Source organism: Python bivittatus, unplaced genomic scaffold, assembly GCF_059951505.1.
Source record: "Python bivittatus isolate LINGU-HERP-01145 unplaced genomic scaffold, Pbiv_v1 ctg000310_np1212, whole genome shotgun sequence".
NCBI classification, from domain to species: Eukaryota; Metazoa; Chordata; class Lepidosauria; order Squamata; family Pythonidae; genus Python; species Python bivittatus.
In genome coordinates, this window is record NW_028277054.1 from 830,188 (window position 1) to 900,184 (window position 69,997).

The 69,997-nt window shown below is 55.2% G+C and overlaps 1 protein-coding gene across 1 annotated transcript; it reads right to left on the minus strand.

Moving 5' to 3' along the window:
- Positions 1-10,887: 10,887 nt before the first annotated feature.
- Positions 10,888-55,115, minus strand: LRFN1 (leucine rich repeat and fibronectin type III domain containing 1). The gene is made up of 3 exons (XM_088139674.1): positions 54,586-55,115; positions 16,404-17,810; positions 10,888-12,861 (listed from the first exon to the last, which is right to left on the minus strand). The coding sequence occupies exons 2-3, from the start codon at positions 17,777-17,779 to the stop codon at positions 11,985-11,987; spliced, it is 2,253 nt and encodes a 750-aa protein (XP_087995800.1). The 5' UTR covers positions 17,780-17,810; positions 54,586-55,115; the 3' UTR covers positions 10,888-11,984.
- Between the last annotated feature and the right edge of the window lie 14,882 nt (positions 55,116-69,997).

Sequence of the window (69,997 nt, forward strand, 5' to 3'; positions counted from 1 at the left end):
TGAAGAGAAGCGGCAGGGGGCGGCTGTCGGGTCAAGTGGGGATTGGAATGTGTATTGCGCTGATTGGATTCGGAAAGTGGAATGTCTGCGGTTTTGCGGTTAATTAGCGGCGCTCCGGGGCGGTAAAAAAGGTGAGATTGTGAGCCAAGCCCTCGTAGGAGGGGGAGGACAGATAGGGGGTATAAAAACCTGTCAGACCTTGCTTCGGGGTTCCTCCATTGCTGCGGGAGGGACCCACCTTTGCAAACGTGCCCAATAAAAACTTCTGTCTACTGGATAACCGAACCCGTGTCTGTCGTTTTCTGACAAAATTGGCGAGCCAGCCAGGAGTCCTCGACGTGGACCGGACTGTGGGGAACCGGTGAGTAATCGGCCGTAACACCCCGTTGAGGTGTCTCCCGTTTTCCCCGGAGTCGGGTCCAGGACGGGACTCCAATCGCCAGTCAGACAGAAGTAAAGAGGAAGTCGGCCGACGAGGGGACCTCCGGGAGGTCTGGTGAGTACAGCCTACCCATAATCTCGGGGAGATTAGCGTGGTTACGAGGCGTTGGACGCCGCAAGGGGACAGAAGAGTCCGGGACCTTCTGTAAGGTGGGAAACGTAGTCAGGAAGGATGGGTAAGGCGCAGAGTAAGAGTGTAAGGCCAGGGGCCAGTGGGAAAAACGCAGTAGGGGGAATCCCCACGGATTCTCCATTAGGACAATTGTTGCAACAATGGGAGACACCCTGGTTGTGTCCATTCACCAGGGGTCTGGAAAAACCGACCATGATAACTTTGTGCACTAAAGAATGGCCAAAATATCCACTAGTGGACCCCGAATTCCCCTACCATTGGGATACTCTTGGAATCCCCAGTAATTACTGGGTGACCCAACTAAAAGACTACATTGTGGAGCATAAAATGTTAACACAGGAACCCTATGTGGAAGTCTGGTTCCATGTTCATTGGGAGGGGCCTCGACCCAAGTTAGCCAAATTTTTTGTCCAAAAAGAACAGGAGGATGAGGAGGAGGACCTCTGGCTGACTAGACCTCAATGGGGGCCGCCACCTCCTCCTCCTCCTCCTCTTCCTACCGCTCCCCCTCCGGCGCCCCCACCCTATCCCGGGCTGCGGAAAGAGCTGGACCAGCTGAACCAAGACATTCAGAACTTGCCCTTTATTCTAAGGTCGGCCAGTGCCTTCCCCGTCCGGGAAGTCCCGAACGGAACGAATGCACAGGGGTGACCGTCACCAGTTACGTAACGGTTCCCATCAAACCCAGTGAGTTGAGGGAATTAAAAAAAAAAAAAGACCCTCCCTCGTATGCAAGAGAACGCCCATACCGCCGCCGAACAATTGGAACTGTTTCTCGGCCCGGTGGAATACTCCTGGGGGAACTGAATTACATTTTAGCCCACCTCTATACGCCAGAAGAGAGGGGCCAGATTTGGCGAGCTGCGCTCGGGGCTTGGGAGCAAAGGAATGCAAATGTCCCAAATGCCCCGGCCGCAGATACTAAATTCCCTCTGGCAGACCCAAATTGGGATCCCAATAATGCTGAACATCGGGAGAACATGAGAGGAGTTTCCTGTACGACTAGGGGGGTCATGGTTCCCCAACCGGGACCCACGGGGAACCCTTGGTAAACATCACGGTGGGTCCCACTGGCGAGGAACAGCAGTTCCTCGTGGACACCGGAGCCTCTCGAACATCGCTGTGCCAACCGATCCCAGGGATTGCGAAAATCCCGGGGCACGTCGGTATCGGGGATGGGGTGGGAGGCTCCGGTCAAGGCAGACGTACTGGAGGGAGTGAGACTGGAGTGGAATGGGAAGGAGGTAACTGCAGATGTGTTACTGATCCCACAGGCGAGAGTGAACTTGCTGGGAAGGGATCTAATGGGTAGTCTAGTAGTGGAGCTGTGGAATGTGGAACAGGCAGAAAGGATGTGTTTGTTGCGAGAGGCGGATGTGGAGGTTGTGAACCCTGAGGTATGGGCAGGGGAGGGGGGGGCGGGTCGGTTTCGCATCGCCCCAATTAGCATCCCCTTGAAACCAGGGGTGACGGGTTTGCGGCAAGCCCAATACCCGCTGTCCCGGGATGGGAGGCGTGGGCTGAAGCAACAACTGAGATGGACGGTGCTGCCTCAGAGGTACACCGAGAGACCCCTCTTGTTTGGACAGGCATTGGAAGAGAAACTCCAGGGGTTCCGGGCCCCTGGGGGTTCTCGGGTGCTGCAGTATGTGGATGATTTGTTGGTGTCTGGAGAGAAGGAAGTAAAGGTGAGAGAAGACTCAGTGGCTTTATTGAACTGGTTGGCTGAGGAAGGATTGAAGGTGTCAAAAGGGAAGGTCCAATTTGTGGAAAGGGAGGTCAAGTATTTAGAACATGTACTCCGGAAGGGCGAGAAGTTGATTGATCCTTCTCGGATACAGGGGATAATGCAGTTGAAGCCCCCTCATACTAAAACGGAGGTGCGGCGGTTTCTGGGTCTAGTAGGATATTGCCGGCTATGGATAGATGAGTACATGAGCAAGGCTCAGTTTCTGTATGAGAAGTTGAAAGGATCATCTGACAGGGTAGAATGGACAGACGGGGACACAGAGAAGTGGGGAGAATTACGAAGGAGCCTGGTGACGGCCCCGGCTCTGGCTCTACCGAACTTGGCCCCCTTTCACCTATACGTTACAGCCCATGGGGGAACTGCCATTGGAGTGCTGACTCAGAGACGGGCTGGGAAATATCAACCAGTGGCCTTCCTGAGCAAAGCCCTAGAACCAGTGGTGAGGGGATGGCCGACTTGTGTGCAGGCAGTGGCTGCCGCTGCTGTGCTAGTGACAGAAGGGAAAAAACTCACTTTTGGGAGCCCCGTGATTGTCCATTCAACCCATCAGATCTTAAGTGTGCTTAGTCAGCAGGCGGCTGCTTGGATGACAGAAGGAAGGATGTTGAAATATGAGACAGTTCTCCGGATAAGTCCTGATGTGGTGGTAGGAACAGACAGGAATTTGAACCCAGCGGAGTTTCTTGCGGGGGAGCGGAAAGAATGGGAGCCGGCGGAGCACGAGTGCTCCACCCTGTTGCAGCTGCAAACAAAGACCCGGGAGGACCTGCAGGCGGTCCCGCTGGAGGAGGGTGAGGTCTGGTTTGTGGATGGGTCTAGCCGAGTAGAGCAGGGACAAAGGAAGTCAGGATATGCGATAGTGACGGCGGAGGGAGAGACAATAGAGAAGGGGGCACTACCAGCGGACTGGTCGGCTCAGCTGTGTGAAGTGCACGCTTTGAAACGGGCACTAGAGTTGGGAAAGGGAGTGTCCCTCACTGTCTACACAGACTCGCGATACGCCTGGGGAGTAGTGCACACTTTCGGGAAAATTTGGCTGGAACGGGGTTTACTCACAGCTGCTGGAAAGGGAAGGTTGCAGGGAGGAAGCAGGTCATTGGGTTACAATTGAGGGGACCCCAGTAGTGAGCCGTGCTGACATGAGGGGGATGGTGGAGAAACTGCACGAAGGGTCTCACTGGGGGGTGCTGGCTTTGATAGACACTGTAAAGCCGTGGTCCTGGCGCCTGGGGGCTCGATGGGAACTCCACACCCCTTGGCATCCTGACTCCAGTGGGAAAGTGGGAAGGGCCAACGGGGTGTTGAAGCAACATCTCACCAAACTGGGATTGGAAACAGGGCTACCTTGGACAAAGACACTTCCGGTTGCCCTGCTTCAGATGCGGACAGCCCCTCGCAAGGATGTGGGGGTCTCCCCATTCGAGCTGATGATGGGAAGACCTTTCCTGGCTCCAATGGGAGAGCCTATCCCCGAGCTAAAGGATGCCTTCCTGAGAAAGTATCTCTTGGTACTGTCACAATCTCTCTTGTCTCTAAGAAAACAGGGACTCCTCGCTCAACGGCCCCCCTTGCTGAAAGACCAACACCCCCACAAGCCAGAGGATTGGGTCCTGATAAAGACGTGGAAGGATGAGAAGCTGAAGCCGTCTTGGGAGGGACCATACCAAGTTCTCCTGACAACTGAATCAGCGGTTCGGACCTGACGGGGGGTTGGACCCACTACCATCGGGTTAAGCGAGCTCCCGACCCCCGACCATGGACTGCCCAACCGGGAGACGGACTCAAAGTAAAACTTAAAAGGAACTGAACTAAGGCAGGGAGGAGATGACCAACATAAAGGCGTAGAATTGGCACAGACAGCTTTGATCACTGGGGATGATCCCCGTGGGGATGTTCTATCATTTTGGGTCTTCTCCCATACCAAGACCCTGGACTAATCAAAGGCAAATGGCTCTAAATCTCTTGGGGATAACCAATGCAACTCAATGTGTATATTTCAACAATACCCAGAACCGTACCCCCATTGCCCTCAAAAGGTCCTGCTTTCACTTGTGGAGGGGTCTATAATATCCCTTACGCCTCAACCCCTCTATACCTACCTAAAGGTTTCTTTTTGTTATGTGGACATGAAGCTTACACCTATGTTCCAGCCTATAGTTCAGGGGGCCCTTGTGCCATAGGGCGCCTGACCTCTCTATATGCCCTGCCTCCAATACAAGCGCACCCATCAAAAGAAAAAAAAGAAAAAGGGAGCTGCCATCTGATTGTGAGAGTGATGTGACACTCTTGTCCAAAACAGAAGCCATGGCTCTGGCCCTCTCCTTAGTAGGGGTTCCTGCACTAAGCGGAAGAACTTATCTGGACCTAAGGAAGGTGGCCTGCCTCCTGGCTAAAAGTGTCAACCTTACATCCTCTCTCATTGCAGCCCTCACTGAAGAAGTCACTGAGATCAGGAGGGCGGTCATTCAAAATCGGATAGCTATAGACTATCTCCTATTAAGGGCAGGACAAGGCTGTGAATCTTTTCAAGGTCTTTGTTGCTTTAACCTAACCAACAATGAGAATTATATTGAAGCAAAACTAGCCAAGTTGAAGACCTTAGCCTCTCGCATATCCGAGGATCCAGAGGGATGGAATTGGTCGTGGCTCACTAGTTGGTTACCTAACTTTGCTTGGTTAAAACAACTTTTTGTACTAGCCATTGGTTTCATTGCCTTACTGGTCCTAGTATGTTGCTTAATGCAATGTCTCCCTGCTTGTGGGAATTACCTGTCCCAGTGTGTGAAGCCCCGGGTCCGGGACGAGGGAGCAATCCTGTTAGCCAGGTTTGAGGCCCAACAGAGGCGTGAAAAGAAAAATGGGGGGATTGTGAGAAGGCAGGGAGAAGTGAGGGCCTCAAACGAACCATGTTTGCTTGGGGAGAGCGCTGTGCACCATGGGGCAGCCTTGGGGGGCCGGCAGGAGGGAGGATGGGCAGAAGGCACACTCGCACCAGAGTGGAGAGGGGCGGCAGGAGGGAGGAAAGACTGCAGGCAAGAGGCACGTTCGCTCCAGAGTGAAGAGAAGCGGCAGGGGGCGGCTGTCGGGTCAAGTGGGGATTGGAATGTGTATTGCGCTGATTGGATTCGGAAAGTGGAATGTCTGCGGTTTTGCGGTTAATTAGCGGCGCTCCGGGGCGGTAAAAAAGGTGAGATTGTGAGCCAAGCCCTCGTAGGAGGGGGAGGACAGATAGGGGGTATAAAAACCTGTCAGACCTTGCTTCGGGGTTCCTCCATTGCTGCGGGAGGGACCCACCTTTGCAAACGTGCCCAATAAAAACTTCTGTCTACTGGATAACCGAACCCGTGTCTGTCGTTTTCTGACACTGCTGTCTCATCCCTTTTCTTTGGAGCCCCTGGAGATCCGGTGGGCCCCTGCACCAGAGGAGAGGGGATCATCATCGGCCTAATGCAAATGGCTCTCCTGCGGGGCTGGGGGCTCCCTGGGCTCCCTCCGGCTGGCCTCTCCTGGCAGAGCTTGGTAGGCACCAGAGGCCAGCGTGCCCGGGGCCCTTGCCCAGGGGCGGCTCGGCTGCCTTGCTCTGCCTGCCTTGTAAACAGCTGGCAGTTTGAGAAGCCTTTTTCCTAAAGAAGCGCCTGCCTGATCTGCAGGGAATCCCCCCTCTGAGGCCTCTGGAAAGCCCTTGGCTTCGGGCACCGCCCCACCCCAAGCGCCAAGACACATCTTGCCCTGGCTCGTGAATGAGGCTAGGGAAACGGAGCATCCGGCCTTCGCCACCCTGGCGATTCACAGCCTGGCGCTTCGCCGTGGACGGTGCCACCGAGGCCCTCCCAGAAATGGGCGCTGCTCCTTGGGGACTGGTGCTGGATCGGGGGACCCTCTGGAGCGAGACTTGCTGCCCTGCTCTTTGCCATGGGTGGGGTTCAACTTTTGGGAAGCCCAGGGGGGTGAGGAAGCAGACCCCAGCCCGCTTTACAAAGTGCGCCCTGCGGCTTCGGTTCTTCTCCTTAAGAAGGAATCCCGAGGAACAGAAAGGATCAGGCTGTCCCAAAGCTGGAATGTGTGGTAACTCAGGTGGCTTTCCCCAGGCTGGCACCTGCAGATGTGCCAGGGTTCCAGAATCCTCACCTTTTGGCCCCTTCCTCCCACTTCGATGTCCGAGCAGGCGGCCGGAGGTGCAGGGCTGCGGCTGGAAAGTGCAGAAGCATTTCGCCCTGCCTTCTGCAAGGAGGGGCTGTGGGATCCCTCCCCGAGAACCTGCCTGACTTCGGGAGAAAAAGGCACAGCATCCTCCTTTGCATGCAGGGCAGCCGAGCAAGGATGGCCCTCGCTCTCCAGGGAAAAGGATGGGCGAAGGGGAAGGCGAACCCACGAGTGGCCTGCCACCATCCACCCCAGGGACGCCCAGAAAGGATTGGACTGTCCCACCTGCCCGGAATTTTCCTCCAGAGCACCAGCAGGGTTATGGCTGGGTTGCCCACCGTTCCCTCGGCTAGGGGGAAACTGCTCTTCTCTCCCAGAGGAAGGGGGAAATGATGCGGCTTCAAAACTCGACTTTCTGGCTAAGATGCTAAACCACTGTTTCTCAACCTTAGCAACATTAAGACGAGTGGACATCCACTCATTTTAAAGTGGCCAAGGTTGAGAAACACTGTGCTAAACACTTGCCTGGGTAAGCATGCAGCTTTTTCTAATCCGGTTCGAAACTGTCCAAAACTGTGAACTTCTTTCAAAACAGAGGAAGGATTTGTATTTGCAAGCGATTGTGCCTTTAAAAGAAAAGAAAACAATGCAGCTAATCCTTGCAAGGTTACCCTCACCATTGCAATTTAAAGCGGACTGTAAGTAAAATGAAAACTGGGGTATATGATTTCCCCACCTGAAAGCAGAAAGCTCTGCATCCTAGTTTTCATTTTGTCTCTGTTCTGTGCATTTGGATAGTTGTAACAAAGGAGCGTGCTGGCTTTTCTTTAGGCCTGCCTCACAGGGCTGTGTGTTGAATTTCTCCCTGGCTCTTGCATCTGAAATGCCCCAGAGTCCGCACTGCTCAGGACCTTTAAGGGCCCCATCTTCATCTCTCCCACCAGGACCCGTCACCGCTTTGCCCATCTTGGGCAGCTCCGTGGGCATCCTTGCTTCTCCCCATCAGCCCCCTGGGTTGGGTGGGCCAGAGACCCACTCCTTGCGGCAGCAGCCCCCCACAGCCTGGGATGGAGGCTGCTGTGCGCAGCCGTCCTGCACTGCCAGCAGCACCACAGGGAGGAATCAGGATTGTGCTGAGTGACGGCCCTCTGCTTGCACACCTGTGCAAATGTGCCACGCTCACTTGCCAAGGTCTCTGATTCTACGCCCGATGGGTGCAGCTCTGCGGGGTCTTTGGAGGGAGTTGGCAGCCAAGGCAGGCCAGCTCGGCGTGTGACAGCCCTCTAGCTTGGCCTTCCAGCCATGACGTTTTGTCTCTCAAGCTCCGTCGTTCCTGCTCGTGAGACGGGAGACGCGCGTGACCGAACTGACGCCAGAGACAGCGTTTCTCCACCTCAGCAACTCTAAGACGGGTGGACTTCAGCTCCCAGAATTCCCCAGCTGAACGTGAAACGTAGCTTCCTCCTGCCAACCTTACTATCGTCATTCCCAGAAAACTCCAACCTGTGATGAGGGCTTGAGATCTCTGCCCTCTGATGCGGGTCTTGTTATGTGACTCCCACCGTGCGACTGGTAACATGCAATAGTGTTCAACCCTTGGCAGGCTTGAGATTTTACTCCTGAGGCCAAGGGCGACCAAGAAAGGCCGACAGGATTAGAGGGTTTAAAACGTCAAGCTGAGAACTTGCATTTCAGGTCCCCTGAACGCCTGCAATCTTTGATGGGCAGAAATGTAGCCAATAGGCAGTGTTTGTGGCTCTCGCTTTGAACCCAAAGATTCTCTGTGCGAAGCAGGGAACAACGCGCCTGCAGGAGGCTCTCCGCCTTCTCCCCTTGCACCCAGGAACAGAAGAAACCACCCCCAAAGCCCCGCACGCTGCCCACCTCCTCGTGTCCTTCCCCTGAGGCTCCTTTCCCCGCGCACGGCCGGTTTCCCGGTTTCCCTCTGGCACCGTCCCAGCAGGACCCCTGACCTCGCCCTTCCAAGAGTGTGCAACTCCCACCCCTCCCGGAGAGGCCCCGGATGAAGGAGGCTGAGATGGGGAGCGACTGGGAGCTGCCCAGCGGCATCAGGCAGGCTGGCAAGAGGAACCCCTGGCTTGGGTCATCCTGTATGCTGGAGAGGGAGCGCAGCGCAGGGCAGGATGCGTGCCCTGCCTGGAGAGGGTTCCAGCGCGTCTCTTTACAAAGGATGTGAATGAACTGTCCTGACCCCCTGCCCCCCCGGAGCCTTTGCTAGCGTGAGCAGAAGCAAAACCGGGCTGCGAGAACAGGAGGTCTCAGGGTCAGGCAGCCGAGGGGGTCCAGACTGACCTCTTGGCCAAGCCAGGCCTGCGAAGGGGGAAAGGACCCATCAGCTGCATGGGGGGACCGACACAGGAGCCCGTGAACACGCCTCCCTTTCCCCCACAAGAGCCCGTCCTGAATCCTAAAGGCTTCACGGAGGGATGGGCTTTCTCCGTCTTTCTCCGTCTCACCCCCTCCTTCGTGCAGAGCGCGTGACTGTGAGCTTGCCGGGCTCTTGAAAAGGCGGCCCGCTGCTGGCCGCTACTCACGAGGAAAGGACAAAAGCAGAACCGAGGAACTTACCCACCTCTGCAGCGCATCCTCCGTGAGCAATGCAGCAAACGCTGAGGCTCCTTAGACTGATTCTGGCCGTGCCTCCCCTTCCACCCCGAATGAGCAGCAACGAGGGGGCCCCTTCGAAAGAGGAAGCCGAGCCTCCTGCTCCCTCCCCTTCTGCCTCCGGTCAGCAGCAAACCAAGCTGACGGCAACCCTTTTTCTAAGGATGAATAAGTTCTGCAGTGCCTCTCCGGCTGGCCCCTCGGAAGGCACATTTCACAGAAGCTGCAGAGCCAGCATGAAAATGGCAATTCCAAGAGAGTAATTAGCGGCTCCCCTAACAAACAAACGCCAGCAATGCAGGGAAGCCAGAAGCTGTTGGATGTAGAGCAAGGTAGACAAAAGCAGCAAGCCTGTACGGAGCGAGGGACTCGTAATGGCCTAGCAAACGGCAGTTCATTCCGGGTATTTTTCTCCCCACAGCCCTTGCTTGGAATTGGCTTCATGGTGTTATCAGAGGATAAATCCTGCTTAGCTATGAAACACCCTGACATCTTTATGCTGGAAATTTTATCCAGCTGCCTGGGACTATGAAGCAAGCAACACACCACCATGATTCATATTCCTTTCCCTTGAGAAAAAACAACGCTGAATATGTTTTTAAGGGGGGGGGGAGCAAAAGAGTTAAAAAAGGTCCTTGAACTTCACCCAACCGAGCATCTTTCTGCATCCTCGAAAACATAGACTGCTCAGGCTACTTCACCCACCAACAAATCTGCATTTTAAAAAAAGAATATAAATCTGACCCCAAAGGGACATATTAAATATGTACTTGAATATATATTTTAGTCATACAAAACCTGAAGGATGGCTAGGTTCTGGCCAGCCTTTTAGTCTGGGAAGAATGGATCAAGTCGTTCAGTATCGGAATGCAAAAAGATCAAATTCTTCCAGTGTTCACACAGCACCCTTAACTCATTCAGGTAAAGACCTGGCAAACACCTTTGTTTGGATCTTCTTTTGCTGAACCCGTGGTACAAACTCAGCTGGCTGGGGTCAGTTTATGTTCAGCGGAACTTAGTTAAACAAACTGCAAATGCAGACATTTAATACCCAAAGTGACCAGCTTTGCTGGTAAATGTGCAGAACAGGGCTCAGCTGTGTACAAAGCCCATATTTATTGCCTGTTGCATCGTCAACCTCTGCTTTGAGCATCCTGTAACCGACTTGAATTTTTAAATCAAGGATTACACAGAGGGTCAGAGCATTTAATCGGCAGACTAGTTGACTAAAACGTCTGGTTTGAATAACTGGGAGGTACGGTTTTAATCGGCAGGACTGCATCTTAAAGAGCAGGCTGAGTTCAGGGGTGTCGCACTCCAGAAGGGATCTGTAAGGAATGAGAGCACCCAAGGAGCACCGAGACAAGAGACGCCCTGCCTTTCTTCCCCCTCCTTCCATGAGGCAGCCATGTCAAGGGGTCAGCAATATGCAAACTGAGTTTGATCAATGCATCAGGGGTAATTACGCTCCTGAACACTGATGGATCGCCTCTACAAAGAATCATCCAATCTAGGGGATGTCCTCTTCGGTAGGTGGGTGCGTGTCTTCTACGCATCCAGAATCTGTTGGCTCCGTCACTTCAAGCGCTTAGACTATGCAAAAACACACCGTATCATTTTGCGACATTAAAATTAAAACGTTTTCCAGCCTTTTCCGCTGGAACCCTTCGGCATCCCTCGCGTGGTGGCCCCCTCTGCCTCCAAGCTGCCTGTTCCCCTCCAGGCCCACTGGGTCTGAGATCCCCGCTAGGATCTGCCCCCCCCCAGGAAAAACATAATCAGACGGGCTGCAGTTCACACACAAAAGATTTAATCACCTCCAAAAAGCAGCCGCACCCTGTGATGGAGGAACTGGGAACTGGGTGGTGCTGGGAAGAACTGGGGATGGACAAGGGGAGGGAAAGGGGGTGGGTGGGGAGACTGGTCAGACTGTGAATGGAAAGCTGGCGTTCGGGGCTTGAACACTGGGGCAGGGGGAACGACCTTTAAAAACCTCAGGATTCGGTATGGGAAGCAGGGCTGATGGGGCAAAAGTGGGTGTCCTTTAGGGGTCAAAGGGAAGTGGAAGTGGGAGACGGAAGAAGGGAAGGGGGTCCTGTTGTGCTGGGGAACGGTCTGGGAGAAGGTGCGTTTCAAAGGCTTGACGGGGAGGGCAGGTGGGCCCAGCATGATCCGCGTTTCGAGCGGGCAACTGGCGTGACGCTTGCCAAGTTCTGGGAGAACAGAGTTCAGGAAAAAGGGGAGGGGTACCACAAGAGGAAACCGGGGGGGGGGTATCCAAGAGTTCAAATGACTTTTCTGATCATGAACACGTCAAACACATATTATTTTTTTATCTAGACCAGCCAGATACAATAAATATAGTAACCGAAGAGTCTCGCCGGATCCTGGGCAGGGCATTGGGTGAGTGGGTAGAACCCCCTCCTTTACATCCCGCCACCCTAACGCCACCTGTGGTTTTTGCTTGGTTCTCTCTTGATGTAGGTTTATTCTCGCCTCCTTTTTTATTGGAACAGTGATTAATGCATAAAGAGAAATCTTTGCTTAACTTCACGTCTTCTGTGCATATGCGCCTCCCCTTGGCTTCCCCACCCCAGCCCCCCCACCTTCCAGGGCCACTGGGCATTGCAACCCCACCCCACCCCCCTTCTTGCTCACTTCCCCGCTCTAAAAACCCTCCTTGCTTTCTCTTCCTCTTGGGAGTGGCTAAGGCACCGCTGCCGAAATTCTGCAAACCAGCGGTTGTTCGGGGAAGAGGCTGGGGGATGCGCCAGACCCATCCCCGTAAGCGTTTCAGCCTGTTCTGCCATTCCTCTCCTTTCTCCCCCTCCTTCCTGGTTGCTCTGCCCCAAACTTGTTGTGCGTCTGGCAGCCCCTATTCCTCCCCCCATCTCAGACTGTGCTTTCCAGCATCCACTCCGTGCTGCTAAAAGTAACCCGTCTGTGACTCAAGGGACGCTCCTCCGAGTTCAACTGAGAGCTGGACATGTGTCTTTTTGTCCGTGCGCGGCGGGGATAGCTGTGACTCTGGAAGAGCGAGTAATCCCCATCGAAAGAATGGCGGTGGTGGTGAGTCCTGGACAGCTCACGAGGGAAAGCCCCCGACTCGCTGCTGCCCGATTTGACACGGAGCTGTAGGGCCCCCCCAGGGTCTTTGAGGAGGCACAGGGAGACGGACGAGCCGGCCCGCCTGACCTCCATCTGTCCTTCTTCAGAAGTCAAGACAGCCACTGTTTGGAGGTCAGCGGCCATCTGAGCTGCCCTCTTATCTGGCTCAGTCAAGGGGACGTCCTGCCCAGGGGGGGCATCGAACTTGGCTTCCCCACTGAACCTGGGGTCCTTGGAAGCAATCTCGTGGAGAGTTTCGTATTTGTCCTCCCCGACTTTGGAGGCCGAGTGGGGTAACGCGGTTGCGGTGGGCGGCTGGCTCCCGTTGGTCTGCGAGTAGACGTTGCTGACTCTGGCTTTCTTCTGCTCGTCTTGGCCACTGTAGACCTTGTATCGGATCATGAGGATGATGATGAAGACCAGCACCGAGGCCACGATGATGCCCCCGATGATGATGATCATGGTCCCCCCCAGGAACTGGGTGTGGAGCGAGTGGCACTGCGCGCCCTCCCCCTCAGTGGTGAATTGCACGCAACCCACCACCCGCGTCGCTGTGAGGGATGTCACACCATCGTCATACACCGCCAAGACGCACAGGTCGTACTCCCGGCCTGCTGCCAAGTCATTCACCAAGAAGGTCTTGCTGGATGAGGGAATCATCCTGTGAGGGCCAGAGAATGGGAGTGAGACCACCATGGATGAAAAGCCACAACGCGCTCTAGTCCTCAGCCTCTCCTCTCAAGTCATTGGGGAAGGAAACCGTGCGTGTTAGGTCTCCCTCCGTTGCTTCTGTTAACATCTCGTGCCAGTCTTAATCTACACCTGCCTCCCCCAAGCTGTTTGCTACAGATGTGTCTGGGTATACAGTTCCCATCCCCCCCGCCCTGTTGGAGGACACCTGGATTTCGATGACAGGAATGGGGAGGGTCTCGGCTGCTCCTGGCCATTTGGCTCTTAGCGGGTCGCCCTACTTCCTTCTGGCCCTGGGACTGGGGAGTGGACGGCTCCTCGCAAGGATTGGAAGCCTGTTTCTGAGTGTCTCATGGGGCTTCTTGAATCAGATTCACTTTTTCCCCTCTACAGTAGGCAGTCATATGCTTGGGGGCACAGGGATGGACCCCAGAAGAGACAGGGATGCAAGCCAAGCCCACTTACTGGCCTTCTCCCGTTAGGGCAGTTTCTGTGGCAAACTATTTTAGCAGAGCAGCTGTGCATTTTCCCACCTGCCTACCTGGAAGACCCTTATCTCTTGCACGAGTTCCACCATGAGGGACCTTTTCTCCTACACTGCACTAGAACCACTCCTGGCAGAAATGCCCAGCGGCTCGACAGGCCAAGATGCAAATGATCCAGGGAAAGATTTGGCCAAGAAGCAGGGGCTGGGTGAGTGGTCCGTGGCCCACGAGGATGGCCCTTCTGCCGAGCAGTCAATTAGCAGGCGGGGGGTGCAGACACAGAAGAGCAGGAGGCAATTAGCCGAGAATCACAGGACCGTGCAACCAACAGCTGCAATTTTCTGGGGGTGGGATGGGGAACACAGAACAACTTGGCTTGGGGGCAAATCACGTGGGGCAGTGTCAACGCAGAGGAAAGACAAATTGATCAGATCTTGGCAAGCGCTGGAACTATCCTGCTGGCAGCAAGAATGGCCAGCCACTGCTGACTGGGAAAGACCCCAGTGAAGCCTCACCAGGACTCAGGGCTCATTTTCTGCTGCCAGAGCAACGCCGGCTTGGAACCAGGAGGTTAATCACCCGGAGAAAACGTGCCACGTTCCTTCTTGCCCTCTGAGGCCTGCATCCAAGCTTCCCCATCGTCACAGTTGTGAGATCAGGGCTCTTCCTACCCAGTCTGAGTTGCCTTGAACCCAGCACACTGCAGCACCTCAAGGGGCTTTGCCTACACGTCAGCAGCTGCACAGGAGTGGACCATCTTTTCCTGGCGTCCTGCGCTTTTGGACACCTTGTGCAAAAAGGAGTGCAGAGATCGCCCACATCTACGCTGCAGCCTGCAGAAACGGAGTAGGGAACGCTTTCTTCGAGGGTAGAAACGGAGGCGGAAGGGGGGAGAGGGGGAAGCCTCACCTGAGGTGTTAGAGCAGCCCTGCCGGATTTGTCCGGCACCTGTCCCAAGGTCAGTGGCCAGGTGCCCCAGGAAGTGCAACAGTGGAACTCTCCCCCCAACACTGGTACTCAGAGATAGACCACCCCTGTTCACAGAGGCGCTTTTGTGCTATGACACCCAAATGCCAAATGCATTCCAACCGTTGTTCAGCACCTGGGAGCAGAGGCGAAGGAGCGTTTAGCAATTCTACCTGCTGTTTTTTTTTCTTAAAAGGAATCTGCTACTCATTCAGAGTTCACCCGGTTGTACTGGGTGCTTGGGAAACCTTAACTCAGTTTCCATGGCACAAGGGTGGCCTTGTCCACAATTGTTAGGAAGGCAAGGTCCAAACTAGGAGCATGTGCAGAGTGCCAGCTCCTGTTAAGGAGTGTGCAACCTTTTTTGCCTTGAACGATTATCACTCTAGAACAGCGTTTGTCAACCTCGGCAACTTTAAGATGCTGTGGACTAATGCTGGCTGGAGAATTCTGGGAGTTGAAGTCTACGCATCTTCAAGTTGCCAAGGTTGAGAATGCTGCCCTAGAACTGCAAAGCAGGGGTTGGAGGGTAGATGGGACTCAACTTGGAGCCCACTTCAAACAGTTGCCCAGGTACAAAACAAGATCTCATTCTGAGAAACCCAAAGCTTGAAGTTTTTTTTATCAAATATTGGGGAAGGGGGAGAAAGATCAACAAACAACCCTTTAGAAGCCCTCCCCCAGAGCACGTCCTCCCCTTTTCTTTCAGACAGCAATGGCACCATTTTTCTTACTCCTCGTTTCAGAGCTAAAAGGCTTCCACAGTGGGAAAGGAAGAAAATCCGTTCTCCACGTGCCGGTAAGCCAACCTCGTGTAGGAGGGAGAGCAGCAGAGAAGGTGTGTTGAGGTTGTGGGAACTACTGGAATCCCACGCACCAGACAACTGGCTTTTTCCAACCTTGATAGCCCACGACTTCGACCTGCAACAGCTGATGGAGTACCAGGAACACAGATTGGGCATTGCGAGAACTGGGTTCCAACATGCCAGCAGACGGCCTCTCAGGAGGATGTGCTTGATTCTGGAGATTCTCCACCCCTCCATTCTTGCTCCAGCTCAAGGCCGGCGCAGCATCCTGGGTCTCCCCCCCTGCTTGGAAAGGGACGGGCCTTTCTGGCTGCTCGGCTACCTCCCCATTTCCCCTCTTCCCTCCAGGTTCCTTCCATTCAGCATCGCACCCGTTTCTCCCACAGACGTCTGCTGAGGAGGGGCACTGGGTGGGCACCCAGTTCCCTCTTGCCCCAGAGGTGAGAGGCAGGAGGGTGCAGCTGTCACAGGAGGAGGACAACTCACACAGACACAAAGCAGGGAGCAGAAAATGCGCAGCAAATGGGGAAAAGCCATAAATACATGCCTTTGTGGGTGCCCTGCCCTTTAATGTGAGTCAATCTGCACCTGACTCATTCTGAATGGTCACTGCATCACTGTTGCATTCACACCTCTCAGATCAGAGCTAGGAGGTCTTCACCTTGCAGGTGAACCTTGAAGGCACATGCCTTGACTTTTTAAAAGGAAGAGATTCCTGGAGTGTTACGTTGATCATCAAACAACCAAATCAGTTGTTGGCCACTTTCTTGAATTGTCTTTCCCTCTTCGGACCCACAAGACTCTTTCTTGGAGTATCCCTGAACTTGGAAACTCCTGGGATTTCTCCACTTGCCCCCTCCTTCCTCCTCATAACCCTGCCTCTTCTCACATACACATGCTACTCTACCTTGCTCCTGCATTAATTCACATTCATTAGTTCTACACGTGCAATCACATTTGTTCCCATCCTATCCCTTTACGCCTCTTCCCATGTCTCTTTATCTCCCACCTGAGACTACAAACAGAAACTCATTTCTCCTCTTTGTGACTCAGACGGCAGGACTGATATTTACCTAGAAGACATGCAAAACTGCATATCCAAAGAGCTAGGAATGTTTGGGTCCCACCCTAACGTGGGCACTGTCAAACCTCAGGAGCCGTGAGATATTAAACCAGGGGCCTTGCAGGCTGCAATCACAGAGTTGCATGCAGAACCAAATGACCTATTTACTGTAAGGCTGATTCTTCTCGCTCACCTGTAGACCAAAGAGTCATCCAAGGAACTGTTATACTGGATCTGGTACATACGAATGCCAGGGATGTGCCGTTCCGAGGGCCAATGGATGACCACGGAAGTGGACGTTAGGTCAGCGGCTATAATCTTTCTGTCTTGGTGATTCTTGGTTTCGTTGGTGCCCGATTTGGCAGAGGTGGTGATGTCGGACGAGCCAGGATCAGGTTCTTTCATGTGGCCAGTGTTGTTAACTAACAAGGGCAGAGGTACAATACAGATTTCTACAGGGGCGGTGGCCTCTCCTGCAGCATTGGAGGCGATACAGGTGAAGACACCATTGTCCTTTAAGGTAGTAATGAAGATGTCCAATGTGCCATTGTCATAGATGGTTGCACGGGTGGTATTGTGAATTAACTTGCCATCAGGTGCAATCCAATGGATGGAAGGTTCTGGGTCACCCACTGCTTTGCATTTGAGGCTCACACCTTGGCCTTCCATGATGAACGCCTTGCTGGAATACTGGCGGGTGATGAGTGGAGGTTCACAGATAAACTCCTCTTCGGGGATCGACCAAAAATACTTATCCATCAAATGTTCTGGGGAGGCACAGGTTTCCAGATCATCCTCCCGCGTGAGTCTCCGGAGCCAGAGAAGCTCACAGTTGCAGTGCAGTGGGTTGCCCCCAAAGCTGATGGTCAAGGTGGAAGGGTGAGTCCCACGGACATTGGCCAGCACTTGAGCCCTCAAGAAGAGGTTGTCTGGGGGCAGCTTCTGTAGCCGGTTAGATGTCATGTCTAACCGTACCAGCTTCTGGAGCTGGGAGAAAGTGCCCTCAGCAATATGGTCAATGAGGTTGTGGTCTAGAGTGAGCGTGTTGAGACTCACCATCTGGCCAATGGCCTCCCACGGCAAGGCCTCCAAGTTGTTATAGGAGAGGTCCAGGTCTTCCACGGTGGAGAGGAACTCATCAAAACACGAAGGCTCAATGAGACTGATCTGATTGTTCCCCAGGATGAGGTGACGGAGGTTGCCCAGGCCCCGGAAGTGCTCGTTCTTCAGGACAGCCAAACGATTACTGTTCATGTGCAAGGCCCGTAAGGCACGCAGGTCAGCGAAGGCGTAGGGCAGGATCTGGCTGATCGTGTTCCGGGAGAGGGTGAGGTGCACCAAGTTGGTCATGTTGGAGAAGTCCTTCCGGCGAATGACGGTGATGAAGTTGTCCGTCAGGCGCAGCTCCACCGTGCGCCGGTCAATGGTTGGTGGCACGAACAGGAGGCCCGTCTTGGCACATAGCATGGTCAACGTTGGGGAGATGTTCTGGCAGATGCAGCGGCCGGGGCAGTGCTGAGCTTTCGCCATGGTGCCAAGCATCAGAAGAGGCAAGAAAAGCTTTTCCATGATACTGGCACGCTCCGTACCTGGGGAGGCCCTGGGGATGAAATTAACAGCAAGAGATAAAAAATGTGGCTGGACTGCATCTCTCCCCCTTACTCTCGCCAGGCTACATTTCTCAGAGCTTCCCGGGGCTGTCCTAAACCCAAATGATTTGGGATAAAATGAGAGCTAGCTGTCCCGAGCCCTAATTTTAGGGAATGCGCTGCTACCCACGAGAACTCAAGAGCACCAGAAGGCTTTAAAAGGGGCCTCGACACGTCCATGGAGGAAGGGGAAATCTATCCGCAGCTTTATGAAAAAGGCAGCACGTCTCTGAACTGTCAGTTGCTGGAGAGCAACAGTGGCGCCCGAACACACTAATCACATCATGGCTTCGTATCCTGGTCTGTTTCACAGCACACGTTTGGATGATGGCAGGCCTCCCGCCAACCGCCAGCCCCATTTTAGCTTGGCCTGTGTGGTGGATGAACAAGCCTTGAAATGGGCGATGTCCAGACGTTCATCCCCAGCTGACAACCGAGAAGCCGCTGGAACAGTCGCGACAGTGTCAGAGGCCACCTGATTGGGATCCATACCTGGAATTAACTTCAGGAAAGCAGGTGCCTTCCTGTTGATTATCACTCAGAAATCAACCAAGGGCTATTTTGTTAAAAAAAGAAAAATCTGACACAATCAAGTGATATTTTCAAAAACAGTTGCCTTTGCACAAGCGATGGATGAAGGCACTAAATATCAGGCATTTTAGCAGCAGGATTTTTATGCAACAGCACGTTTTATGGGCTTTAAAAAGGACTTGCTTCTTCTCTGTTTTGGGGGGCTGATTTTTCTAAATTCCCCACGTATCGCTAATGAAGAAACTTGCACTGTTTTAGAAGGAGAGATCCAGGGGCTCTCGTATGAGGTGTTTTCAAAGTTGATGATGGAAAGAAAAAACAAAGCGAGGGTAATTGTTATGTTTCTTTAACAATGCTTAGAGGACAAAAAAGCCCTCTCAAGACAGCTTATCATGTTCATAAAATATCGATAATGAAGCGAAAGTGCTATTAACAACTTAATAACTAATAAAAGACAAAGAATGCCTAAATCAAGCCAAGCTTTTCAGTCCAAAACATATATTTTTCACTAAGTGGCCCCATAAAATCTTGAGGAGAGGGCTGCTGAGAGTCGACACCCTTTCAAATTCATTTTGAAAGATTATAAAGACGGGGCAACTCTTTTTTCTAAAGGCACAAACGGGACAGATGAAGCTCTGCCCCTTTTGACACCCACCACACATTTTAAAAGGGAGAGCAGCTTTGAACAGTTGCAGCTGTGCAATCTTGGTGTCTTCACTCTCTCTCTCTCTCACACACACACACACACGCGCGCGCAGATGCCCCAGGTCACAGCTCAGTCAAACACTATTCCAGGAAGACCAACCGTGCTCGGGACCACCTGAGTTTCCCCCGTTATTGCTACGAACCTCTCTGTTCTCCTGACTGGTGCATTTTTGGAGTTGCATTATCAGCACATCTGTGTTCTTCCAGAACACCAATTTGCTCCTGGGGCTTCAGAGCAGTGTTTCTCAGCCGTGGCAGCTTGAAGATGTATGGACTTCCACTCCCAGAATTCCCCAGCCAGCATGGAATCCATACATCTTCAAGCTGCCAGGGCTGAGAAACGCTGCTTTAGAAGATCCAGATTAGTTTCAGAGCAACACGGAGGATGCCTGACTTCACTTCAGCCGAATCCCAAATCCATCATCTGAACTGCTTATCCAAGGTTGGCTGTAGACAGATGCTTACCTCGGACGCACAGAGAACGCCCGTTACCCAGGCTAGAAGGAATGATTCATGGGGTGGCGGGTGAGGGAAGCGAGGAATCCCCAACTGCAGGACTACTAACCCACAAGGACGACACTTTCCAGAGAGGCTCGCCGAGATGTGCAGAACATGCAATTCCCACAAATTTGCCGGCTGAGCTCCTGCTGATGTCACGGAACATTCTCAGAAGATCGAGAAAGGAACCAGTGTCGGCAGACAGCGCGCTTTTTGGCACGAAGCAAAACAGATTACGCTGGGTATTTTGTCACTGAGCTCTCTGTGTGCCTCTGTGCACAGGTTGAGGAAAGCCGCGTAGCCCCCTCCCGCCCGCCCTCCCATTCGCTCCGCCATTGTCTCCAGCATTTCCTCCTCCTCCTCCTGGGTTCACCGATGGTGGGCTGTATCAAAGAACACCAATTTCACATCCCTCTCGAGATCCTTTCTGCAAGAAGGCGCTTCAAAGGTGCTTTGCGAGGGGATGGTGGAGAACCAAGTGGCAGGCTGCAAACAGATGCCCCCAGGAGCCCCCTGCAACCAGAGGGAAGTGTGCGCGATGGCGCGGCTACTTAAGAGGTGCATGCCAGAATGCATTGCAACACTGCATCCTGAGCTCAAAGAAAGTCCCGTTTTTTTCAGCTGCACCCAAGGGCTAAATGAAGGTAATGGTGCAGCCCCCCATGGGCACATTCACCAGGAACTCGCTCCAGGCAAGTTGCATTATGCAGAAAGGCAACGTCCTGGCCTGGCAGCACAACACGTCGCTTTTCCACAGGGGGGACCAGCTAAGCAGTCAGCAGCACTGCAGGGTGTGGGTGTGGGGGGCTGCTTAGGACAGCAGAATTCCCGGGGAGGGGTCATCAGCTCCCTTTTCCTCATTCCAGAGAACCCAACGAAGCAAAAGTCTTTTCCCTCTCTTACTTCCGCTCAGACGAGCGGAATTGGAAAACCCTTCCGAGGAACATGGGCTCCCTGAAATTAGATCGGCCCAGGAGATGAGAAGATGGGATGGCAATTTTCTTCCCCACTGTAGCAAGATCATTTGAGCCCACCGTCAAGATAATCAGCTCCTGGAAAGCTGCAACCTGTGCACCTTTTGCGAGGGTTTGCAAGAGAGGTTTGTTGCCCGCAGTCCGCCGTGCAAGGGCGGGTGTGGAGAAGGCGGTGTTTCAAGGGGACGGAGGCACCTCTGGGTCTACAGAGATGCAAGATGGCCCCTCTCAGCTCATCTGCAGGGGCCTGTTGCCTTCCACAACCTGCACCCTGCCAGGTAGGTTGATTAATGTAACTGGAATCAGCTCTGCTGTCAATCCACAGTCGCTCTGGCCCATCCTGCCTTCTTTTTGGACCTGATGGCCCTTCCGCAGAAAAACCCCATGCATTCTCAGTCTGAAAGATCTGGACAGAACTTCACATGATGCTAAAGAAGATGATACAGTATACTTCCTTTTCGGTAAGGGATTTCTCTTGCCTCCTTCCTGAATTTTTGGCTAGAGCTGGTGGGGAGCTGAGCCCCAGATAGAGGCAGGCTTTCCTCCCACACGTTGCTCTCCTTTGCGCCTCAGCTCCAGAGCACAACCAGGTCCCCTGTCTGTTGACCTTCACCATGAATTGCTTTATGGACATCCAGCTGCAGCTGCTGACTCCATTCTCCAGGTAGCCTTGGAGCTCCCCCCCCACCAAGAGCAGATGGGAGGCTGGGTGGGCTGGTGGGAGCCATGCCAGGGGTGTGTGGGGAACATCCTTTGGATGGTTTCCAGAGTGCTCTGCCTGGAACCTTCTGGAGCCAAGGAGTGGGCTCTTGACATGCGCAACGGGGTCTCAGAATCTGGAGAGAAGCAGGTGGGCCTGTCCTTCACTCCCAAGTGGGGTGTTGTTTTGACCACAACTGGGAGAATAACCAGGTGGAGAGAGGATGGTGGGGAAGGTGGCTTCTCCTGCACACAGCCTGCCTTTTTTCTCAGTGCCAAGAGCCTAGTCCTGATTAGGCTGAAAGTTCATGTCCTCTTTTCCTGCTCATTACGTTCCCCCTCTATCTCCTCCTTCTATCAGAGGAAGCAATGCACGGGGTGGGTGCACATGTGTGTCTTGCATCAAAAAGTTGCTTGCCAGCCTGTCTTTTCGCAACCCTCCCAATCAGAGATCCAGAGGGAAGTTAATCAGGTGGAAAAGGCAGAAAGTTCAGTTGTGCCATTTTTCTGGTCCAGCAAAGCAACATGTGGATTCTTAGATGCAGACTGCTCTTTGGTGGCGGGGAAATGGGATCTGCATTTGGACTATTTGCACGAGAAGTTGAGCTGCAGAAAGTTCAGTGACTGGGGCATCCTGGGGGGCGGGTAAAAAAGGCAAAGCAAAGCAGGTGGCAGCCACAACCCAAGTGCCCAATCAAAACCCAGCATGCATGGAAAGAGAGGGGAGCTTTGGTTCCTGCTTTGTGGCTGCCATCTTGACTTTTTTGACTCTCTGACTTCTGTTCAGTAAAGCTGGAGGACTGGCCCAAAACCCATGAGGATTTCAAGTGCTGGATAAACTGCATAGATAATAAACCAAGAAACAAAACTCTGCAATTCACAGGACACCACTATCACCACGAGCCGGGCTGCATCTCAGCCTGCCCGCTGCTGGCTGAGAATTACGGAGCTGATGCAAGCCACTCCGGGAAAGGCCACTCTGGAGGCCCCTTTTATCCCCGTGGGGCTTATGTACATGGTGCCTGTGCTGCTGCAGTCAAGGCTGACTCCGAGAGGCTTACGTACGCGATTTGCGTAGATCGAATTAAAAAGCGCAAAGCCTAAAGCAGGATAACGGGATAATCGAAGGCACGGTGCCCGAGACAAGTAAGACTCTGCATTCGTTAGGCTCCGGATTAGAGGAGGGGGCAGCGCACCCCATCCCCCCCCCGAGGCCTGCTGAAAAAGCCAGGGGCTGCATCCCAGCGGGGAGGGGTCTATTCCAAAGAGGGGGCAGCAAAATGGAAAAGGCTGGTGGTGCACAAGGTCCTGCTGGGGGTGGGGTGAGAGAAAGACCTGGGGGGGGCTATCCTCGACTTCAAGGCCCCCCAGCCCTGGAAGGTTCCTATATCAGCCGGCTTCCAGGAAGTGGAATCCGAGGTTCGCTCGGGCTCCTCTCATTAGCAGCCCTCGTTAGCAGCAGTGGGTTGACTGAGCGACAGCAATTACTGGGCAGAAGCTGAGGAGAAGATAACAGCAAGACTCATTTAAAAGACCCACAGGAAGCAGCAGGGGAAAAGGAAGCAAGCGGGCACCAAGAGCTGCTAGTGAGAAAGCGACTTCCCAGGGACCCTTTCAGGGCACCCGGGAGCGCAGCTGGCCGCCCCACCTTCCAGCCAAAGGGACTTCTGGGGACAGGGAGGGGAGCCGCACCCAAGTCAGGCCCTTCTTCCCACCACGGGCGGGCTTCCCGGCACCGCTTTCTTGTTCCCCAAGGGGAGCCGGCTGGCCCTGAACCTGCGCCAGGCCCCAACACCTGCAGGTCCAGCCTTTCCGGACCCAAGACAAGTCCATCAGAAATGCCCGGGCAGGAACGGGCAGCAGGGCTGTGGAATGAGCAGGCCAGCCTTCAGGAGACTCAGCACCAGGGGGAACAGCCCCACCAGTCTCGGAGGACTGAGCCTGGCCCCTGCGTCGTGCCAAGCCCCGGGGGGCTGTCCTTCCCATCCTTTTGCCACTGTTCTGCCCATAGGGGCATCATCTCCCCAGGACCGCTGTGCCCCCCTCTGCCGCCTGTGTCCTGCCAATGTGAATAAAACCCCCAATTCCTTCCACAAGGACAGTCTGCTTTTCTGGGAAGGCAGAGGGATTCTGACCAAGGGAGCTCCCCAGTTCTGGGACAACCCTCAGCCGCCCGAATATCCATCGTGCGCATGAAACAGAGCACCAGACCCCCTCCCTCCCCCTCCTCGGCATGCTGGATCATACAGGATGCCTTTTGACTGCCAACTTTAGGGACCGATGGACTCCAACCAGGTGACTTGGCGTGCGACTTTCCACCCAGCTCTATTCTTTTCCTTCTATAAGTGAAGGGAATAAAAACTTCAGAAAGAAAAGGGTTGGGAGCACTGATTACCTGGGGAAATGACTACCCTCTAAAGGAGGCCCCACGGTTGATTGAGCGAGCAGGTAATCAGGAGGGAAAAAACGGTCGGCGTTCCTAGCAGTTAAGGATTGGGGGACGGGGAGGGAATGAGCAAGGCGATTTGCACACTGTCATTCCTGTGCTATCCCTGGAAAGGTATGATTTTGGAAGAGCATCTTTTTGCAAACCTATGGTGGACTTAGAAAAGTTGCTACTCAGGGATTCATGGTCATCCCTAACTTTGTGGGGGCGTTAATTCATTTTTTTTTAAAAGTCCCAGGTGATTTCAGGACAAGCAAGCGATGGCCAAAAGCTGGAAGGACCGAAGGGGGGATGCTGAGGCCGAGGCCGCCTGCTTCTCTGCGGCAGAGGATGGGGTAAAGCCCCATCATTGTGGGCAGGGGCCTTTGCCAACCTTGTGCCCACCAGCCCGCATGGCGATTCTTTCCTGTCTGTCAGCAAAAATAAAATCCAATCAGGAAGCAGGGGGACCCCAATTCTGGGCAACATGTGCTGGCTGAACAGCCAGGCAAGCGAAAAGCCCAGCCTGTCACTGCTGCTGAAGACGCTGACAGTCGCAACAGGCACAGAAACTTTCCAACTGGCACCCCGTGCAGCTGCCATGGCCCAGATGTGGAAGGAAGGAAGGAAGGAAGGAAGGAAGGAAGGAAGGAAGGAAGGAAGGAAGGAAGGAAGGAAGGAAGGAAGGAAGGAAGGAAGGAAGGAAGGAAGGAAGGAAGGAAGGAAGGAAGTCATAAGCACCAATGGTGTGAACAATGCCGAGTGGGTGCCAGACGGGGCTAGGAGATCAGATGCACCCTCCAAGCCTTCAAACTGGTAACAATTAGCACTTCAAGCTTTATTTAGACTGAATATTCCTAAGAGCTCCAGGACCTCTGCTCAGCCTCATAAAGATAGCAAGCCATGTCAAACCATGGTTTGGCAGGAGAGAGCGACTCCCAGTTTTCAATTTCGGCTTGGAGAGAAATCATAACTCTTGTCTGCTGGTTCGGGTGTATTAAGAGCTTCTTTCTTTCCCCCACAAACCAGAACATCAGGAGTGGGACCCATTAGAGGGCGCAACAGAATTTCAGGTTACACGAAAACCTCCCAAGGCCAGAATCCTCGGAAAAGGCTGTTGCTGCACTACAGCAGCAATCATGATTGCTCATATTCCCAGCTTTGCAACCCATCCTTGGAAGTCAGGTTGTAAAACCTCCATCCCGACTTTCTTGTACTCAAGGGAAGACGTGGCGGTTAGGTGGCCCGGCAGGTGGGGAGGGGAGGGGGGCAAACCCAACGAGCTGAACACGGAGCCAAGCAATTGGGAAGGTGGCCAGGAGAAACTTCAGCAACCTTCTGCCCGCCACGCGTGCTGAATTCCAGCTCCCATCAGCCAGTCTTAAAGTTCCGAACTGTTCTGATGAGATACCAATACTGTAAGCCTCGACATGGGGCCCTTGCCCGTCTGCCGGGGCTCTTCCCACCTCTGGCCAGCAGCCTGAGACCGACCAGCTGGAGGATGGAAAGAAGGCCGGCCAAGCACACGAGCCGGCCCACGCGCCCCCAGGCCTCGGAGCTGGGTTTATTCCTCCCTGAGCCACGGAGCACGAGCCTGCGTGGTGTGCTCCCTTCGGAGTTAACGGAGTAGACCTTCCTTTGCTTATCTAAGATGGAAGTCAGCTGTTCGGAGAAGCCTGAAGCCTGTCTCTGAAGGTACCCATGTTGGGAGCTCCTGCGTGGCTTTGCCCTGTTCTTGGCCCCACGGATTAAGCCTTGTCTGGCAGCTTCTTCGGAGGGGCCACGCTTTCTTCCCCAAGTTACTTTTCACTTGGTTGGGCTCCTCAGCCAGCAGCTCTCCAGAGCGTCTCCCATCCTCTCTTTTCAACAACGTCTGCCGTATGTCTGAGTGTCTCTCGGCATCATTTGCACGCCTTGCAATTGGACACAATTTCTCTCTCCTTGTCTCTGAACAATCTCTATCTTCTTAAAGGGAAGGCAGGAGGAGGGGGAGACTCGGGCACCGACTCTGCAGAGAAAGAGATGCAAAATGCTTCCAGGTTTAAGTCTGCCCAGCAACTGGGCAGGGAGAGGCAGTGCGGCGATGCTGTGGAAGGGAGAAAGGTCAGGGTTGGGGTCCAGGCCTTGGGCTTGGGCTTGAATGGTGGGGGCTGGCAGGCAAAGCAGAGGCAGGGAGGCTGCCCAGGTACCTGGCGTCAGCAACAAGACTGGGGTGGCAGCATCGGCGGCAGGGAACGGACTAAATTTGCTTGTGCTGCATTCAGTGAAAAGGAACCTGGAGGAGGAAGAGCACAGCCCAATGAGGGTTCAGATCCCAGAGGGAGCAGGCAGGTTCGTTGCCCAATTCTGGAAAGAACAAAAATCAGCATCCCAAGAATTATAGTAACCTTTCGATTTAATGGACTAATAGTGGGGGAAGGGTGTCTGCTAAAACCAAATGTCTGTTAAATCTGAATGGGATGTTATGCATGGGTATTTTATGCATTTTGCATATATAGAGGGACATACCGGGTAGAGACAGATTTGTGTGTTGCATGTGAAGTCCCCTAGTGGGTCTATGAAATCGAGGGTTTACTGCATTGCCCAATCAGAAGGGAGCCATCCTCATCCTCTCTTCTGCAGCAAGCCGACCCCCTGATTTTGGGGCTGGAGGCTCTTCGATTCAGCTGCAAATCTGGACTGGGCTTTCCATCTCCTGATGGGGAAAGGAAATCTAAGCATCTCCAAGCATTCCTGGGTCAGAAAGATGCTGTGCTTTTCTTCACATACAGTGGCATAAATGCTCAGCAGTTGCCTCTCCTTGTTGTCCATTGTGGTGCCGGGCTGAAACTCGGCTCAATTTGAGGGTGCAGCAGGTCGCCTGGTCTGGAAGGCGCTCAGGAGACACATCGAGATGCTCCAGGAACCAGGGGCAGAGCTGGGGGGCCACCCTCCGAGCAGAGAATCTGGTTCAGCTGAGCAATGGGGGGCTGGGAAGCCCACCCTCTTGCTGAGATGGGGAGGGGCAACCTGCACAGCTCCCCCCGCTTTAGCCACACCTATACCCCTCCCCCATAGCTGCCATCAAACTGCCATTCAAGATGCAGATTTGCAGCGTGCCACGTGTTGTGAAGGGGATGGAGACAGAAACAGGTGGCGGAGGCTGCAGGAACTCTCTTGCATCTCAGTTTATCCCTCAATATCCTCTCACGCCCTTCCCAAGGTCATGTATCTCATCGGAATGACTCAGAAGTAACAGAGCAGGTGCCCGCTTGGCTCACCTGCACAGCTCTGCTGGTGGAACTGGCCACTGAGCTCCCATCTGCAAGGGCCAAGGGCAGCGAGCAAAGGATACCCTCGCCCGCCAAGGAGAGGTCACGGTAGATCAGCAGGTCCTCCAGCTGGACCAAATCCCAGTGGGCCTGCTGGCCGTGGATGATGGGAGCTGTATATAAACAGGGAGCAAAACCCACCCGCCCTCGCACTGATGGGGTGACCTAGTCGGGTCATGAAAGGTCTGCAAACAGCTCAGAGAGCACCAAGGACTCTTGGGTCAGGCCAGGGACAGCTGACCTAGTGGCCATGGACCACTAGGGAATGGCCAGCTTCTGATCCTTTCCCAAATCAAGAGGAGAAGATCGCGCTGCCCACGTGTCTGAACACTCCTGGCCACATTCCTCCCTGCTGCTTGGGGGGCCACTCTCATGTTCCCTGCTCGCAGGCCCGACTTTTCTGTGGGTGCAGCCTCTTCCCATGCTCCCCCCACCCCCTTTTCTGCAGCTCTTTTCAGCTGTGGCAGCTGCCTGTCACCTGGGAGCAGCCCGGCTGCTGCTGACATCACGGAGATCTTCCGGGGCCCGGCACCTCCTGGGCAGGGGCCAGACGCGCCACACGCCAGGAGGGTCCAGCAACATCCAGCCAACAGGATCGAACCCTCCCAGCAGCTAATCCACTTCGTACCCCCCCCCCCGGATTCGTCAGGCGCAGCCACTGGCCGCTCCATCGTTTCCATGTTATATTATTTATCTACTTCAAGTATTTTTACGCCTCCAGGTTCTCTGGGTAATTTACAGCAAAAGCAGCAGAACGAGTTAAAAATATACCCATTAAAAGAGATTAAAGCAGCCCCAGAGACAGTGGCAAAGATCAAACAAACAAAAACACGTTGAAAAGCTGTGCTGCTTCCCCCCCCACCCCCAAAAATGAGTTCAATCTGGTCTCAAAAGAGCCTCAAGGTAAATGCCAGGCAGGGCCTCCATGCGGACAAGGCTGGAAGAGGCCACGTTCAGCAGCCGGCACGCTCGCTGGCAGTCTGAGGCAGGCAGGCAGGTAGGCAGGCAGACGAGGCCACGCTTTGCACAAGCCATGCTGATCCCTCGCTTGTGGGGCCTGCTCACTTATTCCAGCTTTGTGGCACGCCCAAAAAAGGGGTGGGGCTTCTGTCGCACAATCATGGGCACCATCTTGGCTTTGCTGCACCCCCGTACCTCCTCTTTGCCACCCATTTCTCAAGGAATACAGGCAAACATCCCAGTGGCATTTTCAATTCTCCCTCAAACCAGGGAAGCGAAAACAGGCAGCCGAAAAGCTCCCTCTCGGGAGACCCGGCTCCCTTGCAAACGCAGCTGGCAGGCCAGCCCTTCTCCTTGCCGGCCCCTGGCAGCAGTTGACTTGACCCTTGAACCCTTGTTCACAAATGCCATTTCCTGCTGGGCTGTTCTGTTTTTCAGAGGCTGCCAGAAACCCTCCAGGTCGCCCTGGACATCAGCCTGCCCGCGTCCCCTCCGCGCTGCAAAAAGGAGAGCCGCGCACAGGTCCTGCCACGTCCCTCCCCTGCCTCACCAGGGCTTCCACAAGCGATTGGCCCTTATCTTCGGTGGAGGTCCTATTGCTACCTCCCAGGACGCCCACAAGGAGGAGACCAAGAGCCTCTGTACGCCACGCTGGGGCCAGCCGAGTGACTTGGTTCACACGTCACACTTCAGCCGTGGCTTTCCAAACACGCTTCATCTGATTCACCACAACTGGCAGGGCTCCTGCAACGTCCCTGAGCCATTAGCCCCGGCTTACAAACTATGGTGGCCAGATTGCTCAGCGCACAGGTAGAGAACGCCAGCTTCCAAGGATCAAGGAAGGAGGACGTTCCTGTGCTCAGGGAGGCCAGGCAGCAGCGCTCCTTTAGGGTAAAACACACACCCAGGGATGCAGTGCAGTTTCTCGCCCCTCCCTTTCGCAAATAAATAAATAACACACCAAAAAGAGCTGCTAAAAATCTCTAAATATAACTTTTCTCCTCAGAGACTTGCAAGAAGGAAGGTTGCTGCTTGGCAAAGGAGCCTCTAGCAAAATGAGATCAGGCTCCCGGGAGGCCAAGATCCGGCAAAGGGGGAGGGGGCCCGACCCACCGAGGGTCTGCAAATCCAGGGGCCCTACAGACACCTCTCTTGCCTTGTCCCACTCGACTTGGTGAATTCCTTTCAGAGTCGCTTAGGGAGAAACGAGAGATGACATGAAACACCAGCCTGCCGCCAAACTTTCCAGACATCCTTAGAAAATAAAAATGATTGGCGGGGGCGGGGGGAGCTGCAACGCCTGGCCCGTCCGGAAGGCTGCCCGCCCAGAAGAGAAGAGCCAAGGGAAGATGGCTGGGGGGAATGTCTTGGGGTTTACCGTCCAGCCAGCGAGGGCTTTGGACTGGCTGCATCTGTCACGGCAGCCCTTTGGGGAAGGGGCCTACTAGGGCCTTTCAAACCGCCCCCCCCCCGGTGCCCAAAGGCTTCCCTGCCCTGCTCTTCTCGGATCCTGAGGTCCGGAGCAGTGGCCTGGGGCAGCAAACCTGCCAAATTCCAATGCCCATCATCCTTGACAGCCACGCGGCTGGACGAGATGGGAATTGTAACCCAGCCCCCTGGAAGGTGCAGGCTTTCTGTCACTTCGGGATGATGCGATGAAGATGCCAGAAGGAAGTCACTGGCGTGGTCTGTACAACGGCACTTCTATTCACCGAGCTACTGTAGATGTTTATACTTTGCTGTTGTTGTGCCAAGGCCGGGGGGGGGTGGGGTGGAATCAGGACTTGAGAGCCCTTCAGAGTCCTTTCAGGCAAGGCAGCTGGGTGGGCTTCCAAAATAGCCCCCCCACCAGATCAGCCCCGATCTTGCCCTGCTCATGCAGGGAGTGAGTCAGTTGCTGGGAACAGCTGACTCAGTCAGTCGTGCCACACTAACACCAAAGGGCTTCAGGTGTCCCTTTCACTGCGCTCAGATCAATGCCAAGCTGCTGCCTGTGTGCCTTCATCGAGTGAGCAAGGCCCCTTCCACGAGTGGGGCGGCCTTGCTCCGAGGCTGGGGCCACTGGCTGGCGCACCAGACAGGGCCCCCGCCTGGGTTCAGGGGCCCAGCAGCTCCCTGCTCCTCCAGAGAAGAGCTGCGAGGTCTGCTGCCCATTGCTGGAGGCTCTGGGCTCCTCTTCCAGCTGCACCCCAGAAATTGAGGTGCTCCAGGGTCTCGGAGCCTCCCCGTCCTTCCCAACAGATCTGAGGAGCGGGCCAACCTCTTTCCTGCACCATGGCCATTCTCGTCTTTCGGCCCAAATGAACAGTGAGGCAAAATGAAGGTGGGCAGCATTGATTTGTGCCCTTCCATTAGCCAGCTGGGGGGTGGGCATGCTGGCTGACTCGGGGCCCTTAGGAGCCGGAAATTGAGGACACTCCTAGGAAGATGCAATCGCAAGGGTTGGGGGACCAGAGTGAAAAAGAGAAGGAAGGTGCCGGGAAGGGGCCCTTCTGGGTCACTTGCTTCCTCTGTAAACCGTGCCCCAATTTGGTTCAATGTTTGTGCAAATTTATCACTACAGTGAAACTAAGACATCAAAAACACCAACTGCAGGAACCATTCCTTAGTGAATGTGCTAGGAGGATCTGGCAGGCATGTCCAGTGGGAGAGAACCCCACAGTTTGAAGAAAAGTGGGGTACCATCACTAGCCCCTTCCATGACCGCCGTGTCCAGCAATTCCAGTCGCAAGTCATCATATTAAAAGGCCACCAGGATGACCTCTCCCCACTACGGCTGTGCAGACGCCCCTCAACGCTGCCCGTTGGGCCTTGACGGAACAGGGGCAGGCGAAGTCAGGATCGCTGCCCACGGTCAAGCGATCAGAACGACGAGGTTTCCCTGGGCCATTCCTCTACTTAATGTGAGCAGCCGGCACACACTTTCATCTCTCCTTCCCAGCCCCCCCCCCCCATTAGAGAGTCTGGAAAACGTTTTCTGGGCCCTCGGCCCTTGGGGAGCTGTAAGCCAGCCCAGCCTCTGGGCTCAGCTTTTTCGACTCTTTCCTGAATCCTGCCTGTCTTTCTTATCCCTCATTTCTCCTAGGTAGGACGACCTGGACTAGCAATACCAGCAGAAACCTCTTATAACAGGAGAAGGACCCCCAAGCCCCAAACTCTCTCTCTCTTGCTCCTTCTCCTCTTCTTTCCACCCCCCTCCATCGCTGGAGTCGCCTGGCCCAGCCCTGATTCCCTCCTCACTTGCCAGCTTTTCGTCTCTGAGCCCTCTTGCAGCACCCAGCCAGGGTGACCTCTGGGTTGTCCACTGCGTTGCACCTGCAGCGCAGCCCCAAGAAGGCTGCTGGACTTGCAGGAGCTGATCCAATCTCCTTCCAGCAGATTGCCTTCCTGGGCTTCGGAAACCCGGCCTTTTGGATCCCCGAAGCAGCCCGGCCGAGATCAGAACTTCTGCGCAGAAGCCGCAAAGAAAAAGTAGCTGCCCCCCCCCCCCACTTTTGGTCTGCAAGCCAGAAACGTTTCTGTATTAATTTCTCCATCCCCAAATGAAATGGAAAGAAAAGGTGCTCCCCCTTGGCACGTGTGTGTGTCTCTCTCTGTGAATGCTACATTTCTCTCCCCGTTTGCTTTGGCAGAACACTTCCAAAATTCTGACTTTCTGCAGCAAGAGCCTCTGTTTTTCTCCTACCTGCTCCTACAGCTGAACAACAGATAAAGGGAATCACTTATTGAAAACGTCTCCTAGGTCCTCTGCCAATCTCTGAACTCCGTGCCTTTCTCTCTTTGAATAACGTACTAAATTATCATTGATAATTGCGGCTTCTTGGATCGCTTTGTACGTCCACTTTAAACATTCTTTGTGCTACAGTCCCCATAAATTGTCAACTGCTTATTATCTGACTGGCCGGCTATCTGGAACGGGAGCAACGCTGACCTCCTTCCCATCTGCATCCTTGTGTCTTCAACCCTCTTCTCTATGGAGGAGCTAAAGCCACGGCTTCTCCAGGCCGAATGACACCCCCCAAGAACGTCAGAAAACGAGGGAAGCAGCCGCCAAATTGATGCCAAGGCTTTTCTTTGGCGAGTCTGAAGAACCGAATTTTGACAACGCTTTCCAGTACCTGACCTGGAAGGAAGGTCCTAAACCGTCCCATCGTTCCTTGGCTATATTTTAAGTATTTACCCGTCTTTCAGCCAATTTTAGTAACAGCCTGCAGGTTCAGAACCCAGCGATGTAATCTGTAATTGCGGAAGAAAAGAAAGCAACGGCCAGTTAAGGCACCGGGGTCTGTCCAGATCCTGCACTTGTCTCCAAGCACATCTACCTGTTCTGCTGTTTCCCGTGCTCTCCGTCCAAACCGCTATCGTTCGGCAGTCCAGCCGCCTTCGCGACTGATCTCCGGCTTAGGGCGCGTTTAAAGGCGGCGGCTCTTATCCTGAGGGGCCACATGCTAAGATCTCTCTAAGATCCCCTGCCCTGCGTTTGCTGCACGGTACTGTTAATTTCATCTGAATTTGCTTCACCAGCGTAGATTGCCAACCGTGCATATCCCGCCTTTAGGACGCTACGTCAACAAAGCGGATCGCCAACAGATACCCAAAGAGCAAAAACAATACGGAGGCTGCGAAGAGCCAACTGGCGTTCAGCAGCAGAGAGGGGAGTTCTACAAGCGGGACCACAGCTGTTGTAAGCCCAACCACGTGTTCCTTTGCCAACTGGCCTCCATATGCTTGTGGCACGTCAGTTGTTCCAAAAGGGTGGCGGAGGTGGAAACCTCCGTTTTTCAAAACTCTGGGGCCCGGGCTCCTAGAAGCGGGCTCAAGTCCCCACAGGCGATCCAATAATAGCTGCTGACTAAAGCAGAAGAAACGTGCGCCCCAAAAGCACCGAGAGGGCAGGCTAGGACAGGAGGGGGAACCTGCGGCCCTCTGAGTATCAGTCAACTGCAACTCCCATCATCCCTGACAAGAAAACCTTTCTCTGCTTTCGGAATCTGAGCATTTCAGGAGGGCCCTAGACCTTCCACTGCTCCCACACATCTTCCCCATTCCTGCAAGGCTTGCTGTTGCGATTGCAGGGCAAAGAGCGGCTTTGCAGAGGCCCCCAGCTTCCTGAATCACTCACACGTTACTACAGCTAGTATACCTATGGTAGGAGAAGATCAGAGTCCACTGTCCCCCGGATTCCCCTCTGCTCCGGCTCAGCCCCCACCATACCCGGTGCGGGAGGCGGCCAGGCTTCCTCGCCACCCCACAGCCGGGAATGGCCTGCTCTCCCCTTCTGCCTGCCTGTCTCGATGGCAGCTCTACCAGGGAAGAGCGCGCAATCGATCGCAGCTCTGCTCATGGCTGCTGCAGGCGTGCAGCCAAGGAACATGCCGTGATAATGCGGGTGTCTGGCGCGCCCATCCGGCACATAGCAAGCCGTCTGGGCAGAGCAACTGCGGAGAGAGGGGCTGGGGGAAGTGGGGGGGGAGAGGGGAGAGGTTCATCCCAGGCAGAGGCCCTGGCACTGGCTGCACGGGCAAAGCAACCGCTCTTGCGAGCCGAAGCACTTCAACCCCCGGAGGCCCCCAGGAAGCAAAGCGCAGGTGCGAAACATCAAAGGCCGGCAGCGACATCTCCGCACCCTGCGAATACCCAGCTGATGGTCAGGCCCCGCACAAGATCAACCACCAGATGCCAGTGGATTACTGAACACTATCGAAGGCCCAATCGCGGATTCCCACGTCCAATAACGCAAGTGCGCAGCCGGCAATGGATTTTTGCAGGTGTCTGGCATCCAGAGACGCTCGGGAGACCCGAAGGGTCAGAGCCCGTCCTGGGGCCCCTTCTTGAGCAGGGGGGTCGGTTCCCAGCGTGGGAAGGAGAGCCACCTGGCGCCAGCAGGACGGTGGGCCGGACTCGCCAGCAGAGGCTGTCTTTGAAAGGGGGCCGCCCAGAGACTGGGTCCTGGCGCTGCTCCTGAAGCAGTCTGTGCCACCAGAGAAGGGGGCCCGAATCCAGCAGTGCCCTCGGTCCAAAGGCAGTCTTCTCCAAGCGGGTGCCCTCTGACTCCCCTTCCTGGCAGCCCCGAGCAAGGGAGACCCTGTCTCAGCCAGGAGGTCTCTGGGGCAGCCGTGTGCGCAACCTGGGTGCTGCCACGGCGATCGCACGGCACCTTCAGCAAAGAACGGGCTGGGCCTCGTCTGATTCCGTCAGGCCCTCCCCGCAGCGCCAAAGCGCAAGTGCCATGAAAGCGCCTCTCCCCAAAAGGCAACATGGGGTCAGTTCCTCCTCTCTTTCAGGGGTAATTCTGATCTACTTCCACAGCCAGCTTCGCCAGGTGGATCTCGGAGTCCTAAAGCCAAAGGTCTGAAGGCCTCCGACGGAGGAAGAGTTCTGTCTGCTCCACGCCCTGCCCCGTCCCTTCTGGCTCACCCAACCAGGCTGCTGGGCGAGTGTGGCCCTGCCTCTGGTCCAGCCTGACAAAGACGCAGCCTTTGCATCTGCCGCAAAATCGGCTGGGGGGTCTCGGTGCCTACCTTGCCCCTCCCGCCTTCATTTTATTATTTCTTTTCCAGGAAACCTCCCCATCGCGTATCTTCCATGGGCTTATTCCCATCCGTGTCCTGACTGCAAGTCACGATCCTTGGCCCATCAGCTGCGGGGAGGGACCACCTCTGGCTGGCTGTTCTCTGCTCGCACTGCTTATCTGGGCCACCTGCTGCTTAGATTTATGCTCTGCTCCGCCGCTCCGTCTCCTGCCCTTCAGCTACACTCGGGCGAAGGAAGGCTATCTCGCTGCCCGCATTTCTGGCCGGGGACGGCCACTTCCATGCCAGCCCTGAGAAGCTGATAGAGGACGCGTGCTGGGCTTATCAGGGAAACTCAGAGCCCGCCGCTGTGCCACGCTCCAGTGGAGATTTATCCACTGCATCCGGCTGCCGGAGGCCAAAAACGGCCCTGGTCGCTTCGAGGGGGCCAAAGGGGCCCCTCCGACTTGGCGGGCCTGCTCCGGCTGCAGCGTGAGGGCCCTCGGGACGAGGGAGAGCACCCGCCGGTTGCACTGGGGCAGCCTCTGGCCTGGTCTCCCGCGGGGGCTCTGCCCAAGAGAGGGTGCAAAGCTTTGCTCCTTTCGTGGGTTTCATTCCGTAATTACTCTGGGTAAGTATTCAAAGCTGGCCAGATCACAACTCTACAAAAGCACTTGACGTAATTGCCGGGCAGGAAGCCCTGCCCTCGCTGAGTCGGCTGCCGGGCCAACCCTTTGGAGTACAAGTGTAAGGGGAGCAGCAGCGTCAAGGAACCTTTTCCGTCCCTTGCTCTCCTTTGGCTGCTGGCTGGGGAATTCTGGGAGCTGAAGTCCACCCATCTTAGAGTTTGAAAAGCACAGGAAGATGCCTTCCTTCCCACTGGTCCAGAAGAGAAGCTGAATCCCAAGACCGCCTTGCCGAGGCAACAGAAGGGCCACCCAGGGCGTGGGCACCTGACGCCTCCCTTGGTTTCCGGACTAACATTCCTGCTGGCTACAGCAGACTGACCAGCCGGAGGATACTAGACTCGGCATCAGCAGGTAGCCCAAGAAAATCCTGCTTTAAACATGCTTCTTCGCCACAAAATATATCCTTGCACAGGGGCAGGTAATGCCTTTGGAAGACCCCTCCAGAAGGCAAGAGACGGTTGAAGAAGGTCTGCTGTCACGGTCCTTCCAGATCTTGAACAACTCCTTCAGGGGTCTCCGCAAGGCGACGTCAAGAAAATCGAGAAGCCCACCCAAGAGCGCCACATAAAACCCACATGGAGCTCTGGGCGTGCTGTTGCATCGGCCATCTTTTTGACCACCCCTGGACTCCATGTTCCGGGTCCAAAGAAATGATGACGGCCAGGATGTGTGAGAGAGACGCCTGTGCACACAAACTAGGCAAAAAAGTGTTCCTCGGAGCAGAATTTGGATTGCCCCCAGCCTGAATTTTAATTCCACAGTAATGAGTGCCTTTATCAAGTGTCACCTCCCAGGCTCCAAGCACCCGAGCTCTCAGGAATCGGGGCCTCCTCCAGGCTTCCCCTTCCCCTTCATTGCCCAAAACCTGTCCTGACCCCAAAGAATATCAGCGCTGCTTTTCCACCTGCTTCACGGGGCACGTCCTGCCCTCGAGCAACTTTTCATCTCCCAGCTCCCAAGCTACCCAAAGGAGTCAAAAACATGCTCCCTTCTTTCCCCTTCTCCAGACTTCTCTGGGTTCTCCTTTTCTGGAGGCAGGAAAGCTTCTCCGTTACAATATAGATCGTTTTCCCTCCTGAACCCAGAAAGGTCTCTTCATTCCTCCCCCCCCCCCCGGTTTTCGTTCCCCACCAGCATCATTGCTGGCTTTCGTAAACTGTCTGGAGCTCAGCTTCAAGGCTTGCGCGTGAGGAAAGATCACCTTGCAAGATATTAGATCCCAGCTATTTAGCCGTTCAGCTTCTGCGGCAGTTTCTCAGCACTGCTTTATTAGGGCCTCCCCCAACAAGCTTTGCATTAGGCCCTGGTCCTAATCCAATAACGGAACATAATGCCTCCAATATTTAAGCTCCCGTGTGACGGGATGAATTGCCCCGAGATGAGAAGATCCAACCGAAGCAGCACAACGCAGCAATCGAGGAAACAGAGGCGGGCCCAGTTTCAGGCTGGATTTGTCCCAAAAGGTCAGCGCCCCCTCCTCTTCCCGGGCGCGCCCTACAAAACTCCTTGATGGAACAACAATACCTGACACAATTAAGCTGAGAGAGGGGTTGCAACTGGAGCCCTAGAGAGTGTTTTTAGCCAAAAAGAGAGAGAGAGAGAGAGAGAGAGAATATATCTCTTCCCATGCACCTTTCCTAACTGCGCTGCCTTGGATCGACGCCCTTGCAGCCACCTGCCCTTTGATGCTTCCTCTCCCTTCTCCAACTGCCCACTTCCTTGATGCCGCTAGTAACATCAGCCCCTTTCCCTGGCTCCCTTCCCCGCCCTTGGCAGAAACGGGGCAGGATGGCTGGTGGGCTGGGGCAAGCCCACTCCATCCGAGGCCCTCTCCCTCTCGGTCGCTGCAGAGGCTGGCCGAGCCAAGAGGGCAACTTGGCCCCGTTTGTTTTTTCCAAAAAGCAGCTCGCATTTTCACAGTAACTTTCCCGTGACTCAAGCGCCTCTAGGTCACCTCCCTGCTTCTTATCCTACTTCAGAGAGACAGGCATTCCCATCGCTGGCACTCTCTTCTTCGCCCTCCGTCTTCACGTGCCCCATCACCGCCTCCCTCCGAAATGGCCGAGATGAGCTGAGTTCCCTGCGGTCAAGCCAGACTTCGGCCTGTGCCCCGTGCTTCTCTCTTCCCAAATCCACAAAACGATCAGCTACCCTCCCTGCAGGACGCTCTCTTGTCCCACAAAGGATGATTTCCAATGAAGTCCACCAACCTGGTTCCTTCCAGCGGTGTTCAGGGACTACAACTCCCAGAATTCCCATCCACCACTGTTCTTGATGGGGGAGGCTCTCCCCTTCTGGCAAGGGCACTCGCCAGAGCCCCCAGCCACCCCCGACCCCCTGCTTCCGATCTTGACTGGTCTGGGTCCTGTTCCAAGAACCGCTGTGAAATCAGGCCTCCAAGCACAGACCAGCCGCTCTGCCCGGCCCATCTGGGTCGCCCAACCTGCTAATTTGGGAAGACAAGACCATCTTTGAGAGAGAACAGCTGCCATCCATTTAGACAAGCTCTGCAAGGAGGGAAGTTGTAGGAGCGTCTCGCAATCAGCTCTTCTGGGAACGACTGAAAGTAAACTATAGATTTTCTATAGTTGCACGTCCAGCTCAGCGCACAGCCTCCCCAGAGCAGCTCTGATACGGAAGCTCTGCAAGAGGTCACCTGCCCAGGCTTTCTCCACCAAATCGAATCAAATCGAAATCAAACCAGAAAAGGAGGTTACTGGACGGGGGAGAAAGACATATGGAAAGCAGCTTTGTTGCCAAGCCCATTCATTGACTTTTCCTAATTTGCAGCATTTGCATGCGCTTTGATCACAGACGCCAAGCACTTTCCAACTAATATTGTAAAACAGACGTAACAAAATGACAACCAATAATTACCAAATCAAGAGATCGCTAATCAATAGCTGAGAAAAAGGGAACAATTAACACAAACTCATAAAACCTGGCTGGACATCACACTTGTAGTTCAGAAATAAATTACGCCCAACTCGTCCCCCTCAACCCCCGGGGCGGCATCTCCGGACCCCTTTGCTCCTCTCTGTCTTTCCAAAGGCTCTGTCTGGGTGGGGGTGCAACATTATGCCCACACAGCCGCCTTTAGCAGGGCTCTGCCCCAAACCCTGTGCAGCGTGCATCATTATACGCAGTGTAAGTGACAACCGACGAAGTCTACCCATTAACAGCAGTGCCAAGGTTCCTTCTCTCCTGCAAAGGTTTGACAGAAAGATGCTCCTTGGACTTTCTATGAGTGCCGACCGCAAACCGAGCCCAGATACGCAGGCCACCCGCCACAGCAGTGTTTCTCAGCCTCAGGAACTTTAAGATGCGTGGATGCTCATTAGCTGCTTACTTTCCTTGTGGCACCCGGCTCCCAGAACAGGATAATGGAAAGCCAGAACATTAAAAGTACTTTGCAAGCCTGTTATAACCAAAACTTCTAGCATTGTTGATTCTCCGCGCACCGTTCCCAAGATGCAGAGTCGGCAACTTCCTCGGCTGACGCTTATTACATCAAGCCCCTCTGTGCACCCTCTTGCCTCTCAGCAGCCAGGCAATTGGCACAGGTGGGCTTTGTCTTCCCTGCTCATGTCCCTCCTCGCAACAGCCCTGCGAGGCGGATCAGGCTGAGCCCAGTGAGTTTGCTGGCTGAGGATGGCTTTGAATTGCCTCCCTTCTGGGAGCTGCAGATTCTCTTGCACCTCCCTGCACGGCCCCAGAGCTGCCATTATCTTACACAGCTTCCTGGGAGAAGCCCCCTTGCCATCACAAACTGGCCTTCTGGACGGGGTGGGGGGGACTGGACAGTGAGAACCAGCTTGGTCAGTCTGCAGGACCTTCGCAACGGCCAGGTTTGCGCCCCTTGCTAAGCCCTGGTTCCTTGAGCCAGACTCAGCCTCATTAACCCAAGGGCTTGGTTGGCCTGAGACACTGGCCATAAATTAACCATCCTGGCTGGGCCTGTACACCACTGCGAGCCACAAACAAGTCCCTCCTGTCTGGGGAGCTGGCCATGTGGGGCCCACCCAGCCTTTCTTTCTCTGCAGGAGAAGCTGCTGCCTCCCCGGTTGGTTTCGGAAAGAGGCACACGAAGGAGAAGCTTCAGGCGGAGAAGAGCTGCTCTGTGAACCCCGAGGCCACAGTCACCGGTCAGGTCTGACCTCTGGGCCAGAAATCTTGGCTGGGAGGGCCCTGCGGTTGGGGGGAATGGCCTCTCAGCCCCACTGACCCTTTGCCTGCCCCCTGAGGTGTCTGGGAAAGAGAAGGAGAAACTGGAGAAAGGCTGGATCATTGTGGCTTCCGTGGGGGTCTGAAAGCGCCATCTCCCAGCCAGCGAAACGGCCCAGGGCTCTTTGCAGTGGGGTTGTTTGCCAAGGGAAACGAGGCTGCGTACACATATGTGCCCAGTTGACAGCAGGAGTGATCGTTTGACCTGCATTTTGCATTTCTCAATTATTTCTTGGCAGCAGCCAACAGTTTACATCAGTGTTGTCCAACCTTGGCCACTTTAAGATGAGTGGACTTCAACTCCCAGAATTCCCCAGCCAGCTATGCTGGCTGGGGAATTCTGGGAGTTGAAGTCCACTCATCTTAAAGTGGCCAAGGTTGGACAACACTGGTTTACATCTTTCCACCAAATAAGACAAAAGCCAACCCTCTCAAAAAGGGCAAAATGAATGAAAAGAAAAACTCTTCCTCAAAAGCTACATACGGCGAGTGTGTTCCTCTACGCTTCAGAAACAAAGCAGTACCCCAATGTCCCCCGGAATGTCCGTCAGAGCTCTGGCCCACCTTAAAATCATGCCCATTTTCCACAAAAGAGGCGGGCAAAACTATTGCTTGCGCGCTTTGCTTGGCATCTCTGGTGCAGGAGGCCTAGAGGCTGGCCCTTGACGTTAAATGCACCTTGGCAGTCCAAGCCAGGCGGCAGGGCACGGGGCACCGCTTGGCCACCCTGGGGCAATTAGCAACAGGGAAACCCAGAGCCAAGCAGGGAGGATCAGTCGCCAGAGAGTGAAACGGAGCTAAAGCACACCAGTGGGGGGGGGGGGGGGAGGAAAGGCAGGAAGGCGCGCAGGTGCACAGGCTCCCCGCATGTCCCCAAGAAAGTGAGGAGCTGCTCAGAGAAGACTTTGGGGATTAAACAGAGAGATCTAAACATACCGTGGACTGAACACCCCTAAAACCCTTCTCAGACCTTCCCCTTCGACCTCTGGATCGCTTAGACACAGCTGGAGCTCAACTTCCCCTCCCTCCGTAACAGTAGCTGCCTCGGCGTAGACGTGCATGCCCACCTTGGCTCTTTCCTCCAATTTTAAGAAATGCGTTCGGCTGGAGGAAAGACGTTTGCCCGGCAAGGGCCAGAGCTGCGAAAACACGACTCTAATTGTGCAGCCAGAGAAGGGCCTTTTCTGCCCTTCGCGGCGGATGCAGAGCGGATGCTCTGCTTGCTGGTTCTGCCTCCTCCCCCTCCATGCCAGATTACTGACCTGGCTGCCCCCTGCCCCCACCCCCGGGATTCCTCCTGTCTCGAGGCTGATCTCTGGAAGGGATCTCTGGAAGGATGAGCTTCCAGCTGTTACCTGCCACTCCTTTCTGCAGCTGGGGGGAGAGAGACCCCCTCCGGAAGGATTTTTAAAGGGTTTCCTTCTTATAACTTGTGGGCAGGAAAAACAGGCTGGATTTGGAAGCAGCGACAGCCCAGAGACAGGAAGGTAATCTAAGATTGCTCAAAGAAGCCAGGATAAAACATTCCCTGTTGATGTAATATACCACGGGCAAACTCTGCTTTGGAAAATGAGGTGGAGGCCCTGATTTGTTGACCTCGGGATGGGAGCAGGGAGGCCACTCAACTAGATGGAAGGACCCCCATCAGACCCCCATTTCAGGCAGGGAAAGAACCTGCACTGGGACTGTCACCAAGGCCTGCACCCCGAAGTTTTAATGTGCCACGTGGGTCTCCCCAACACATCTGCCCTAGATGAAAAGTACGAGTAAAAGTGTTTGCCCCCCTGCAAAGACCATCAACAGGGGAAAACAGAGAATAAACAATAACTTGCGTGCCCATTTGTCACAAGCAGCTTCTAAAAATCAGAGGACCCTACTGATTTGCCTTCAGGCCTGGTGGGAGAAGCCGGAGCGGGACCCGCTGGGGACGAGCTTGTCAGAGAGCAGGAAGGGGGCTGCTTGGGGGGCACCCGCTGAAGCAAAGGGCGCGGAGGACCCAGCCACCCTCCTGGCCCTGGGCTGCCGCTGTGGACGAGCCCTTCTGGCAATCTTTGCGAACCACCGGCGGAGGGCTGACATTAACGCCGATACCAGTTATTTTCCTGTTAGAGGTAATTACAGCACTGCCTTCCCACCGCACTGGGTTTATAACCTCTTCTCAGAACCTCCTTCTGATTAACATCAGGCAGAAGAAAAGTGTGTGTGTGTGTGCGTGTGTGTGTGTGGGGAGAAATGGAAATCTGCCACGGGGGCTGCATGGAAGTCAGACTCTCAACTCTCTGCAGAACATCCTCTCTTCTACTGGAACATCCTCTTGAGCAGATGCTTCCCAGTTCCAGGCCACGATGCCCGTCTCGCACCAGGACAAAACAGTTGCCCATCCCAACTACCCCCAACCTTGCCCCCAAAGCTCAGCTGGAAAACCGTCCAGGTTTCACTGCAAGGGAGAAGGCTGCAGCCCAAGCAAGCTTCCTTCGCGGGCCTGCGAGAGCCGTTCTGCAAGACCCGTCGGCAGATTTGCAAAACCCAAAGCTGTGACCGCTCTACGTCCTCAAGACCACACTACGTTCTCGCCTGGGCCCGCTGGCGCAAAGGAACTCAGGCCCTGCAAGAGAGACACCCGGCCCCGAAGGCCTCTCCGTTGAGACTTGTTGACAATAACACAACCTGGGCAGCCTCAGGAAGAAACCGCGCACATTTAGTTCATGTTCTCCGAGTTGGTGGGAGGGAGCTCAGTGCTTTGTCGAGCGTGAGTCAAAGAAATGATGCAGCAAACAGATGCCAAACGACCTTGGCTCCCTCCCACCAGGATTTCAGGCCTTGGAGGGGAGGGCTTTCCTGGGTGCTGGATCCGGGGTCCTCAGCACAGGTGGGGGGCCTGAGGAGACAAAAACTGGAGGCCGCTGAATTCTCCTAATTAGGGCAGATCCATCCTCTGCTAGTGGACTGATTGCCTTTAATAATAATTTAAGTTTTATTTAATGATACTGCAACTCGCCCCTAATAATTCTCAGCCATCCATACCCCAAACACGACGCGCTCCACACTGCCAGCAGCGTTTTTAAGTCACTCTTTTAAAATCACATCCTTTGACCTGTGATGAATGAATTAATTGATGGAGTGCTGAACTAATCCTATTAGAGCTCCCAGCACCGCACCTCAGGGCACGAGGAAGCACCCCCGGCCCCAAGACGGGCACCCTCTGATGCGCAAAGGCCCGCTCTCCCCAGCTCTGCCCCTCCGCCCTCCACCTGCCTGGGGAATGGAGGCGGGAAGGAGGCGAAGGCAAGCCCCGGAGTGCCCACTGAAGACTAAGGGCTCCCTCGGGGCAGGTCTTACTGAGCCCTTGTCATTGGGCTGCAAAGCAGGAAGATCCCTGGGGGTCTTGGGGGGGAATCAGCCCTGCTCTGTCTCATGGGGACATACGTGGTGGCCCCCAGAGAGACAGGAGATGGCTTAGAGTAGTGTTTCTCAACCTTGGCCACTTGAAGATGGGTGGACTTCAACTCCCAGAATTCCCCAGCTAGCATGGCTGGCTGGGGAATTCTAGGAGTTGAAGTCCACCCATCTTCAAGTGGCCAAGGTTGAGAAACACTGGCTTAGAGGGTTCTTCTGGAATCCTTAGGCCCAACCCAAAGGGCTTCGTTGGGGGAAAGGGAGGCTGAATGTTCTCTGTGACCCCACGTGGCGTTCCCAGCATTTCCCAGATAGCACCCACTTTCCAACAAATAATACTCCCAAGGGGGAGGGGGAAGGCGTCAGGAGACAGCCCCCACAAGCAGGGCTGGCCCCTCCTGCCCTGATCTTGGCCAGAAGAGCAGCATCTTGAAGGCCTGGCGGCGTCTCCCTCCCCTCCCGCTTGTACCGAAGACCGTCAAGGTGGGGCCGTCTTGAGCTTCTTTCTCAGCCTTCCCGGTTTCCTGGGCTGAGCTCACGGCTTGCTAGCGGTCAGTGCACTTTATGACCGAGTCACCGCTGTTCTCATTCTAATTCCTGGCGACTTCTGCTGTTCTCCAAAATCCCACTTCTCTGGAGTTGGGTGCCCGCATCAGAAATGCTCTTAATGTTCAACTCGCTTGTCCTGACTGATCTTATCTAGAGGTAAGGTCAGTTACTGGCAGCCTAGTTGTTCTAGGAGCCACCCAAACCAGGAAAAATCTGTGACAGGGCCCATTCTGAGATGGCCCCCATTTTCAACCCCCCCCCCGCCCCATATTTAGAAGGCTCTTTGCTTGCCTTCCATATCTTTATCTACATTTAGGCTGGGATTCTATTTGTAAGATTTTAATGGCTGTTCCTATTTTTTTCCTTATATCTCATTTCTTTAATGATTTCTGCACTGAACGGTTATTGGTAAGTTTACTCTGGATAAGCAAGATAGACAGATGTCCATTAACAACACTATTTTGCCAAAGGTCCCAGCAGCTGTGCCTCACACATGCACTTTCACACACGTGTGCGCACACGTGCCAACCGGCTTCTCTCCTTCCTCCGCAGCAGAGTTTGCATCGGCCTCAGCCGCCTGCTGGCACTTGGGGCTGCAAGCTCCCCCCCAGCAGCCTGGCCCAATCAGCCGCCTCCGTGCCCCCGACACAGCGGGCCCAGAGGAGAGCATGGGCGGCGGGAGGAAGGACCCCCAAGCGCTGCCCTTCTCGGGGGGCTGTGGCTCGGGCGGGCGGGTCTCGCCAAGCCCCCGGGTGGCAGGGCTGGATGCAAAATCCCACCGCAGAAAGAGCCAACCCCTCACCTTGGGTTCCTGTTCAAAACAAGCGAGAAGAAAGAAGTACCCTTAAGGCAATCCCACTATTCTCATAACCCACTGTTCATGACTAACGGTCAGAGCCAGGCAGAAATCTGATTTTAAAAAGGATTCAAACCGGGGCCCGAGCAGAAAAAAGAAACCCAGCTGGCTGGTGTTTATAAAATACAATGTGCCAAAGAGGGAACGGAGAACATAAACATTTGATGGGATGCTAACTGGGATCGTGCTGAAATTCATGGAGTAATCAAGGGGCTTCCTAGCTATCTTCAGAGCAACCCTACGAGGTAGGCCAGTATTGCCGGACCTGGACACGGGACGGCTGGAGCTCAGCACTTCCTGACGTTCAATGCAGGGGCTGTCCTGAGGCAAGATCCGGCTCCCTCTTACGAAATGTAAAGCCCAATTTTAGCAAAAGCTTCTCGTGTTTTTTCTCTTAGTGCTGCCAGAATATACTGTATATACAGAACCCCTAGAAATGAGCAAGCGTGCAGAGCATAAACAAATCACAGACCGAAGAGAATTCATGTACAATTATTGCTAAATTACAGAACAAGAAGGGAAAACAAAAGTGTAAAACTAGCAACATTTTATTGTTCATTGGGGGAGGAAAACTCGTTGATAAATAGCAGCCACACATTTGACTGATGACAATAATAACAAAAGCAACTTTATGTGTATTATATATAAATGAGCATGTGTATCTGTGTTCTTTAAAATACAGCTAAGTAGCTACTTGACATTTCCAAACAAAATATACTTATTTATGCACTTATTAATATAGCTTTATCTATTAATATGCCTCTTTCTTACCCTAGAAAAGACTTTTTAAGCAGCTCAAAGTGTAGCTAAAGTACAGCAAAACTGAGCAAGGAATATCATCCACAGAGACAGGAGTGCCAAAGATCAAAAGCTCAGTGGTTTTTTCTGTTTTTTTGCATCTTAATTGTTTAAAACCTATTAAGGAAAAAATCAAATGAATTTTTTTTAGGAAGGAACTGACAGATAGGCGGCAATGGAGATACATTTAAACTCAAGATACCCTACTCAGCCTCTTTCTCTGATGGCTTTCCTGGTTACATAAATGGATGTTTGCCAACCTGGCGCCCTCCGTATATTTGGTAGGAGGCGGGGGAGAGGTACTACAGCATGCCAGCCAGCTGGGAACTTGCCCATCCTGAAATTTTGGGCTCCCGACACATTCGGAGTCTGCCAGTCAGGGAAGACGCAACTTGGTAGATAAGGCCAACTGGCATTTTGGGAGCCTTGCAGATGAAGCTCATCTATTCAACGGCTCAAACCTTTGCTCCAGGGCTCCCCAGGCCTGATGCAGAAAGCCCCCAAAAGGCGCCTCGCATGTGTAAAGCAGAAATCTAATAAAAAAAAGGCAGAATTTCCAAGCTCTTTAAAATAGCGAAGCAATCACATTTCAACACAGGGGATCAGCAGCAACTCCTTAGCTGAAAGCCCTGGGTAAACTGAGGAGCACCCAGCTGGTGTGTCGCTGAGGGGGTGCCACAGCCAGCGCTGAGGGCCCTGATCCTCAACCAGAGCTCACTTGACGGTCGCCAGAGACCCTTTTGGAGGACCTCAGGAAATGGGAAAGTTCATTCTTCAGGCACCCTTCCTACGGGGCAACGGGCTTTCTTTAACTTCTGACTACCGCACGGAGGTCTCTCGGCGGTCTACAGTAACACTCAGAAGCAACATTCAGACAGGAGCTGATCCCCCCAACCCACTGGGAAGCCACAGAAAACGCTTCAGGCTTGCCAAGGCACATTCCAGCAACCCTAACCAAGCAGTAGTTTACTTGCTGCATTTTGAATGGAAGCCCCTGGGTGGCTTTTGAGGCCGCCCTGCAAACAAGAGAGCCTAGTGGTTGCATTCTGCTCTCACCGAGATGCAGAGAAGGGTGGCAAGGCGATGCCAGTTCCCTAAACTGCCTGGAAACAGTGCTTTGCTGCCAAGAATGCTACCCATTTCCTGCCCCGCCGGGCAATTATGCTGGGTTCACGTAGGGGGCTTGGCTTCAGTGCGCTGGGGGAGCCCAGCCCTTGTCTTAGATGCATCATGGCTGATTTCCTTGCGCATGGCATATTACGCGAACACAGCAACGGTTTTTTGGTCTCCCAGTGTTGTATGGACTCAGCCACTACAGTCGGTGACCCAGGTGCCAGTTATGGCAACAGCAGAAAAAGTTCCAACAACCATGACTTCTACCTGTCTGAAGAGCCCATGCCAGGGCTCTCCTCTGATCTGATTCCAGCTGCTGCAGATGTGCCCAGTCTGTTTCTTCCCTCTCCAGACTGCCTGGAGGGGAACATCATCCTTCTAGCTGCAGGATAATTGTGGCCCAAACATCTGGCCTAACTTCCTTGCTTCCCTCCCCCCCACCCCCACCCCAGCTTTTCCACGATCTCCTTGGGTGAGGAATTTGACTTGGCAGCAATGATAAAGGCAGTTGTAGATTCTGAATGAACTGTAGGCCTGTTGCAACGCTCCACAGAAAGTAAATAGGATCTGAACCTATTTCTTTCTTGGGGGAACAGGAAACCATGATCCTCCAGACGTTGCTGGCCAGGCCGACAGGACAGGGCAGACGGGCTCTGGGCCATACCGACTCTCACTTCCAGTCCCCAGGCACAGGGTCGAGGGCTCTTAGCTCCTCCAGGTGCTGGGATATCCACTGCCTGCCGGAGGTTTGCAAGGCCTCCTCCAACCTGGCCCGGTTCCCTCGGCCACACACCCCTCTGCCCCAGTTAGGCCTGGCTTCTGCTTGCAGGACCACGCACGGCTTGCACTCTGCGATGATCAGGGTGGGCTGGATCGCAAGAGAACATCTTGCTGGAGAGCATCTCTGCCAGGCACCCAGGAAAAAAAGATGCCAGGCCAGAGGGAATGCATTGCGTTTACTTGCATGAGTTTCCCCCCTTTCTTCTCGGTTAATGTAACACAGGACTCAGAAAAAAGATTCCCACGCTGGGGGTCTGAGTGGCACGGTGTTCTTGGCACATGGCGTTTCCCTGCCTCACTGACCCAATCCTGGGTTTACAGAGTAAGCTGGACTCACCTTTGGGCCTTTACGTGCATATATCTGCACTTATCCGCACGTGTACACGCATGTACGCACCTCCCTCCCCAACTGCCTTCCAAGATCACAGCAAAGCTAAAGGAGGCTCAGAGGGCAGCCGAGAGCAAGGCCAGCCCTTTGCAATGAGTTTGTCTCAAGGCCTGATTTATGCTTCCCCGCCAAGCCCTGCTGGCGCTTCTGCGCCATCGATTCAAGGCCTCGTCCTGCTTTTGGAGCCTCTGCCCGCCACTGGCGTTCGCTATGGGCAGCTGGCAGTGGGGACTGCATGCACACGGGAGGAACACGGGGGCAGCCGCTACCACCCTTTGGCCGCCGCAGCCCCCCACCCGCCCGGGTCACTCTCACCATCCCAGCAGGGCAGCCGCCAAAACCGGAAGACCCAGGAAGGGGACTCTGCAGCGGTAAATCAAAAACACTCTGAGGGGCCTGGGAGGAGGCGCTATTAAGCAGCACCGGCAGGCTCTTAATTGACTTGCACGCTTTACACAACTACGGCTCACAGTCCTCCAGAAGCCACCTCAGGCAGGCCACAAAAAACAGCAACGGTGCTTGCAATGCAAGCAGCTTGGAAGGAAAGGCGAGCTCCAGCGAGCGCAGCTGCAGACATCTTGTCTTCAGAGGAGGGGCCTGAGGAAGTGGCCCCCCCATGGCCTTCCCAGGGCTTCTGGGGTGACGGGCGCCTCGGCACCCAAGCCAAGCCCTTCCAATTTGCTCAGTCCCGAGTCGGAACGCACACAGAGACGTGGGGAGGGCAGGGAGGGGCGCACCGGAGCAGTTCACCTTCCTTCAAGCAAGAAGCATTAAGCAGGGCGTAGCGAGGGTGGAGAGGAGCGCGCTCCTGCAAGGTAAATGCGCTGCTCAAGGAGCTCTCGCTCGCTCTCTTCCTCTCAATATTTATTGGCCTCCATCCGGTGAGGAGCTGCCGAGCTGCGCCAGTTTGGCTCCTTCCATCAGTGGAGAGCTCTGCTCCCTCCCGGCCCCTCAAGAGCGCACCTTGATCGCTTGCCAGTGACAGGACGGCCTGTCGTCTCGGAAATGCATCCCGTTAGTTTATGAGCTGCTCTGTGAGCTCTGCTCGGCTGGGTCAGGCTGCTGCAGCTGCCGTGGCAGAGGGAGGGAGGGAGGGAGGGAGGGAGGGAGGGAGGGAGGGAGGGAGGAAGGAAGGAAGGAAGGAAGGAAGGAAGGAAGGAAGGAAGGAAGGAAGGAAGGAAGGAAGGAAGGAAGGAAGGAAGGAAGGAAGGAAGGAAGGAAGGAAGGAAGGAAGGAAGGAACTTTCCCAGCCCAGGAGGTCAGGCAGGTTGGACTGTGGCTCTGTCATCCCCAGGGATCTCAAGTCACATTTGACAGCAGAAAACATGGCTTGGATCTGGGAACTTAAGAGATTTCTTTCAAAAAAGAAAATCTTTAACTGATCCTCTTCATGGTATTTGGTGGGAAGTGAAATTGCCCTTCTTTTTAACCATGCAAAAGCCTCTCTCTCTTGAAGCCCAAAGAATGAAATCTGGGTCTGCCCCAACTCTGAGGCTAAAAGATCAGAAAGACCCACAGGCTGGACATGTGAAAAGCCCAAGACCATTGGCCCAGCCTGCTCAGAAGAGGGGCAGCCCCTCTGCCAGCTCCAGAGTGGCGAATGTTCATGGAGAGCCCAAGGTTACTACCCTGGATGATGCCCTCCCGGGAGGCCTCATCTCAGCCTCTGCCTCTTGCCCATCTCCAGAGCAGACCCTTGGAAGTGGCGGTGGGGGGGAGGGGAATAGGGCCAAGGCAAGCCCGGTCCAACCTCCAGTCCACACCAGGAAGCCTGACTCTGCACATGGGGGGGGGGAGGAAAGGGGGGAACCAGCCAATCCAGGAACGCGCCTTGTAGCCTCTCTCCAGCCCCCTACCTGCTTGCTGCTCCTCCCCACATCCTCCTCCTGCCCTCCTAACCAACCTGAAGGGCTGCCGCTTGGCAGAAGACTTGGACTCCCACCGCCAGCACCAACTGCCCCTTTCAGATGTGCAGAACACGGAGCGCTGGCTGCATTTGGCACGGGGGAGAGGGAGATGCTCCTGCGGAGTCCGTGGTTGGCTTGCAGACCTTTGATTACCCCACTAGGTAACATCATCAGAGCACTGACGAGATGACCTGGTCAGGTCAGGAAATGTCCGCAAGCAGAGCACCCAGCTCAGGGAGCACCAAGGACTCCACCGTTCAACCCCGAGCTACAGAGGGTCTCCTGAGACGCTTCTGCATTGTTCGGGTCAGAATACACGCTGGGATATCAGGAATAGCAGGTCTGGTCTATTTTAATCTCATCCTCACGTGTTTCAGATTTTTCTCCCCAGAGAGCAGAACACAAGTTATTTCTTACATGTGCAAAGCACCCGCATGCAGGATACGCTCAATAACCGTGGCCCTCCTTTCCTGCTTCCGGCAGCCTGGCCTAGCCTGTTACGGACGGCTCGCACGCCTCTCGCCTGCCCGAGGAGCAGGGCTGCCCGGGTCGACGTTCCGCTTTTCATTCGGAACAACGGTCCTGTGAGTCAACGCAAGAGTCCCTGGCAACTCCGGGGCGTGCTGCACACAGCTTGGAACAGCCTATTTGGGGCAGGAAGGGCGGGAAGGTCGACTATCCAAAAAGCCTGCGATGCCACCCTGCGTGACGGCTGCGACTTGACAAAGGGATTCGGCAAATTGGCCTCATTCCCCTGCTAGTCCATTCGCTTGTTAACAGGTGATCCGTGATAAAAAAGAGCAAGGCTGGCAGGTTAAGAAGGGGAAACCGTTCCCTTCCAAGGACCTCTGGTTTGTACCAAAATCTTCTATCGCAAATGAGCCTTTTTCCTGGACATCTGGAATCTCACAGATGCCTAAACTTAATTTCCAAAGGTACAGATACTTTAAAATCATAAAAGGCTAAGACATGCAGAACACTGTACTCCAAAGTTTGCAGCTGAACAGATTTGCTTATCTGGAAGCCGGAAAACTCAGGGATCCTGGGGCTGAGCCACACAAGACATTGAGCCATGTCACTTACAAGCCCAGCAGACATCCTCACACAACACACACAACTTGGCCAGCTTCAACCCTGGCTAGCTTTTGTTTGTGACCTGATGTGCTGCGTGAATGCAGCTCACTGGGGGAGACTACTGGGTGAAGCCAAGAAATGGATTCACTCGGTATCCGATTTAAACACCAAACAGGAATAGAATGGGGTGGCCCAGTCACTGGGCCCGGCCATCCTGTGCTTGCTTGGGCGGGTAACAGCCTACAGTGAAACAGGGAGCATATTTTGCCAGTTCAGCTTGAGGACGTAAGGGCCGTGCAAATCCAAATAGAGGTCTGGAGGCTTTCAGAATCTCCCGCAGCTCCTGGTTTCACCCAGAGCCTTCTGCCGCTGGTTAAACACTGGAACGCACATTAAGTTTTGACCAGGGTTTCCAGCCCTCTACAGCTCGGTGGCAATTCTGGAGAACAGGGACTTCCTGCAGGCAGGGAGGTGGAAAGCAAGCCCCAGCCTCTGAGCTCATGCTCTGCACTTGGCGATTCTAAATTGCATTGTTGAGACTCTGACCTTACACGTCAGACGCGCTGGAAGCCACCTTGGGAGAATGCTACCCTCAAAAACAGCCTAAATGTAAGTGCGAATGCACGTTTCAGTAAACAAATGAGGCAAACCCCTCTGCTCGTCTCGCTACAGCCTCTGAGAGGGATGCACGAAGAAGACGCCATGGGACCCCATAGCTCTCTGGGTCTCGAACTGGGAGCTCGCCCTGTTCTCTCCCAGAGGAAGCTCCATTCCAACCGAGCCCTTGACCAGCCCCCCCCACCTTCCCCAAAGCACCTGCTGGCCACGTCGGAAAGGAGCAATCCCGCAGGGCTGCTCCTCCCGGACACACCTGGCTGCAGCTCCTTGGCGTTCTGACAGCGGAGGGAATTAAGGGCCCAAGTGGAGGGAAAGGGAAGGCTGTCCAAACGCCGGCAGAGAATTCCCTACAGAACCGTCTGCAGCAGCTGCCGGGGGGGGGGGGGGGACCAACACCGTGGAAAGGAGATAATGGAGGAAGGGGCCTTCCTGCGGCTGCTCCAGTTTTGCAGGCCTTCAACAGCCAGGTGCTCCCTGGCCAGCAGGAGCCGGGTGCTGGCCCTTGGCCTTGCCCCCTGCAGGGAAGACCAGCCCACCCCATTTTTGGCAGCCTCCCCTTCCTCCTCCGTTTGCAAAGCTTTGCTCCTGAGCAAGCGGATGGAGAGGATTGTGGCATTTATTGCGGGGAGACAGGCACACCTGCGACACCCTCTCCCAAAGCAGGCGTACGAGCAGCTTTGCAAGTCTTGGGGCCCTCCCCTCCTCCCCTCTGGCTGAGGATTGTGAGATTTGTAGTCCAGCCCATTTGGAAGATGGAGAAGGCAAACAGCCCCCAAGACCCCTGTCACTAGAAGGAGCATCGCAGACTGCCTCCTTTTCACTGGAGCCCAGGAAGAAGCGCAAGGGTCATCCTGGCCAGGGGGCACGTTAATAAGATGCCGCTTGGTTCTGAGCAAACCTACTGAGGCAACAGGGTGGACAGTCCCTCAAATTCTATTATTTCTGTCGTTGGCACAACGCCGACGGATGACACCCACGAAGCCTGCCATTTGCACAAGGAGAGCACCGACAAATGGGCAGAACAGCCCCAAACCCAGCAAGACTGCACACACTTTCCACTACTCAAGCGTGCGACACAACCTGCTGACTGACGAGAAGCAGGAGAGGACCGAAGAAAACAAGGTGCGCCCTCTCCTCCCCGGGGCAGGATCCTGAAATCAAGATGAGGTCCAGTCTGGGGCTCCAGAAGGCCCCAGTCTGCCCTACCAGCCTGCCTGGTCTGTTGCCCCATCCTGGCAAAAGCACAAGGTGGGGAGCGGGGGAGACAAGCAAAGGCCTTGGCAGTGGCCAGGTCTAAACGGTGGAACTTGCTACCTCAGGAGACCAAGCTGGTGGTCTTCTGCTGTTTGGGGAGGCTGTTCCCTGGAGATGCAAACTACCTGAATGTGAGCCGGTTAGACACGTGTTTGCAAATGGGTAGGTTTGTATGAAATAACTTTTAGTTGTTTGTACGATCAGTCTTTTAAATCATGCTAACTTTGTAGTGGCGTTCATTGTCATTAGCCACCCTGAATAGTATACATACAAAAGGAGAAGGAAATAGAAAGGAAAGGTATACCTTTTATATTAAACACATATTGCAATCTGTTTGGGTCTGGAGTTATCCGTATTTCAGGCTATTGTGGCTTGCCAGTAGATGACTGTTTAAAATCCTGGTTTACTATTACATCTGAATATAGCTAGAGTAGGGTAGGGTCCCTCCAAGTGACTGGGCCTTCATCCCCCCAAATCTTCCAGATGAAAGACTGGTCTGCAGAGTTACAGATTGGAAAGAGCAAACCGTCTGGATCTAGTGGGGTTTACATGTGAGTAAACAGGTTCCAGAGTGTCCCTGCATGAAAAAAGAGTGCAGCGAGGTCCATGGGAGAGAGACCATCATTCCTTTATCCACTGTTTCTCAACCTTGGCAACTTTAAGACGTGTGGACTTCAACTCCCAGAATTCCCCAGCCAGCCTTGCTGGCTGGGGAATTCTGGGAGTTGAAGTCCACACGTCTTAAAGCTGCCAAAGTTGAGAAACACTGTCTTTTTTTACGGAGGGATAAATTTAAACAGAAAGGATAAGTGCAGAATCAGTGAGCTTGGCCATATAAACAGACAGAAACTGCCATTCAGATACCGACATGCAGAAACGACATAGGAAGGTTGGTTGTTGAGCCTCCTCTGAGCCTTGTGTATCTCTGCCACGGGAGATGCCCGGGTGCAGGTGGGTCTTGTGTCTGCACAGAGCCCTTTGGGGCATCCCAGCCAACCCAGCAATTATAATGCCCTGCCCCCTTCCAGATGCGCTGGGCTGCAACTCCCAGAATTCCTTTAGCTGTGCTGGGAATTCTGGGAATTGTTGTCTCAACACACCAAGAGGGCAGCCTGCCAAGGAAGAGGGCTCTCGGCATCGCTGGCCTTCCTCCCCAGGGCCCACAACGTGAATTCTTGGTGAGGCGCCTCATTTTTCTCTCCCTTCCAGCTCCTGCTCTTCCACCACGCGCCGCCACCGGTGTTGTTGAGGATCCCGATAAATAAGAGCAAAAGCTCATCCCTCCATTGTGCAGGTCTCTGGACGCATCCTGAAATGCCTGTGGGTGTGTTAATAGCGTGCATATTTTAATGTTTAAGCGAGTGGCTGTGGGTTAAGCAGCTGAGTGCGTGTGTTGCTCCCCGGCTGCGCGTGGGGGACGAGGAGCGAAGCGAACACGCTGCATACGTGCCTCCGCGGTGTGCTCTGCCCGCCCGGGGGTTTGGCAGCGCGGATGTCAGCGGGGGCCAGGGGCTTTCGAGGGGCGGCCCTTGGGGAGAAGGGCGCAGCCCCCGGGTCTCTCCCGGCTTAGCGCCCCCGCCCGTTTTCCGACAGCCCCAGCATCAGCCCGGGGGGCAGGGGAGCGACCAGGCAGGGGAGGGCGAGCAGCACCAGCCCCCCGCAGTTCTGCTCCGGAGCTGCAGGGACGCGAGGAGCCGCAGACCCAGGCACGGGGGCGGCCGAGGCGAGGCGAGGCGAGGCGAGGCGCCCCCCGGGGTCTCCCGCCCGGGCAGACCGCGCCCTCCCTCCGAACGCCCAGGCGGACTGAGGCCGGCGCCGGCTTCCACGGAGCGCCGGGCAGAAGCCGAGCCCGCGCCGCAGAGCCGCAGGGCCGGAGAGCCGAGCCGCCTCTCCGGCGCCCTGGGCTCCAGCGGCGGCCGTGCGCGGGGGGCTCCGTCCTCTCCCGCTCAGGAGGAGCCGCCATCGCCGGGGCTCCGGGAGGCGCTCCAGCCCGGCAGCAGCGGGGGTGGGGAAGGAGCCGGGCGCCGGCGCGCTCCTCCGCCCGAAGCCGGGGCGCCGCGAGGACCGGTCCCCCGGGCCGGAGAAGCGGGAGAGGAGGGCGCCGCGCCGGGCCGGGCCGGGCCGGGCGCTTCGCCAGCCGCGCCGCGCCGCCTTTGCGCATCCGAACCCGCCCGGCTCTGCGCGCCGCTCAGGCGACCCCCGCCCCCCGCCGCGCCGGGAAGCCCCTCGGCGCCCCTGGCCGGAGCGCTGCCTCCCCCCGCCGCCGCCGCCGCCGCCGCCGCCGGATCCCCCGCCCCGGCCTCCGCGAGCCCCGGCCGCCCGCCGCCGCGGAGAAGCCGGCTCCCCGGGCTCCCGCACGCGCGGCGACCCCCGCCGCCGCCGCCGCCGCCGCCGCCGCCGCGCCCCTCCCCTCCCCTCCCCAGGCCCCCGCAGCCCCCCCGCGGAGCAGCCGGCCGGACACTCACCGGGGAGCAGCTTCTCTCAGCCGAGGGGCGGCGGCGGCGGCGGCATCCTGGGGCCGGGCCTGCGGCCAGGTCCGCGCTGGGGCCCTCGGCGCGGGGGCTCAGGGGGCCCCTCCAGGCCGGCCCCCCGCAGGCTCCATCCGGCAATCCACAGACAAAGGCGGGCGGGCGGCGCGTCCGCCCCGAGGGAGGCCGGCCCCGCCGGGCGCTCAGCTGGGCTCGCCCCTCCGCCGGGGCGCAGAGCAGCCGCCGCCGCGCCGCCGCCGCCGCCGGGCGCTCCGGCTCCCGGGAAGGGCCGCCGGGCGCTCCTGCTCGCCTTCTCCCAGCCCTGCAGAGCCTGGGCTGGGCTGGGCTGGGCCGGGCCGGCGGGAGGAGAGGCGGAGCGCCGACGAAGCGCCGCCCCGGGGCGGGCTGGAGAGCGGCCGGCGCAGCGGCGAGGGCGCCCGGCTGGAGGAGCGCCGCGCCGCGCCGCGCCGCGCCTCGCCGCGCCTGGCCTCGGGGCCCTTCGCTTTCGGCGGGCGGTGGGGCGCCGGCGGGCGGCGAGGCGCCGCGGGGAGGGGGAGGGGGAGGGGGAGGGGGTGGGCCCGGGCCCGGCCCCCTTTCTGCAGATGGCGAAGGGGGCGGGGAACACGCGGGAGGCGGAGACAGGTCGCTCACCCTGGAAAAGCTGTGGCGCTGCAGCTGCTGCACCGAGCGGGGGGAGCGAGCGGGGAGCGGGCCGAGGGAGGGAGCGGAGCGGAGCGGAGGGGATGGGAGGGGAGGGGAGGGGAGGGGAGGGGGCCGTGGGCAGGAGGGGCCGGCGGGCCGGCGGGCGGGCGGGCGGGCGGTGAGCTACGGAAATCTCGGAGGGGTCCTTCCAGCCAGACCCTGGCAAGCCACGATCCTGGGAGCTCTCCCGCAGCTGAGCGGAGGAAGTTGGGGGAGCAGAAGCCTCCCAGGAAGGGGGAAGGGTGGAAAGCGGAGTCAGGGGCCGGGGTGAGGCTGGCGAGCCCCCAGCCTGGCCTGCCTCCCTCTGGCCTTGAGCAGCCCGCCCAGCCCAGCCCAGCCCACCCCCCCCCCCCCAGGGCAGAAGGGGCCTCTTGGTGGCTTCCCCAGAGCATCGTGGATTGTTTCCCAAACTCTTGGGGTTCCTCTGTCCTCGAGCTCGTCTGCCGCGGCCAGCCTTCCCCAGAGAGCCTCCGATGTGGAAGAGGATGGGTTGGGGTCCCCCGGCCTTCAGGTGGGCCAGCAGTGATGCTCGGCGCCCCGTGTCTGGCTCACACGCTCCTTCTGGGCCCCAGAGGGCCCCCAGAAGCAGTTTGCAAGGCTTCCTTGCACGGTCAGCCTGAACATGGCTCTCTGGAGTTTAAGACCTGCAGCGATAATGCCGCTTGTAAAAGCGCTGAGCAGCAGAAGCACAAGGCTGCGAGGCAGAGACCCAGCACCCAAGGAAGCGTCACGGTGCTTCTCCAGATCAATGGCAGAGACTTCCCTGAGCAACCCCAGTGCCATCAGTCTCCCAAAGGCCAGGCGAGGCAGGCCTGCCAGGACCGTGCCAGGAGCGGGGCCGGCGTAGAGGATGCCACCCAAAAGAGTCCTGTCATCATGAGGCGCCCCCGAGGGATTGTAACATGTTCAAGGAGAGATTATCGACAGGGGCAGAAATATGGAAGAAGGTTGCAAAATGATGCATCGCTGCTGACAGGACAAAGATCAATGCTTGAATTCTGGACTGGCCATAAATTCCCGACAGACCCAAAGGTGCTTAGCTGGTGGAGCTCCCTCTGGCTGACTCGATGGGGTGGCTTGATGCTGGCGTAGAGGAATTCCACTGAGGGGCAGGCACTGCTCAATCAGTGGGGGGCATTCTGCATGACACAAAAGCTACCTGCCCGATCTGCACAGGAAGAAAGGAGCCAGAGGCACCCCTTGCAAAAGCAGCCCAGGCCTTGTGGGCCCCTTTATGCCCTCGCGCCTGGCGAGAGGTGCCAGACGGCCCAGTGGATAAACCCACCAAAATAGCCCATGAATAATTGGAATTAATAATTAATAGGAAAGTAGTTGCAAGCAATTACGCAGCAGCCTCGCCCATCTGCACTGCTCTCTGGGTTGCTTTTGGGGGTGGCCACCCTCCCCAGGCAAGGGGGGGGGAGTTTCAACAGCGGGGGAAGCTTCCTCTTCAGAGCTTGACCCGCCTGGCCCCTGCTACGTGTGCAATCGGCTGCCAGTTCTCCGTTGAGGCTTCTCCCTCTGGGAGAGAAGTACAATCGATGCGCAGAACCGTGAGGGCTCTTTGTGTGGGGAGGGGCACAGGTTAAGGATATGGGGCCATCTCTGGTGGGCAGCCAGGGGGCTGCGCTCAGTCCTGCCGTCTCCCATGAGACGAGACTGAGCTGGTGGTCCAAGGGCTTGGCCCATAGGAGGTAGCTTCGTACAGGTGGCAAATGGCAATCCCACCCCCGAGAATTCGCACTCCACCTGTCAGCCGTTGCATAAGCCAGGACAAAGCACAAAGGGTGGCCAGAATAACGGCATTTGGTCTTGGTGCTGCACCTTTTATTCTCCCAGACAAATAGGCAGGTAACATTTAGGCACGCAGCTGATCAAACCCTACTGCTAAGCGGCCCTTTTCCTTAACTAATGCTCAGGGATGTCTGCAGAGTGTGGTCAAAAAAGTCAAGATGGTGGCCGCGATGGTCTGTTCAAAGCTCTGCTGGCTTTTTAGGTGCACCGTAAAAAACAAGTGAAGCCATCATGACTTTTTTGACCATACCCTGCAGATGCTCCAACACTTTACCCAAATCTATGACAGGTCCACACTTACTGTATCCAGTTCTGGGTCACCCGGCGTGAAAAAGGAGGCCAGAAAGGACAACCCAAGGACCGTGGGGCGGTGAGGAACGATGATGGTGATGGCCGGGGAGAAATAGGGGATGAAGGCAGCGGATTCTGCAGGGTGGGCGGAAGGGAGGGCGAGAAGGCTTCCCCCCCACCCACCCCGTTGGTATTCTGAGCGCCTGGTCACGCGGTGGATGGGAAGGGTGGGAAATGCAAGAAAGCCCCTTTCCCGGGTCAGGGTTAAATGGGAGCTTTGACTACATTCAGAGGAGCCATCAGAGGCTCTCATGAGTTAGTAGGGCTCCGCGCTGGTTGCAGGGCCCGAGGGCTCTCCCGGGACGGGCAGGGCAGGGCAGGGAACCCCCTGCGTTCTCACTGGGGCACCCGGTTGGCTGTCTGAGGGCTTGGTCTCCCCTAGATCCCGCAGGCTCTTCCGCTGCCTTAATCCGACCAGGCTTCTCACCCTGAGAGAGTCAGCCCATAGACTTGCCCACCCCAGCTGCCCCTGGCGACGCATCCGGAACCTGTAGCTCACACGCTTGTTCTCCGTCGCTGGCTCTCCTTCGCTGGGGAGAAGGGTGCCCTTTGGCCTAAGGGATCTCAGGGGTGCAGTCTCCCACCGTGTCTTGGCCTTTCGCGTTTCAAGGTTCTGGGGCCCACTTGCCAAATGCATGCCAGTTTCCAGCCAGTTTCACTCCGGCAGCAGGTGGTTAAGAATCTGTAAAGTTGAGGTTTATAGTCAGAGCTATAAACTGGCGGGGCTTCAAGCTAAAGGCCCTGAAAGAAGGCTGGGCCAGGCAGAGAAGCAAACACAAGGGAGCAGCCAGCAAGGGGCTGCCTGTGGCACCCCTGCGTGTGTCCTCCAGGAGGCATGCTTGCAACATCTGGAGAGGCGCAAGATTACCGAATCTTGTGACTTTCTGGAGTGCAGGAATAAAGAATGCCAGCATTAATAGGGGTGTCCGTGGGGGGGGGGGAAGAGAACCAGGATGGCAGCTGCAGTCACGTGATTGGAGCCCTGCCCCTTTTGTGCGCCTGTTGTGTGGAGGGGCGGGATTTAACCAAGTGGCCCCAGCAGCTCTCTGGACTGTTTGGGTGCCCCGGGTTGCAGCGATGGAGGGAGAGCCCAAACTCTCTGGAGAGAAAAGTAGGCGAGGTCTCACCTGCGATGCCAAGAAGCACCTTTGGGTTAGATGAGATGAGCAATGTGAGAGTCAGAGCAGCACCTGAACCAGAGAGGACACCTCCGTCAGGTATCCGAGGCAAACCTGACCTGGAGCAGCGAGGAGAGAACACAGCTCACCCGGCTTCTGCTCTTCCCCCGGACCTGTGCCCAGAAAATACCCATGCCAGGGGATGGGGCAAAGGCAGAAGGCATCACCCAGCCACCCACCAGACCAGGGGGCAGCACCCACGCAAGCGAGCAAGAGGCGTGGCCAGCTCCAAAGAGCCACGGTGAAAGGGAAATCACCAAAGCCGCCTGTTCTCTTCCCAACCGCGGGCCGCTGGGAGTCCGCATGGAGGGCCCGCGTGGCACTCAGAGAAGAGAGGCCCTTCAGAAGCTGCTTTGAAGGAGAGGATTTGAGCAAAAGCTGGTCTTGGTTCCTGTGGACATTTGATCTGAGAAAGAGACGGAAGACATTGGTGGGGAGAGGGAAGCTGGTGCGCTGGAAGCAAGAACAGCAAAATGCACGGATTAAGGCAACCTTGCCTCTGTGTGTGTGACTTCCACCAGTCGCAGCCAGTGTGTTCCAGGATAAGGGAAGGTCACCCCTTCCCTGTTTCTAGTCCTCTCTCTTTGGCAGGATGGATCCCTCCCTTCAAGCTACAGGCCCTAAAGAATGAAAATGGTACTTGATGGATGGCCAGTTAGAATCACTGAATGGAACCTGCAGGTGCAAGCACAGCCTACCTCTGAACAACGGGGCTGGGAATCAGCCTTGCCCTAATTCGGGGAGGTGCCTGGCCAATGAAGCTGAGATGTTCTTGCTGCGATGTGGGGCTGAGAGAAGGCCCTCCCCAAACAAGTCCACAGCTGAAGAGACGAAGGGGTCTGAACCGCAGCCAGTCGCCCTCTCTTCCTATGCATTCCGGCCCCTCACAAAAGCAGCCAGCTCCTGGTGGCTCGCTACCAAGGGCGAACCGTTCCACAAACATTTTGCCTTAAAACCTGGTAATATGCTCAGTGGCCCGGAATAATGACCCGTCAATATTTCATTGGTGCGCTTCCATTGTGCACAGAGGCTCCCGTAGGCTGACAAGCTCTCGATTCTTCCGCCAACGAGCATCCTGGGACTCATCATTCTCCTGCCACAAAGCCGGACTGCGCCTTTGGATCTGAATCACCGGGGCTACAGATGCAGAGGGGGAGAGGCCTGAAGCCCTTCCCGCAGAGGTGCACGTTTGTTGGGGTGGTGGGCCGGCTCCCCTCGGCTAGCTGTCCTTGAGTAGAGGCTAGATGTCTGTCTGCGGAGGAGGCTTCGGGTGGGATTCCTGCAAGGGCCAGTGGGCACGAGGGTTTCATAGCCAGCCCTTCCATTCTTCGGTGGTTTTTGAACCATTGGCTGATGCTGATAAAAGCCAGGGCGCCTGCAGCGATTTCTGCTTTGCTCCAGTTTCGACTGCTGGCAAGTTGAGTGTAGACTCTCACCGGGCTGGCTCTGGTCTTGCAGGCCAGGACCAGGCTGGCTAGGAATGTGGGGAGTTGGAGTCCAACACATCTGGAAGGCTCTGATAGGAGCTCCCCACTCCTACACGGTCCTTCTTGGTGCTTCGTAACAAATCCAACCTGGGGCCAAGTGGGGAGGAGGGGAAGAGAAAGCGGCGATGGAGGAAGCATCTGCCCTGGGCGGAACCTGGATGAGATCCTGAACATCCTTAAGATGCCAACTTGGGTGTCACCATGGAAGAAAGGCGGGATAAAGGGATAGTCAGTCGTGAGAAGGCAGGGAGGGGGAGAAGTGGTCTCCCTCTTTTCTATTGCAAGAACTCATGCCGAAGTTATTCCAGCAGATTCAGAACACGGGGGAAGTATTTTACCCCATGTACAATTCTTTTCAGAGTTTACTGCCACAGATGTGGGGCGGTCTGCCAAGATCAGGGCTATGAAGAGACGGGAACCATGGGACAGGCCCGAACTTGGCATCAAAGACCAACCTTGGACACAGCACTTGGCCAAGCAAGTCTCAGGTGGGACTTCCTGCCCCAGAGCGCCCCAAACCCAGGGTGCGTGGAAAGCTAAACTGGAGCCTGAGGCTGCTCCGCTGAAATGAGGAAGGGTCCAGCCACCATTCCCGGGGTCTCGGCATGAGCCAGCTGCCTGCAGCTCCAGCATTTCTGACATTACGGTGGCTGATTTAGGTGGCTTTAAGGGCAGAAGGAAAATGCGCCAAGAAGAGATGTTGCAACCAGTCTGTGGAGCCCTCGTATTCAGAGGCAATGTTTTAACCGATTGCCGTTTTATTATTTTTTAAGTGTGTGTGTTAAGCCACAGTGAGGTGGTATATAAACACTTTAAACCAGTGTTTCTCCACCGCAGCAACTTTAAGATGGGTGGACTTCAACTCCCAGAATTCCCCAGCCAGCATTCTGGGAGTCGACATCCACACATCTTAAAGTGGCCAAGTTTGAAAAACACTGATTTAAATAAACAAGCAAGTGAATAAAATAATTTGCTGGCAGGCAAGCGAGCAGAGTCAACGCCTTTCTTCTGAGGTTTTGACCTTCCCGGTGGCAACGTGAAATCCAGCCCAGCATTTGGCCTACGGTGGCCAAAACGATTCCCTCTTCCTTCTTTAAAGCTTTTCTGCACCTTCCACTATTTCCAGCTCTCCTATTGGAGAGCTCTGGAGAACACATCAGTTTGCACGCCTCTCTTTGTGCCATGCTGGCTGATCCTAAGAACAGCTCGTCCATCCAAAATAATTTAGGAATCTCCTATGTGCAAAACTGTTACTGGACAAAGCAGGTGTTGGGCCTGGTCCAGCTGCGCCCCGAGCACGGGAAGCTGCGTGTCTCAGCGGAAGGTCCCCTCCCTCCCTCCCTCCTCCACTGTACGTGTGAGGGCTGGCGCATCCCTGCCCTCAGTGAAGGATGCTCCTTTGAAAGCCAGGTCTGCCCACAGCAGTGAATTAAGATGCTCCTCGGTGAACGCGCAGCCCAGCGTGGTGGGAACATTCTCCTGCCTCGGCACCGCGGCTGTGACCGCAGGGCAGCTTATCTGCACAGGCGGTGCCCCGGTGGAGGGCAGCTGCCTGCGGGCGGGCTGGGTTCCTCACCCAGGACTTGCCCCGGAGCCCCAAACGCAGCGCCCGAGGCGCTGCTACTGCTGCTGCTGCTGCTGCTGCTGCTGCTGCTGCTGCCGGAAGAGGCAAATGCAGGCTGTGGCAGAGGCCGCATTAACACGGAGGATTTATGAATGATGCAAAAGCCTTTGCGACGCAGGCAAGTCGGAAGCAGCCTCCCCCTCCCTTCCCCCAGCCATTAGTGTCTGATTTGTGAGGCTGCGTGGCTGTGGCTGTGGCTGTGGCTGTGGCTGGCACTTCCCTTTACAAGCTGCCTCTTCAGCCCCTGAGGTGCCCATGAAGATCAGTTTCAGGCTCAGCTCCTCGAAAGGATCCCAGAATGCTCGGGGCATCTCTCTAACCTGGACCATCATCCCCATGCTGGGTTGGGCATTCTGGGAGCTGGAATCCTGGCGGAGCCTCCTCGTTCGGGGTGGAGTCGTTCTGAGACACTTGGTGGGGCTCCTCGCTCGGCAGCCCCGCCCTGCCCCGCCCAGCGAAGGAGAGTCGCTGGTGGCCAGAGGGGCCCCTCCTGGGGCTCTAGAGGCCCCGCTCCAGCCCTACGCGGACCCCAAGGACCCCCAGCCAAGCGCTCGGGGCCCTCGCCAGGCGTCCAGAGCGCAGGCCTCCTGTCTCCCGCTCCCCAGCAGCTGGAATTTAAGACCAGGGCTGCCTAAAAACGGGCAGAGCTTTGAATGCATTATGATGGCTACCATCGTGACTTTTTTGACACCCCTGCTCGGTCAAGGGCCCATATTGCTTGCCCCTTCACCAACAGGTTACCAGCTGTTTAAATTCCGGAAGACGTCCCATTATTAATCATATCGATGCAGCAGTTCCATTGATTTAAATCAGATTTCTGGTTGGGCTAGACAGCTTAAAAAAACAGCCTTCGAAGAGGATTGATTCAAACATTTTTAACTCTTTCGGTAGCCCTGCCGCGGCGCAGGAAGAAGATCACCTCTCTGGCCCACTCTTTTCCCCGGGGGACGCAGGCGGATCCAAAGCCTCCAGGGGAGATTCCCAGAGACGGCGGGTGGAATGGCCTGCAGGGCACGTCCTGCTGAACCAGCTCGGCGGCCCTGGTGCTCCAGCAGCCCGGGGCCCACAACGCGGCTGCCCGAGAATCGGCCAACCAGGCAGCCTCTCCCCCAAGCTGGGGGCCTGGATGGACCGAGAAGAGACCCCACGGCCACTTGCAGAGCTCTGGGGGGAAAGGAGAGCTCTGAAGGCTTTGCCAGGCCGGGGGCTCATGCGAGCGCCCCCAGGTGACCACGCCTTGAGCCTTGGAGCCCGTGATACGGGCAGCTTGGCCAAAGGCAGTTCATGAGGGCCGGGGGGAGCCAGGGGGGCCCCGAGCAGGGGGGCACATCCCTGGGCTTGTTCCCTCTGCTTCATCGGTTGGCCATCCCGGAAGGATGTCTGTAACCCTGAAAGGAGCTGCCACTGATTTGCTCCCCAGCCCTTCAAACAGTTACTGTCACATTACCGTTTTTAATGCAATACTGGAGACGAGTAAAAAGCTTGTAGTTCCAGGTGGGTTTACTCCACCCGTGAAGCCCTAATCCTCGCTTTAAAGAACCCAGTGGTTGTGTCCACATCGCCTGCTCCCCCTCGGCAGATAATCCAGGGTGCAGCTTATCCTGGTAGCTGGTTCACCAAAGATGCACAGAGAACAGCTGGGAGGGTTCCCACGTCACACCGAGCTGCAAACATCCCAACTGCCTCTTAGCCCAGCCGCGCGTGTTGTGCAGATCCAGCTGTGCAGCCACATCAATTCTAACCTGTTTAACTCGCAAACTCTGTAAGACACCTTGTTACTCTCAACATTAACACAGCAATTCCTCAGGTTTCCACTGAGCTAATAGGACACACGCTCCCTTTCCCTCCCCGTGAGATCGGGGCCGGGTTTTATTTCTCCGTTGTTCAACGCTGTCACCGCAATTTGTTTTATCAATCAATTATCAATCAGCAGAATGTTTCAAAATTAACTCTCCCAGATAAATGGCAGAGCTTTCTCTTGAGGATGGAAGACTTGCAGATTTACGTGCCATCTTCAGGAATGAAAACCAGCAAAAGGGACTCATCCTGCTTTGCTGCCCAGGCCCGCCCCTCCACTCCATATCAAGTATTAGCGCAGACAAGAAACACAATACCCCGAGGGACCATCGTTCTGATAGCAGACTTCACAAATCAAATGCAGGGGAGGTGCAGCGCATGCTTACATGATGCAAAAAAAAAAATTACAACTACTGGGATAAGGAAAAAATATTGGCAAGAAAAGGGTTTTTTTAAGTTGCAAAAACAAAGGAGAGCAATAGCAGTAGCTATGCAGGAAAAAAAGGCTCAGTAGCTTTTATTCTTGACATGTTGGAATAAAATTTTTTCATTACAAATCGTATTTTCCAAACTTGAAAGAAGGGGTAAAAAAAAATCATTTATTTTATACTGTACGGTCGGTCCCTGCCTATTTATGGAGGCCTAGGAAATGGCAATAATTACAATCAGATTTGCTATTAACTTAAAATATTAGATTATAAAGAAACAGTTTGCACATACACTCCTCATACTTAATAAATATCTGACAAGTGAAAATATTTTACTAAAAAAAATAACAAATTGAAAGGTAACCAAATCCACCCACGCATAAACAGATACACATATTCATCTTTTTTGCCAAGTAACTTAAGAAGAAAAAGGCAAAATACGTTTTAAAATCAGTCTGCAAGGCTATCATCTGAAATACCCTTTCTATCTAGGGAAGAAGCCCACTGAGGTAGCGCCTATGCGCACGCATAATGTGGGTTGTTTGCTTGGGCCCCGCGTGTAATACGTGAGCCTGATCACTGAGATTTTAGGCCATGGTTTATGGCTTAAAACAATGTCTGCACCCAGCCAATTGTAGCTTATTCAAGGAACAGTGGTTAAACAAACCACGGGTTAACAGTGTGTGTGAAACGCTTGCAGGTGCACGGAGACTATCTTTGCAAATAAACCTGACCTGTGTGCTAGCTTGTTGTCTGAACGCAGGATTAAGGCAAGGAGAAAAAGGCTAGCTGACACAGCCTCTCAGATTGGAAGGTCTCTGGAGGAGGAATTGGTCGATCGGCGACTTGTTAAGTGTCGTGCGCACCAACGGCCCTACATTTCAGGGGTCTCTTGATAATCAGTAATGCACCAGGAGTCCTGTCAGTCAGCCAGCTGGTTTGGGGAAGGACTCGAACCCCGAAGCTTGGATCTGGGCAGGCGGCTCCAGGTGCCAACTCCCTGCACATTGGACAGACACAACTCCCTTTAGCTCATCCTGCAAAGGGAAGAGTGGAAGTGTGTGTGTGTGGGGAATGGAGCCCAAAGAGGGGCTGCTCTGGTTCCTGGCGTCTTATGTGCAGGGAAGGCGGACGTGCTGGGGGGAAGGGGCTGCGCCATTCGTCCTGTGTCTCTTCCCAGGCTGGGTGGGTGCTTCCTTGAGCCAGTGTAGGTCGGCTGCTCCGCCCTGGGCCCTGGGCACCTCTGCATTTTCAGCAAGAGCTGCAGCTGGCGTGCAGGGGTCTTCTGCTCAGGGCATCATGGAAACAGGGCACAGGCGGAGAAAAGGGCCCCAAAGTCCCTTGACTCAACAGGCAGGAGAAGGAGGCTTGACAGTGAAGTCCTGGGTCTGGCACACGCCACACACGTGCACCACCCCACGGCTTGGTCCCTGTGCTGGGCAGCAGGCAGGCCTTCCGTCTTGTCTGCAATAAAGCCTCTTATCTAACCTTATCGAAGCCTTAAAGTTCCCGCTATTATCTCGCTCCTGAATTGGGCTTGAGTGTCCAGAAAGAGCAGAGACAGATTGCCACGCCGGGCCCGAAATCTGACAATATCCGTTCTGACAGGCAGCAGTCACAACGATCCAGACTGCCTGCATCGTAGATCTGCGCTCTCGAGGCAAGGTGAGGAGGAGGACGGTTTGATTTACAATTTCTTCCGCAAGGAACTGGCCACATTTCAGTTGGCGGAAGTGGGCATCTTTGGACTCCTCCCCTCAGCCCTCCCGTGGCCACCTTCTTCACTGCCCTGTGTCCCCCATCAGCAGGCAGAGGCGGAAGATGGGCACCCTGCCTTTCTGCTGAATCCCTGGAAAGCCTCGCTTGAAGTTGCCCACTAGCCATAATGCACTACTTCTTGATCCTGGAGGTAGCCAAAGGGTGCAACTGTGCCCCCCACCCCACCCCACCGCACCCCAAAAACCCAGAGAAAGTTGAGAGAAAGGCAGGAGAGCAGGAGAGGCAAAGCCACAGACAGGGCTTTGAAGGAACAGCGCCTGCCAGAGGTCTCTTTATCTGCCTGGAGCGTCGTTGACAGTGGAGCCAATTAGCATCGAATCCTGGCCTCTGGGCTGTAATTAGCAATCAAGGTCACCCTCTCACAGGCTTTATTCTCCTATTGTTCTGTCTACGTGGGAGACAAAGAAGCGCTGGGCAGCAACTGCAAATCAGCTCCTTCCCTTAAAGCGCACAAGCACTGCCTCTTGCCCTCCGTCGCCTCTTCGGTTTCTCTTCCTCCTCCCCCAGGTTACACCTGGTTCTAGAGTCCTCCACCTCTGCTTCACCCGTCTGGCTGCTGCCTGGTTTGCAGGGCTGTTCTAGGGCCGGCCCGACCGTTAGGTGACCTTGAGCAGAGCGCCGGAGGGACGGAAGCCGTAGAGCTCCACCTGCTGGATGCCTGGCGCATTCACTTGTCCACCCTTCCTGTTGGAATCCTGCTGCACCCAAACGGGGTCCTGGCGGGCAGGATGTTAGCGCTGCCCTCGGAGGGTTGGGGGAAAGATGGTGGCGGTTTGCAGACCGGGGGGAAGGCTCCAGCTTGGAGTGAGTGGCAGACCCCCCTCTTCTGCCCTGACACTCTCCAGATGGATTGGAGGTGATGAGGAGTGAAGCCCAATCCATGGGGGATGCCAGGCTGGGGAAGACGCTTGTAGCCCACAAACACTTGCCAGGCTAGCAAAATCGCTGCAAGGCTGGAGCCAGTTCTGGGCCCAAGGCAGCGGTGGCTGAGGCTGCTGCTGCTGCTGCTGCTACTTAATGACATTTTGGAAAAGGGAATGAAAAGAACAGACAGCTTCATTAGGGCTTAATTTCATTTTTTCCCACTTCTCCAGGAGCCAAGACCTATTTGTCTATTATTATTATTATTTACAGAATTATACATCTTTTTTCTCTTTGAAGAAAAAGCAACGGAAGTGGGTAACTAAAATGATAAACATAAATGATCAGCTGGGATCCAAAGCAAATAAATGATGTTAGACTTAATCAGAAACAGTCAGCAGAAAAGAAAACACACGCAAAGGAGGCCAGAACGGAGTCAGCAGAAAGGGGGGACTCTGCGCTCAGCAAAGGGAAGGAGGGAAGGAGGGGAGGGGAAGGGAAGAGGGGCGGACACTCTCCCTAAAGAAGACCAAGTGGCCAACTTAGGGGTGGGGGTGAGGGTTGCTATCCCCCCAGGGGAGAATTTGCAGGCATTTGCAACCAATCAGAAAGAGAGTAAATGGGGGGGGGCAGCTTTATCAGTCTGGCTGGCAAGAGCAACTCAGGTGTGGACGCAGAGGGAGGGGCACCAGGCGCCCTTCGCTCTGCATCCAGCCCCGCCCTGGCCCCACCTAGTCTGGCTCCAACACCGTCCAGCAGCCTCTGATGCCCCCCCAACCCTGACCCAACCCACAGGGACTGCCTCCCTCTAGCCAGATCTCTCTGGGGAGTCCCCTCCAGGGGTGTCTGTGGGTCAAAAAAGTCAAGATGGCAGCTGCAGCCGTGTGATCCATGCTCCACCGCATTTGTATATGCATTGTGTGTATGAGGCATGCAAAAAGGGGGCATGGCTTGGACTGTGTGGCCATGGCTGTTGCCACACCAGGTCAGCTTTTCTGACCTCCCTCTCCCCCTTCTAGGGCCTTAACGCCAAATCGTCTCCCCGGGCCTGGTGAGAGGGCCAAGAAAAGTGCGGGTCCTTTCGGGAAAACGCGCGGGCCCCAAACCAGGCGGCCGTGTGAGGGGGACCGTACCATATAATTGGCCTTTGCCGGCTTCCCTGTGGCTTTCCTTGCCTTTCTGCGGTGCCTCGTCGTCACGCATGGCAGGGCCACGCACACGGCGAGTGACCTGCGGTGGTGCTCAGTGTTCCCGGAAATCGCTGAACTAAAATGATGGTTGCTACACCGCGAACCACCCAGTCGTCTGGAGCCAGGCAGCCCCTAAACTGAATAAATGACGTTATTTAAAAAATTAAAGGAGGGGGAAGAACGTTGTTCTGCCAGGAGAACAACAAGGTGGCAGACACCACCCAGGTACCTTGGAAGCCCCCCTTCTGCCCTTCCACCCAGGTGCTAACAGGGCACAGCACAGCGGCTGGGAAGCAGAGAACGAGGAGGAGCCATGTGGACAAGCGGAGAAGGGGTCCCAGCAGCGCGCTGCGGTGCTGCAACCGGAGGAGAGGTCCCAAGGAAGCCCAGGGATGCCCAGCAGTGGGACACAAAGCTTGGCACATGTCTGCACGGGCCAACTAAATGGATTACTTATAGCTTTATTTATATTTATTTATTTATATTTCAAATTTGTCACCGCCCACCTCACTACAGAGCGATTCTGGGCAGTTTGCAGTAAAAACAGAATAAATATTAACTAAAGGAAAATAAATATTAATTAATTAATTAAAATACAGTGCAACAGCAAGATTCCTATATAATACTTCCAAGAGAGTGATGTTAATTAGGAGTTATTCAACTTGGGGAGCGGCTTCAAGGTGCCAGGTTGGTTGTATCTCTTCTCGCCCCACGCAAGTTGGCAGAGCCAGGTCTTCAATTCCTTTGGAGAATCGGGAGGGCAGGGGCCTGCCTCACCTCTGGGGGGAGAGTATTCCATAGGGTGGGGGGTTAAAAGGAAGGCTGGAATCAGAGCCCCTCCAGAAATTCTCCCACGGAAGTCTTGCCAGATGTCCAACAGGTATGAATCTTTGGCAGATGTTCCATGCCTAACATCCAGCTATACTGGATGTCAGTATATGACTTGGCTATTCCGTAATACTTGAGAGTTGACATGAATTTCCAGACAGCAAAGTCAGGATGTCTACAGAAAAGATCCCAAGCCATGCCTCTAATGTCTCAAATAATGTCTGGGAGTTGGCATGGAACTGTAGTTAGCTGATAATCTCATCTGACAGTTTTGCCCACTTATGAGATTTCATATTTGACACCCAATCAAAATAATCCAGAGACAAGCGGAAGCTGAAGTGATGATCAATCAGGTCCTTTTACTTCAATCGATCGCGGGAGATGATCGCAAGGGTGCGGGTTTCTCTTCGTTCCCTCGCTCGCTCACATATACGCACAGCTCCTTCCTTGGGATTTAATGCCTTGAAAACATTTCCCTGCTCTCTGCCCTCAATTACTTTGATTTCTTAACATGACATGGATGTTAACCATTTTCATTTCAGTTTCTTTTAAGAAGGAGCCAGGCTGAGAAACCCATCATTTTTTAATCGTTTACTCAGGGCTAATCATTTACTCAGCTAAGCAAGAACTCTTCCCTCTGGGTTTTCTTCCAGTGACCAGCGAGGAGCAGCCGATTCCCCAAGTCAAAACGGGCAAGAACGGGCCTCGGAGTCGGCCTCGTAGCCAAACTCTTCAAGCTCCAGCCTGCCTGCAAGTTGTGCCCTCCACGCATAACCCAGCGTGTGCCAGCCCCAGAGCCGAGGCGAAGTCCTCTGGCGTCCAGACTTCCTCCTCCGAATCACCAGCGGGACCAAGCACGACTGGGCAAGGAGAAGGAGCCCACCTGCAGCTGCCGGGCCCGGGAAGCTCCTCCGGGAGATTCGAAGAGGGCTTGGAGGGCTCCCCGCCTCCTTCTGAGCTCCCAGGCTCAGCGGGATGGGAAGCTGAGCCGCCTGGCAGAGGCAGCCGCAGAAGGTCAGAGCAGGGCGTTTTGCGAGGAGGTCGGAAAGGGCCACCCGGCCTGCCTGACTGCAGTGGCCATGGAACCCTTTCGCCCTTTCCCCCGAACAGGGCCTGCAGGTGAAGCCGCACATCCCGCCTCCTTCGCCCGCCTGTCCCGCCCTTCAGATCCCAGGGCCTCCCTCCGCCAGGCAGGAGAACTGCAGCAAAGGTCAGAAAGGATGGGGAAAACCGGGGCCTCCCTCCGAGGAGGCATCCCTTGAGTCCTGAGGGCCTCGAGGCGCTCGTGGCCCATGGCGCGGAGCAAGACAGGAGGGCCACCAGGGCCCCCGAATCTGGGCTGAAAAAATCCAGGCTCCCACTACATGGCAGCAGAGAGCGCGTTATTGGA

Bases quoted from the DNA above. Each gene is read 5' to 3' on its own strand.
- LRFN1 (XM_088139674.1), bottom strand. From the start codon at position 17,779: ATGGAAAAGCTTTTCTTGCCTCTTCTGATGCTTGGCACCATGGCGAAA. The intron at 12,862-16,403 runs GTGAGCGAGAAG...TGGCCCTCACAG, and splicing joins GATGACTCTTTGGTCTACAG to GATGATTCCCTCATCCAGCA.